We start from the raw sequence: 72,089 nt of genomic DNA on the forward strand, positions 1-72,089 counted from the left end.
CACCATTTCTAAAATAATCCTAACCTTGCCCCTGCTTTGAAGTGCCATCGTAATTCTGCAGAAACCTGTGTGTTCCTTTGGCTCTAACTGCAAACTCAGTTCTGCTTTGTCTGGTGTACCAGTAACACGATGTCTTGTTCCTTGATCTTGAAAGTATTCTGAGCACTAGAAAAGCCTAAATTGGCTAAGCACTTGAAAATCCCTGGCTGTTCCTTCAAATGAGTTTTCGAGTCAGTGCATTAAGTTCCAGTATATAATCAACACTATTGCCTGGTGACCTGAGGTTGGATTGAATTTAGACATCGATTTAGTTCTTCTGAGTTGCAGAGTCTTCACTAAGGTTTTCCTGGAAAATCCTTGTGCTCATAAGTGATTCCAAGGAAGATGTTTAGGGGTATCCCATTGCTGTATAGAGAGCACCCTGGAAACTGGCTCAGGTGCCCTCTGGTGGGGGCCATGTCAATTGAGTGTTCTGGTTTCAGATTCTGGTTTCTCTGATGAAGGTAGCCTGAGAGAGGGTGTAGGGAGAAGAAGAGGAGAAAACTCTGGAATAGCAAGTTGGATGAGACTCCCAGACATCACTTAGGATTTGGTGTCCTGCCCTGAGTCCAGCCCAGTCCTTGGGTATAACAGGTTCTTAGTATTAAGCACACCTGAGATGCATCTTTCAGTAAGGATCTACCTCTTCAAGGCACTTGGGACACTTCCCAGTAAGTCTTCTCTCATGCCTTTCAGAAAAGTTGTACCATTTTCTGCCCATTGGAATTGACGGGTCATGCACTGAATTTGTCCTGAGCTCCATAGATTCTACATCACTACTTATGACTGGCCTTTCACCAACAGAATAGAAGGGCCTCAAGAGAAGGATCTATTCTTTCTCTTCTCTTTCTCCAATAGAGATAACAGTACCTGACCAGGACTAGGCACTCAATTCATATGTTAAGAGAGAATCGATGCATGCATGAATGATTGATTATATTTAATGATGAATTCCTGGGAAATCTGACTTATAAGTCTTTTGTTTTCTTTAAAGTTTACTTATTTTGGACACAGAGAGAGAGAGACAGACAGATATTGAGTTGGGGAGGGTCAGAGAGAGGAAGACAGAGAATCTGAAACAGGCTCCAGGCTCTAAGCTGTCAGCACAGAGCCTGATGCAAGGCTCGAACTCACGGACCGTGAGATCATGACCTGAGCCGAAGTCGGACGCTCAACCAACTGAGCCACACAGGCACCCCCATAACTCTTGAACATTTACTGCATAGGTGGGCTCAGGCAAAGCAACGGGCTCCCAGTTATTACGGGCAATTCAACTGGGCAGAGGATGGGCTTGCCAGTGTTCATCTAAGAGCTGGTGGTCGGACGCTCAACTGACTGAGCCACCCAGGCGCCCCTGACTTATAACTCTTATAAACAACCCCAACTGCCACAGAGTTAATCTGATTATCATTACCTTCCTGATGACATGCAGGAATCTGCCAGCGTTCTTTCTGGGCAAAAAAAAAAAAAAAAAACAAAAAGAGAAAAAAGAAAAAAGGAGTGGAGGGCAGTGGGAGAGAAGGTGGTTTTAAGTTGGAAAACTGGGGACACACAGTCAAAAAGCGGTAGACGACTAAATGCAATTTGGATATACAGTTTGTACATATACTGGATCTACACACACATTCGTGCATGAACTTATGTATGTATGGATTTATTTACACCTGAAATGAGAAAACACAATCACACACCAAAATAAACCTAATGGAAGAGGCTGGCAAAATGGAGGGTGAAAAAACTAAGGTGGTTCTTTAAGAAATCAAGAGAGCAGCTAAGCGGCTAAACCACCAAGAAGCCTAATTAAGACAAAAAGAAAGCGCCGAGGATCTGTGCAAAGATAATGAAGAAAGGATCACAGGGAGGGAAAGGATGAGAAGAGGAATAATTAGCAGGCCTCTGCAAAGTGATGGGGAAACCTGGGTAAAAGGGATGGCTGTCTACACCACCTTGCATAAAATCACATCAAGTGCTCCCTCTCTGCTTCCTTCATGTTCCCCTCCCACACCTTGTTCCCACGCCTCTGCTTCTAGGAGAAAGATCACATGCTACACGTTCCTACCCAAATAAACAAAGAGCCACGAAAGAACACACACCCATTTCTGGAGGTGATGAGTATGTTTGGTACCTTCGTTACAGTGATGGTATCACAGGGAGTGCATAGGAGAAAATTCATCAAGATGTATACAATCAATGTGTGCAATTTGTTGTAAAAAGAGGGAGACAGAGAACATAAAGTTAACGCAGCAAATGTTAACAGTTGATGAATCGCAGTTAACAACTGATGAATTCAGTTGATCAATATATCAAGATGCTTTGTGCTGTGCTTGAATTCCTCCGCCCACCACCCCCACAGGTTTCAAATTGTATCAAAATTAAGAGGCCTAGAAGCTGTGGAGAAAGCATTTGTGCATTCCTACTTAGCAAATGCAGGATGTAATCTGTCAACTGAGAGAAGAGGCAGCGCTGAAATAAAAACAAAGTTATTTATTTGGGGTCTCAGAATTGCAGTTTGGGAAAGACACATGTGGGCAGCAACCAAAAGAGTGCCTCTACCCTCCCCACCCCCATCCAGGGAATAAAAGTCAGAGGTTTTTGAAGACAAAAGGGAATGCTTGTATATGTCATTTACTAAGAATTCTGATGACCAAGATTGGTGTTGGTGGCAGGAGAGTAAACTTGGTGACCGTACCTGGTTTCTAAGGCTATCACTAAGCGGGTCTCTCACTATAGCAAGCTGCAGGTGTTTGGGCCGAGTCCCTGGAAGAGATGCAGTTTGGCCCGGTTCCAACATTTGTGGTTCTCCTACCGGTGAGGATGTGCATAAGGCCCATCTCCTTACTGGCCTCTGGCTCCATTGGAAAACCTGCTGACATAAGTGACTATTTCATTTCACCTTTCACAATGTAATAAATATATTGAAGAAGATAATATTGAGAGGCCAAAAGTGAAGCTTGGGCTCATGTCCGTGTTGTGGTGAAAGCAGGCAACCCAAACCCTAAAGCCCTTAATGCAGTGGCTGGCACACAGTAGGTCCTCAATATACGGTTCTAGTATATGGGGGGGGGTGTTGGTTACCAAGCAACCATTTCACATTCTCTGGGCTCCCCGGGGACTCTCACTGGAGATAGTGGGGTGGTGGGATTGTGGCTGAGACTCCCCTTGCCCAGCAAGAAGCAGGCGTAGGTCTCAGGCCAGGCCAGTAGGATGCTCCGTCCTTGGAACGGGAACCTCCAACAGCTGGAGCTCCTTCCGCCTGAGTGGTGGCACCCTAACCACTCTGTCCTTGCCAGGCGACTATTCCCAAGGGTCTGTCTTTCTGGAGCTGCCTTGCTTTCAGCCCAGTCCTCCAGGCCCCCCTTGGACTCGGGGAATGCCCATTATCCTTCCAGCTTTTCTTTTCCCTAGGCTAGTCAAAATCATCTTCTCTGGCTTATGACACCGACACATGGAGACAAGGGACTCTGAATCTCCTCAGCAAGAGGGCTGCTCTGAGCTGTCCCCAGTCCTAGTGACCGGAGGGCTGAAACCCGGGGGGCTCTTGAGGGCAGGATGCAAGTCCTTTAAGCGGACTTCAAAGCCTTAACGGGACCTTGGAAGACTGCCAATCCTTCTTGTTCATGCCACTCCAGCCCCACTGGCCTCCTAGCTCTTTGTCCCACCCAGTGGCACCCTGCTTCCTCAGGGCCTTTGCACTTGCTGTTCCCTTTGCCTGGAATGCTCTTCCTCCAGAAATCCCCCAATCTACTCTTCTCTTCTTTGCTCAATGGCATCTCCTCATGGGGCCTCCCTCAAGCACCCTACTTCAAAAATACACCTGTCTCCTTTGCCTACTTCAGTTTTCTCCAGAAACTTCCAACATACCACATCATCTGCCTATTTATTTTTCTGTCTACTCCTACGCCCTGTGAGGGCAGGCTTTTGCCCAACTTGCTCACTTCCGTATCCTCAGTACAGTAACCTGGCCTGCGCCAGGTGTCAATAAACGTTTGTAAACCCGAGTTGCCGTCTGGGTGGACGCGGTCAGGAACCTGCTGGAACGAGCGTTGGTCGCAAAGGGTCTTGGCTGACTCAGTCCTGGCAGACAAGTGCCCTCTTGGGGTCCTGGAAGGATCCCTCTCTGCCACGCTCCCAGTGACCTGCGTGCGGGGGAGGGAGCCACGCAAGGCCTGGCCAATCTGGGTGGAGAGCCACTGTGTCTTGGAAGACTCAATAATAATAATACTGATGATGAGGATGATGGCAGCTTTTATGGTTGCGGGTGTTTTTTCCTAGGTCTCTGTTAAGTGCTTTATATTCACTATCTCGTTAATGTCTGGTATCGTTCCGAAGAGGTGGTCCTATTACATCCATTTGATACATACACATATATTTTAATGTTTGTTTATTTTAGAGACAGACAAAGCACAAGCGGAGTCGGGGTAGAGACAGAGGGAGACAGAACCGGAAACAGGTTCCAGGCTCTCAGCAGTCAGCACAGAGCCCGACGCGGGGCTCGAACCCGCGAACCGTGAGATCATGCCCTGAGCCGAAGTCGGACACTCAACCGACGGAGCCCCCCAGGCGCCCCTATTACATCCATTTTAAAGATGGGAACCCTGAGGCTTGGAGCGTGTCAGTAACAGGCTGCACCGCCTCACGCCACTTCCCTGCAGCCCGGCCAGGAGCTGCTCTGGGAATGAACGCTACATTGCCGCCCTGCCCAAAGGAGGGGGAGTGCGAGCTGGGCCACCGGGGGTGGGAGGCGGGGCTTCCCGCGGAGGCGGGGCTGCCGGTGGTAGGGGCCCAGAGCGTGCGTCGCCCCGAGGACCTTCCCGCCAGGGGCCAGGCTGCGCGGCGGCGGCGGCGGCGGCGGCGGCGGCGGCTACTCACCGGAAGCGCGCGGCGGCGGCGGAGGCGACTCACAGGAGGCGCGAGCGGCGGCGGCTCCTCACCGGAAGCGCGGCGGCGGCGGCGGCGGCTCCTCACCGGAAGCGCGGCGGCGGCGGCGGCGGCTCCTCACCGGAAGCGCGGCGGCGGCGGCGGCGGCGGCTCCTCACCGGAAGCGCGGCGGCGGCGGCGGCGGCGGGACTCCTCACCGGAAGCGCGGCGGCGGCGGCGGCGGCTCCTCACCTAAAGCGCGGCGGCGGCGGCGGCGGCGGCTCCTCACCGGAAGCGCGCGGCGGCGGCGGAGGCGACTCACCGGAGGCGCGAGCGGCGGCGGCTCCTCACCGGAAGCGCGGCGGCGGCGGCGGCGGCGGCTCCTCACCGGAAGCGCGGCTCACCGGAGGCGCGGCCTGACGTAACCGGGCGCTCGGCCCGCCCAACGCGGCTGACGCTGCGCAGCCAGAGAGCAGGCACCGCCGCCGCCTGGGCTTGGAACGCAGCGCGCGCGGCCATGGCCTCCGGCGCCGCAGCTAAGCGGGCGCAGGGCGAGCGGGCGGCGGGACGGCAGCCCCGGCCCCGGCCCCGGCCCCAGCGCTGGGCTGACCGTGTGCCCCCTCGTCTCGTCCCACAGAGGCGGACCCTCGACAGAGGCTGCTGCGCACCGTCAAGAAGGAGGTGGGTGCCGGAGGCGGGGGCGGGGGTCGGGCGCGATCCTGGGGGAGGGGGCTTCCAAAGATCGATCCAAAATCGAGCAGACAGCGTTTGGATCATTAAGGTGCTCATAACAGAATAGAGCTGTCCCTGCGGTTTTTGAAACAGAAAAGTTTCTGTGGTTTTTAAAAATAATTTTCCAAGGAATTCATCTTTATTCATGTCCATTTGTTCACTTCACAAGTAATTCTTAAGTGCCTGTTGGCTACTAAGTGTTATCCTGTTGCTGTAGAATACAAACGTTCCAAAACCAGGCTCTGCACCCTGGGAGTTTGTTGTTACCACTGTCCTTTGTATTATTTACTCTATTTAGTGCTTACCAGGTGCCAGAGTCTCGTAGAGCTTATAATGATCATTGTTATTTTGTATTGGCATTTGTTCCAGTCACCGTAAGTTCCCGGTGAGGAATCCGAGTTTTCAAAGACTGGGTAGAATCTACGGTAAGTGTGCAGAGTGAGTAGTTCGTTTTCCAGGTAGAGAGGCAGAAGGACCAACATTTGTGTGTTTGACAGTGTTTGTAAACTGTCACGATTGCGTGCTTGGCGGAGTACACAGCAGTGCAGAGGCGAAGGTGTCCGCGCGACCTTAGCAGGATTTCTGAGCAGCTGGGTTTTGCTGGTGGAAAACGTGTGCTATGACAGTGGTTGGGAATGGGGTGAGTACCTAGGTAAGACAAGCTTATGGAAGTTTCTTAGTGCTATAGAAAGGAGTAGATCTTACCCGATTGGCCTTGGGAAATTTCTCCGGTAGAATGCTTTTAGCGGCAAAGAATAGGTGACGTCTATCAGTGACTAAAACTGCAGGAACCAGAAATGTTTTGATGGTTCAGTGATGTCATCAGGATGCCAGTCGTCTCTTGTTCAGTTTTGGAGCTGGTGGTATTTTTATTTCTCCTTTCCGGGGTGGCTAATTAGCAAGGGCTCCAGGTATCATATTCTCGCATGGCAACATCCAGTGGGTGGGCAGGACTGCTTTTCTGTAGGTGTTTCTTTTCACGAGGAAGAGGCTTGCAGCAGACTTCCTCTGACATCTTAAAGACTAGGTTAGGTCACACACTCACTGCGCAACGGGTCCCTGGTAAATCAGGTACTGTGATTAGCTTAGAATAATCCTTTCTCTTTTTGAAGCCAGGGTGAGGCCACCTTCTCGGTGTATGGAGACAATAAATATCCAAATAAAGTTGTGATTCTCTAGCAAGAATGAAGACTATGGAATGGCTCTTAGGGAGGGAGCCAGCAGTATTTGATGCAGGGATTTTGGAGAATTTGAAGCAGAAGGCTAATAAGATTAGATTTGAGTTAGGACACTCTGGCTGATGCATAAAATACAGATCACCAAGCCTTTTTCCTAAAGAGCCAGTGAATATTTTAGGTGATGTGGTCTCTCAGCTCTGCCCTTGCAGTGTGAAAGCAGCCATAGCAGTATGTAAGTGAAGACATGGGACTGTGCCCCAAGAAAGCACTGTTTACAGAACCAGATGGCAGGTAGGATTTGGCCTGTGGCCGTAGTTTGCTGAAGCCTCATATGGAGGATAGGTTATAGGAAACCACATAAAGAGACTGGGAGGCAAAGGAAGCTCCTGTTTTCGTAGCCTAGTATTAGGCCATTGTGAAACTTTCAGCTGTGTAGATTGAAAACGTCAGGGGGTTCAATTTACTCCATTAATTTTTCTTTCTGGGCCTTGTGTCTTTCTCATTTGTTTTGGTTAACTTTTTTTAATCATTTAAGAAATAAGAATAATATTTGGTGCCTTTTTTTTTTCCCTGCGAAAATCATCAGTTAAGAACTCATGTTTGACTAGGGCAGTGGCAGGGGAAAGATAAAGCAGAGACCGAAACAGTATACTTAATACGAATTTGTGATTCCTGAATATAAAAAGTGAGGGGGTGAGAGAGAACTCCCAGAAGATGCAGAGGTTTCCAGGTTGTGTGCAGGCATTTAAATTGGACATGAAGAATGAGTAGGACTTTATCAGATGAACAGAGGAGAGCAGCAGGAATGAGGACACAGTAATTATGACTTTCGATTATCTTGGCAATAACTGCCTTTAATAGGTGAACTATTTTTTAATTTTCTAAGAAATGAAGGAAAGGAAACAAACAAAAAACTATAATCAGTAGTATGTTTTCATACTGGGTCTGATAGTTCTGTTTTTTCTAGAACAATCCCTGTTACTTCTCTTGATTCCTATCTGCCAGAAAAAATGAACAAAGTCCTAGTGTGTGGGAGAAAGTTAACTGATTTTTCATATTTGAGAGGAACTTGTATGTGGTAGAACATAGTGGCAACCACCAGGATTCTCTTTTTTTTGTTTTTTTCTGAGTAAAATAGGATTGTTGCTTGTTTCACGCTTTCTGACATCATGATTTCATCCATTCCTTTTAAACCTTTCTTCAGATGGGTATATAGGAATGTAGGACTTTTCAAGGCAAATACCAAGAAAAAGAGTTTCCAGGAAAGGTATTCTGTGACATAACCTTCTGACTCTAACCACGTGTAAGGCATCAACCCAAATAATAAAAATTTCGTATAACTCAGTTGTGTTGGAGGCACCCTAACGACACCCAGGTTTGATTATTGACTAGAAGAGCTCACAGACCTCAGCATATACTTGTACTCGTGCCTGTGGTTTGGTATGGGGACAGGCTGGAAAGGCCAATCTGCACCGAGCAATATCGTGCATGGGGTGAAGTCCAGAGGAGACCAAGCGCAGGCTTCCAGGAATCCTTTCTCTGTGGAGTTAGCAGGATGTGCTAAATTCCTCCAGCATGAAATTAGGACAGCACAAGTGAAATGTTGTCGGCCAGTACGAGGCTTATGGATACTCAGTGCCCGAGGTTTCATCAAATGCTAACCACATAGCCATCTTCTCCTTAGCATGTCCCCAAATTCCAGGTTTCCAGAAGGAAATCAAGTGTGCGGCCTGAAGCACATTGATTGTACCAGCACTTAGGCAGAGTGAGCGACTCTCAACCAGCTAGGGAATGGTGGGAACCCTCCTGAAATCCAAGATCCAAGGGAACCACCAAGGGCCAGTCATTCAAGTAGGATGTTCTGAAGGTAGCCCTCTTTGGCCCGCTGGATGAAACCTGTTCTGCATAGGAATTATAGCCCTGACTTAATTTTTGGTGCTGTCTTAAGATTTTATTTTACTAGCGAGTAATATGATGGTTACCACGGTACTGGTTTCAGTTTCATCATCCATATGAAGTAGGTATTTGCACAAAAATTACTAGGGCAATATTAGGTCATTATAATCTTTTTTTATGTGGCTAACCTTTCATTATGATTCTTACGTATGGTAAATATAATGATTTTCGACTTAAAATTAGAATAAAATCTCTTAATTATATGGAAAACCCAGGTTTGATTCATATAGTGCTGAATCCCTGTTTAAATTTTTTTTTCAACGTTTTTTTTATTTATTTTTGGGACAGAGAGAGACAGAGCATGAACGGGGGAGGGGCAGAGAGAGAGAGGGAGACACAGAATCGGAAACAGGCTCCAGGCTCCGAGCCATCAGCCCGGAGCCTGACGCGGGGCTCGAACTCATGGACCGCGAGATCATGACCTGGCTGAAGTCGGACGCTTAACCGACTGCGCCACCCAGGCGCCCCTGAATCCCTGTTTATAGTTACAAGATATTTGATCATATTCACCAATTGTTTTCTTGCCTAAGTATACAAATAACTGTTGTATTTTTGTATTTTGCTGTATGTATTTTCATATACTTCCATATAGGAGACAGTCCCCCTATTGTGTTACTTTGATCTCTGTCTTAATTTTCAAGGTGACTGTATCATGCGTTAATATATGCTAAGAGTAGCTTCAGTGGATACCATATTTTGTTGTTGGTGTTGTTTTATACATTTAATAAGCCTTATTTTTACAGAAGTTTTAAGTTCACAGCAAAATATAATCGAAAGTACAGAGTCTCCATATACCATACCCCCGTACACGCCTAGCGTCCCCTGTTGTCAACATCTTGCACGACAGTGGTCCCTTTTTAGTAGTATATTTGTTTCAGTTCCTTGGTTTAGTTTTGATCGAGAGAGCATGCATGTGTGTGAGCAGCAAAGGGGCAGGGGTGAGGGGGGAAAGAATCCTGTGCTGTCAGGACAGAGCCTGATGTAGGACTTGATCCCATGAACTGTGAGATCATGACCTGAGCTCAGATCCAGACTTGGACGCTGAACCAACTGAGCCACCCAGGCACCCTGACAACAGTGGTGCGTTTTATATGGACACTAACTCTTCATTTTGAGGCCCAGTCTCTAATTTGCATTAGTGTTCATCCTTGGTGTTCTACATTCTAGGAGTTTTCACAAATGTGTAATGATGTGAATCCACCTTTGTGGTATCGTGTGAAAGAGTTTCACTGCCTTAAAAGTCCTCTGTGCTGTGCCCCTTTATCCCTACACTCACCCCAACCCTTACCTCCATAGCCTTGCTCTTTCCAGAGTGTCATAGAGTTAGAATCATACAGTGGATATCTTTGAATGTTTAGAAAGTTAAAATGCCCTGGTAATTGAAGGTCGGCATTCAAGACATTCTTTGCCCTTTGTTTTGTTTTGTTGCTCTTCAGTAGAGAATCTGATGACCTATGCCTTCCATGAAAAAAAGCATGATTTCTCTAGATGTGTGTCACCTAATGGGGAGGGTTGAGAAAAATGACATCATGAACCACTACATAGCACTCACATTGGGTTCATCCTCCTCTGTGATGTGCGGTGGGTGTAGATAGACTCTCCAGCAAGAGGTTAGAACTTTATCAAAGTGGAATGCCAAATCCTTCTTACTTACCTTGCCATTGGAAGTAAGGTCAGGGAGCGTGTGTTTGCTATGGTGTGGCCATGCTGCAAAGGACAATAGCTATAGAGCCCACTTTGTGAGGCAGTGTTTCATCCTAAAAGTGAACAGTCTCTACTGAAGGCTGGGGAAGTTCTGCCGTGTTACAGCAAAATAAACATACTGTCTTTTAACTCCTCTAGTAGTGGAAGTCCAGAAAAATCATGCTAGTTTCAGTTTGACATTGTCAGCTTACGATCATCATTCTCCTAACGATACCATTTTTCTCCAGTGTCATAGAGTCGGTCAGTGATGGTCATTGGAAACATCGGTTCACCTGTAGGTGTCAAATTCTGATAAAACCTATTCTTTCTTTTGGTCAATAAGGAGGAGAAAGTAAATTTCTTAGTGCTTGAACCCTACCAATCGTATAATTACCGTTCAGTGTAGTGTGGTTTCCAGGTGTGGTCCCAGAGGCATACTTTTGAACAAATCATAGCCGTACACTTGTAATTTCCTCTATTTTTCTATTGTTGATTTAACACGTATTTTGCTTTCTTCTCTAGGAGGAGATAAGAATGCTGAGGAAGACTCTATAACCAGGTAGGATTTGTAAAAATGACATTTGTTGGGGCACCTGGGGGGCTCAGTCGGTTAAGGGTGTGACTCTTGATTTCCACTCAGGTTTGTGAGTTCAAGCCCCATGTCGGGTTTTGCGCTGACAGGCTCCATGGGATATCTTCCCCTCTTTCTGTGTGCACTCACTCTCAAAGTATAAAGGAATGAAATGAAGTGAAACGGAAAATGAAAGGACAGGAAATGAAACGAATGAACTGAAAATTATGTGTTTCCTAAGGGAATGCAGAGAGCAAAAGCAGTTGTTGAGTGTTCTACCCTGGACTAGACACTATATCCTATGGGTAACATCTGTTCAGTTATATAGTCATTGCATAGCTTTGCAAAGTAGCTGTGTTATTGTAGCCTACTTTTTATTTCTTTGGCAAATGTGGTTCAGGGAGGTGGATTACTCGCCCCATGATTCCATAGTTAATGGGTAGCTGAGGGGTTTGCCCGTCAGCTAGTGTAGCTTCCACATCCATTCTCTGGTTCCTCAGCAGCTCTGAGATGAAGATACAGATCCTAGTGCAGATCAACTCTGAATGTCAAAAGTAATGATGTCGGAACTCTGATTGAGGGTTTTCTTAAGAATCCAGGTTAGTCCAAGCATTTGCTCTTATATATTGACCACTAGTGCTAACAAAAGTCATTAGTGCAGTGGTAACTAGTCCCTTGCTTTTACCATCAGAGATTTTAGGGTGGATGTCAGCTATGGCCATGGTGTCACGGCTTTTACGTAATAAGCAAGATCTTGTCAGGCAGCACCTTAGATGTGGTGGTATCTCCTCTTTTGAGCCAAATGATTTTTCTGTAAGGGAAGGATATCTAGTTGTAGACCATGTTACGTTAATTAAATTCAGCCTCTCTTTCGAGGATTTTGCTATATGATTCTCTGTTGCCTAAGTTCCCAGTCTGGTTTCCCTTTGGGCTAGTACCCTTGACTAGTTCTAGGAAGCTTTTTCTTTGTTTGGAGATGTGTTTCCACATGACTTTTATGTACTGTGTTTTTGCCTTTTAACTTTCTTCTCTGGTTTTCTTGGTATTTTTTTTCCATTAATTTTTCCACTTCTGCCAGCAAAGGACTCTCCATTTTTCCAGAGGCCAAATCAAAAGCACTTAGAATCTCACGATTTAGGGAACCTCAGAGATTAATTCATCAGAATACCCTCTAGTACTTCAACCTCTGTTTAACCTCGTTGCTCAGTGGTTGTTTCCATGGAGAATTTGAAACTCAAAAGAGATTTAAGTGTCCTATTTGGATATGATGAGTGACAGAAATGAGATTTCAGTTCGGGTTCTTTTCTTGGTTTCTTTCTTTCCTTTACTTGTTTCTTTTTTGTCTTCATCTTGCAGGCAAATGTTTTAATAATAGAAAGCTGGAGAGTGTGTCTTATGAATACAATGAAGGAGAGTAAGAATCGAATTAGCAGAGGAGACCAGGTTACAAGAAGAACAACATTGAGTTGGATAGGAATAAGAGTTTTAGAAGAGATGTCAGAATATGGGGGTTTATGCCAAGTAAGATAAAGGCGAATGACAGGAATGAAGGACCCAGGATTTGGGGAGTTGTTTAGAAAGGCATATTCAACTAGGGTGTTCAAGAGGGTCCTGACCAGGTTTCTGGTTTTGTGTGTGTTGGGTTCATTGAAGGTGCGAGCATACCTCAGATTTTCTGATGAGAGAGATTAAAAATCATTTGAGCTGCTGGGAAGAGTCTGTTTACAGCAAGTAGAAATATGATATCCCTTACTTCCACCCCAACTGAGGGAGGATGGCTTAGATCCTCTGAAGGAATTGGGGGTGGGGGGTGGAGATTCTGAACAACAGAGATGTATGGCCCAAGGCAAGCTGTCTCCTCACTCCACTCTTTTCCTAAATCTGTGATGCCCTTCCCATGTACCTGTAGGGCTGGGCAGGGGTAGGACTGACTTGTCAAATCAGTAAGGGAGCTTCATCTGGATCGGTGATAACATGCCTGTGTTGAGGTGACTGTGTGGATGACTGAGACTCCCAGTTCGCTTGTTCTCCAGGAGCAGGACATGGCTCCTACCCTCGGTCATTTGAGCCCATCCTTGTTGTAGGAGTGTATGGCTTCATAGGCTAAAGATTGAAAGGTTGGGGGATGCCACAGAACCGTGCCAAAGAGTGATGTAGGAGTGGGAGCTCATAGGGAAGAAAATAGTCAGGCAGCGTATAGAGAAATAGAGGCACAACTACCAGGACCATTTTGTTTGCAGTCTGTCTTCTTGGGTAGCTGAATGCCCCTGAAGGCGTGGAAGGTCTTGCTAGTTATTATGGACCAAAATAAGGCAAGCCCAGTGGAGGAAAAGAGTTGGCCTTGGTAAGTTTTTATCTTTTATTCTCTAGTTAGTACTTCCACTCATATCATAGAAACATTTACTTTGGTATATTTACTTAATCGGATGTCTACCTGACACACAATGTAAATGTGATGCAACAACTCTGGATGGTCCACCATGCCCGCCATAAGTGTCGCTTCCATCTGTTAACGTATAATGCTATTACGATACCACTGACTAGATTCCCTATGCTGTACCTTTGATCCTTGTGATTTATTCATTCTATAACTGGAACCCTGAACTTCCCTCTCCCCTTCACCCACTTTGTCCATCCCTTTACCTCCCCTCCCTTCTGGCAGCAGTCAATTCTCTGCATTTATGGGTCTGTTTCTGCTTTTTCTCTGTTTGCTCATTTGTTCCCTTTTTTAGATTCTACATAGAAGTGAAATCATATAGGATTTGTCTTTCTCTGACTTATTTCACTTAGCCTCATACCATCTAGGTATATCCATGTTGTTGCAGACGGCTAGATCTCATTCTGTTTTATAGCTGTGTAATATTCCAGTGTGTGTGTGTGTGTGTGTGTGTGTGTGTGTGTGTGTGTGTGTATGGGTGTGTGTGTACATGGTCTGTTCATCTGTTGATGGACAATTGGGTTGCTTCTATATCTTGTCTATTGTAAATAATGCTATAATAAAGATAGGGGTGCATATATCTTTTCAAATTAGTATTCCATTTCCCTTGGGTAACGAAATACCCAGTAGTGGAATTACTGGATCCTATGGTATTTGTATTTTTAATTTGTTGAGGCCCCTCCATACTGGCTTTCACTGTGGCAATACCAATTTACATCCCGACCAGTGCGCAAGGGTTGTTTTTTCTCCACACCCTGAGCAACCCTTGTTGTTTCCTGTGTGTTGAAATTGAGCTATTCTGACAGATGTGAGGTGAGAAGTCATTGTGGTAACGTTTGTAGATTTAATTTTCAACCATTTCAGAGAATTCCCTGCTTGTCACCCTTGGTTATGGAAACTCAGACTGGGTCTTTCCTGGAGATTTCACAGGTTAGGAGAGGTGGAGGCAAAATAGAGAACTGAAAGCTTTTTTAAAACGGGGTCCAAATTTTGTAAGACCTGTACTCTTGAAACCGTAAAACACTGATGAAAGAAATTGAAGGTGACGGAAAGAGAAGACATCCGATGCTCATAGATGGGAAGAATACTTATTTTGAAAGTGTCTACACTACCCAAAGCAATCTACAGATGTCATGCAATCCCTGTCTACGTACCAATAGCATTTGTCACAGAGCTAGACAATCAATCCTAAACGTTGTATAGAACCACAAAGACCTTGAATGGCCAAAGCAATATTGCAAAAGAGGAAACCTGGAGGTATCGCAATCTCAGATTTCAATTTTATTCCAAAGCTGTAGTAATCCAAACAGTATGGTGGGTACTGGCATGAAAAGTAGCCATATAGCTCAATGGACTAGAACCGAAAACCCAGAACTAAACCCACCACTGTATGGTCAGTTCATCTTCCACAAACAGGAAAGACTATGCAGTGGGGAAAAGGCCATCTCTTCACCAAATGGTGTTGGGAAGAGTGGACTAGCCACATGCAAAGAATGAACCTGCAGCAATTTCTTTACCATACTCACAAAGAAACTCAAAAGGAATTAAAGACGTAAGTGTGAGACCTGAAACCATAAAATATCCTTGAAGAGAGCACAGGGCCGTCATTTCTCTGACTGTGGCTGTAGCAACATTTTGCTAGTTATGTCTCCTGAGTCAAGGGAAACAAAGCAAAAACAAACTATGGGGACTACATTAACCTACAAAGCTTTTGCACAGTGAAGGAAACCGTCAAAACTAAAAGGCAACCTCTGGGATGGGAGAACATATTTGCAAATGTTTTGCAAATCCAGTAAAGGGTTAGTATCCACAATGTATAAACAATTGATACAAGTCAACACCCCCCTCCAAAAAACCCCAGTTTCAAAATGAGCAGAAGACATAACCAGACCTTTTTCCAAAGACAACATACAGAGGGCCAACAGACACATGGAAAGATGCTCCCCAAAACTACAACGAGATGCCACATCACACCTATCAAAATGGCTAAACTCCAGGACACAAGAAGCAAGTGTCTGCGAGGATGTGGAGACAAGGGAACCCTCTTGCACTGTTGGTGGAAATGCAAGTGGGTGAAGCCCCGGTGGAAAATAGTATGGAGGTTCCTCAAAAACTTAAAAACAGAACTATCCTATGATCCAGTAATTGCACTACTGGATACTACCCAAGAGAATACAAAAACACGAATTCCATGGGACACACGCACCCCTGTGTTTATTGCAGCATTATTTCCAATAGCCATCTCAAGCGTCCTTTGACAAATGAGTGAACGAGGAAGAAGTCCTATATGTATGTACGTGTGTGAATATGTATATCCATACACACACACACACACACTGGAATATTACTCAACCATAAAACAATGAAATCTTGCCATTTGCAATCACCTGGATGGAGCCTGAGAGTAGTATGTTAAGCAAAGTCAGGGAAGGACAAACACCATATGATTTTACTCGTGTAGCACTTAAGAAACAACGAATGAGCAAAGGGAGAGAAAAAAGGGGGGACAAACCAAGAAACAGGCTCTTAACTGCCGAGAACAGATGGTTCCCAGAGAGGAGGTGTGTGGTGGGCGGCGTGAAGCAGGTGATGGGTATGATGGAGTGAGTGCCCTTGTCATGATGAGCACGGGGTGAGTATGGAGTTGATGAATCACTGTATTGTACAACTTTAATATAACACTGGGTGTTTTTTTTTTTTTCAACATTTTTTATTTATTTTTGGGACAGAGAAAGACAGAGCATGAACGGGGGAGGGGCAGAGAGAGAGGGAGACACAGAATCGGAAACAGGCTCCAGGCTCCGAGCCATCAGCCCGGAGCCCGACACGGGGCTCAAACTCCCGGACCGCGAGATCGTGACCTGGCTGAAGTCGGACGCTTAACCGACTGCGCCACCCAGGCGCCCCTAAAGGAGAATTTTATAAGTGGATCATTGCCTCTGCTTAGTTTTGTTGAAAAAATAATAATACTGGGGCGCCTGGGTGGCGCAGTCGGTTAAGCGTCTGACTTCAGCCAGGTCACGATCTCACGGTCGGTGAGTTCGAGCCCCGCGTCGGGCTCTGGGCTGATGGCTCAGAGCCTGGAGCCTGTTTCCGATTCTGTGTCTCCTTCTCTCTCTGCCCCTCCCCCGTTCATGCTCTCTCTCTGTCCCAAAAATAAATAAACGTTGAAAAAAAAATAAAAAACAATAATAATAATACTGATAAACTTCTAGTCATAACATCACAAAGAATATAGAAATGACCAAAATAAATAAAACCACCAAAAAGAGAGGATGAATAACAGCCAACACCACAAAACTGCCACCAATTTTATGATAATATAAAGAAAAATGATATGCCAACAAATTGGACAACTGGAGAAATGGATAAATTCCTAGAAATATATACACTACAAAAACTGAAAGAGGAAGTAGTAGAAAACGTTAACAGACCGATGCCCAGCAGAGAAAGTGAGTAAGTAATGAAAAACCTCCCGAAAACACAAATCTAGGGCCAGATGTCTTCACGGAAACATTCTATCACACATTTTGGCAAGAATTAATACCCATCCTTCTAAAATTTTCCTAAAATATAGAAAAGGAAGGAACATTTGCAAATTCACTCTATGAGTCCAGTATTACACAGATATCAAAACCAGAACAGTACTCCACTAAGAAGGAGAACTACAGACCAATATTCTTGATGAGAAGAGATGCAAAATTCTCAAGGAAATAGTAGTAATCTAACAATACATTTAAAAACTGATTCACCATGATCAAGTGAGATTTACTCCTGGGCTGCAAGGGTGGTTCAATATTACAAATCAATCAACATGATACATCATATCAATAAGACAAATAATAAGAACAATCTAATCAATTCAATAGACACACAAAAAATAATTGACAAACATCCATTTATTTTAAAAGCCCTGATTAAAGCATGTGTAGAGGGATCATACCTCAACATAATAAAAGCCATCTATGAGAAACCCACAGCTAATATTATCCTCAATGGGAAAAAACTGAGAGCTTTTCCTCTGTGTTCACGAAGAAGTAGGGATGTGAGTTCTCACCACTGTTATTTAATGTAGTATGGGAAGTCATACCCACAGAAATCAGAAAAAAATAAAAACTAAAATTAAATACAAATTAAAAAAATCCAAATTGCACGGAAAAATACCGGGTACTCTTTTTGCAAATAACAGGATAATATCTGTACTAAACCTAAAAGACTCTCCAAAACACTGCTAGAACTGACACACCAATTCATTAACCTTGCAGAACACAAAATCAATTGTACAGAAATCCATTACATTTCTAAACAATGGTAATGAAGCAGCCGGAAGAGAAAATAAGCAATCAATTCCATTTGCAATTGCACCAGATATTTTAAAATAAACCAAAATTTAAAAAGGACAGAGGTGAAAGACCTGTACTCTGAAAACTATAAAACTCTGATAAAAGTAATGGAAGATGACACAGAGAAATGGGAAAATATCCCATGTTCGTGGATGAAAGAGCATATATTGTTAAAAAGGCTATACTATCCAAAACAGTCTACACATTTAATGCAATCCCTCTCAAAATACCAACACCATTTTTGACACAGAGAGATTAAACAATCCTAAAATTAATATGAAAACACCAAAGACACTGAATAGCCAAAGCAACCTTGAAAAAGCAAAGCAAAGCTGGAAGTATCACAATACCAGTCTTCAAGTTATATTACAAAGGTGGAGTGACCCAATGTTGTAAGTGGGGTATTAAAGTCACCTACTATTACAACATTGTTTTCAGTAAATTTCTTTGTGGTTGTGATTAATTGATATATATTTGGGCGCTCCTATGCTGGGATGATAAATATTTATAATTGTTCGGTCTTCTTGGTGCAGCCACTCTGGAAAACAGTACAGAGGTTTCAGAAGTAATTAAAAATAGAACTATGCTATGAGCTAGCAATTGCACTACTAGGTATTTATACAAAGGATGCAAACATGCTGATTTGAAGGCCACATGCACCCACAATATTTACAGCAGCAGTATTAGAAACAGACAAATTAGAGAAAGAGCCTACATGCCCATCAACAGATGAATGGATAAAGAAAATGTGGCATATATTCCTTGGCAAGGAAAAGGAATGAAATCTTGCTATATGAAGAATGTGTATGGAAATAGAATGTATTAAGCTAAGCCAAATACGTCAGCCAGAGACGAACAGGTATCATATGATTTCACTCATATGTGGAATTTAAGAAGCACAACAGATGAAATGGGGAAGGGAAGGAAAAATACAATAAAAACAGAGAACAAGGAAACCATAAAAGACTATTAAATACAGAGAACCAATAGGAGGTGGATAGTGGGATAGTACGATGGGCTAAATAGTAGTAGGCATTGAGAAGGACACTTGATAGGTTGATCTCTGGGTGTTATATGCAAGTGACAAATCACTGAGTTCTACTTCTGATGTCCATACTCCACTGTATGTTAACTAACTTGAATGAAAAAAGTAAATTTAAAATAAATAAATAAATAAATAAATAAATAAATAAATAAATAAAAAAAAGCTGGAGTAATCAAACAGTACACTACTGGTATGAAAATTGACACACAGACCAGTAGAACAGAATAGAAAACCCAGGAATGAACCCACACATAAGTCAAATAATCCTTGACAAAAAAGGAAAGAATATCCTATGCAGAAGACAGTCTCTTCACAAAAATACTGCTGGGAAAGTGGCTAGCGACATCTGATAGAATGAAACTACCACTTTCTTACACCATACACAAAATTAAAATCAAAATTGATTAAAAATGTAAATCTGAGACCTGAAACCATAAAAATCCTAGAAAATAACACAGGCAATGTCTTTGAGTTTAGCTGTAGCAACTTCTTTGTTGATATGTGTCTTGAAGCAAGGGCATCAAAAGTAAAAAATAAATTTTTGGGACTTCATCAAAAGGAAAAGCTTCTGCACAGTGAAGGAAACGATCAAATAAACTAAAAGGTGACTTACAGAATGGGAGAAGATAGTTTCAAATAACATATCTGGTAAGTGTTAATATCCAAAATATATAAAGAACTTATAAAAACTCAATACTCAAAAATTGATTAACATAATTAAAAATGGGCAGAAGGTGTGGAAAGACATTTTTTCAAAGAAGACATACAGATGGCCAAGAGACCCTTTAAAAAATTCTCAATATGATGATCATCAGGGAAATCCAAATTCAAACTACAATGAGATATCACCTCACCCCTGTCAGAAAGGCTAAAATCAACAACACAGGAAATGACATGTGTTAGTGTGGATGTAGAGAAGGAGGAACCCTCTTATACTGTTGGTGGGAATGCAAACTGGTGCCTCCACTCTGGGAAACAGTATGGAGTTTCTTCAAAAAAATTTAAAAATATAAGTACCCTGTGACTCAGCGATTGCATTACTAGGTATTTACCCAAGAAACACAAAAATAGTATTCCAGAGGAATATGGGCACCCAGATGTTTATAGCTGCATTACCTATAATAGCCAAATTTGCAAATAACTTAAGTGTCCATTGACCAATGCATGGACAAAGAAATGCATATATAGGTATCATATACAATGGAATATTACTACACCATAAAAAGAAAACAAACAACAACAATGGATTCTTGCTATTAGCAAGATCATATGACTGAGCTAGAGGGTATGAGGCTAAGCGAAAGAAGCCAAAGACAAACACCATGTGATTTCACTCATGTGTGGAATTCAAGAAAGAAAACCAATTAGGAAAATGACGAAAAAGAGAAAGAGGCAAATCCAAACACAGACCCTTAAGTATTGACAACAAACTGATGGTTACCAAGAGGGAGGTCAGTGGGGAATGGAGTAAATAGGTGATGGGGATTAAGAAGTGAACTCATAATGATCACTGTGTGATGTATGGAAATTTTGAGTCACTATATGGTATGTATGAAACTATATTTCCCTATATGTAAACTAACTGGAATTTAAATAAAAATTAAAAAAATATATAAATGGTTTTCAGGTCTCACATTTAGGTCTTAAGTATATTTTGATGTTATTTTATACATAATTAAGAAATAACGAAGGTCTTTTCTTTTGCATGTATCTGTTCAATTTTCTAATGGTGTAAATATATTGACCATACAAGTGTGGGTCTCTATTCAGTTTCATTGATCTATGTAACTGTGCCAATACCATGATGTTTTGTGTTTTTTATCATTGTAGTGTACCTTGCAATCTGAGATTGTGATGCCGCCAGCTTTGTTCTTTTTTTTTTTTCCGAAATTGCTTTCTATTTGGATTTGTTTGTAGTTCCATTCAAATATTAGTATTCTTTATTCTACTTTTGTGAAAAAACGCTATTAGCATTTTGATACAGAGTCCATTATATCTCTAGGTTATTCTGGTCATATATATATATATATATATATATATATATATATATATATATTTTATCAATATTAATTCTTCCATTCATGAGGATCGTATAACTTCCCATATGTTTGTGTCATTTGTCATTATTTTGTTGTTTGTTTGTTTAAATGGTATTATGTTACTATATAAAAGGAAATTTTCACTGAATACAATTTTAAAAATTTCAATTGGGCTTCTCACACCCTCACAGGTTCAAGACACATGATGGTGAATGATTTTTACATTTAAGTTACACTGAAAAAGAAGTAGTCTTACATAGATTATAAGAAGGTATTCTCATTTGAAAATAAGTATAAGTATACTCTTTCAGTAGCCATGTTTGTAAATATCTGCTCTCTGACATTAAACTTCCATCATCCTTTACTTGCTGTTTCTAGAGAATTTTTTCCTCTAAGCAATTAGAAGTGAAGGAAATATACATTTCATTTTTACATTTTCAACATTAATTACAAAATATTTCAGATTCCAAAGTGTTCAAAATATATATAATCTTAATCCCCATCACCGATTTTATCCAATCTCCCACCCACCTCTTTTCTGGTGTCCCAACAGTTTGTTTCCGAGAGTTAAAAGCCTGTTTGTTGGACTGTTTCTCCTTTCCTCCTTTTATTAATTTGCTTGTTTCTTAAATTCTGCATATGAGTGAAATAAAACGGAATTTGCCTTTTGTGGGTTATTTTTCTTAGCATTATACTGTTTAAAGAAGAAGGAAATCTTGCCATTTGCAATAACAGGATGGATCTAGAGAATATAGTGCATATATCCCATCCTATGAAAATGCTTTCTACTCCCTAAAAGTCATGAGCAGAGGACAACCTGGGACTTGGAGGACTGAGGACCTTGGTTTGCAGATTGTGGCAGAGCAGAAGATGTCAGTGTGGGGACCAAGGTCACGAGCCTCCTTGCTGGAGTCTCACCTCCTCCTTAGGAAGTGTTTCCAAGGCAGTGCTGAATGCAGGAGTATACCTCATGAGTAACCTAAACACCAGGACAGGGGTGGGAGACAGGGCACCAGGGAGGATTCTGAGAATTCTCACATGGAACCTGAATCCCACAAGCCCTGTTCATGTGGAGACGCAGAGACAGTCTGAGGCAGAGATAAAGCATGGACCCAGGAGAGAGGAAACCAGGAAAAACCACAGACCCGCATAAAGCAATTTGGAAATGACACCCCACCATTCTCTTCTATCCCTTAGAACAAAGTCACATGGGCCACCCACCCAGGAGGGGAGGGCATGACAGGAATGTGTGACCAGGATTCAGGAATGCTGGGAGACACTATAGGGACTGCCCATAACATTGGCCCAGAGGAGGCACTGGGACTTGAGCCCAAATATCGTGGGAGAGACCCTGTAAGTGTGTGTCTGGTGGGGACAAGACCTGAATGAGTTCATTTCAACTTTCCAACCGGGCCTGGAAACCAGGCAGGAAAGGATGGCTGTATCTGGGCCCCAGAGCAGACCCAGGCCCTTTTGAGTGTGTTCCATGCTGTGTTCACCTCTTTCTCACCTTTCCATGGCTAAGTGTGGGCATGTGCCTCATGTGATAGCAGGTACAGGGCATCTCTATAGGCAGATCCCCTGATGGTGTCCCTAGAAGTAGATGCCAGAATGACCCCACAGTGGAGATAGTGAGACTGGGGAGGCCATGAGGACGGAATTTGTGCAGGGTCACACTTCTGCTTGGGGGAAGGAGCCTGGCCTCAAGCCAGCACTATATCCTCAAAGCTGGTGTACTGGCTGCACCCAGGCCTAGTGGGGGCTTTGAGGGAGGTGTGTTGGTGTCACTGTATGGACAGGGCATGGGGTGGAGTGGAGCCCTTCTGCAGCATGAGTGAGTGGCTCTTGTATGAGGAGGAAGCCCAGCAAGGGGACTCCAGGCAGTGACCTCACTTCCCTGAGAGCAGAGCACAACAGAATTCAGAACCCAGTAACCAGCCACCCACATTCTTGAGACAGTATCCTGCTGGGCTTGTTTGGAAACCTGCACATAAGCAACATGCTCTCCTGCCGTGTGCCCATGATGCGAGGCTATTGGCTCAGGAGAGCCAACAGTGACACTGTTTCCCGATCCTGGAGACAGTGTGTCATGTCTCACACTGGGCGGGATTCTAGCTTGGAAAGACCCAAAGGTAACATAGGGAGTCCCAGATCTGACCAGGCAAACCTGTTACCTCTTTTACTGATCTGTGTGGCCCCACTTCCCCTCCCCATGTGTATGTGTATGTGTGGAAGGAAGAGTCATGTGTGGAGGGCCCACCAGAGCAGGTGCAGTCTGAAGAGGGGTCAGATGCCCAGTGGGCCATCATGCTCACAACCCAGGTCAAAGCTGGCTGAGAGGGACAGGGTGTTCTAGGGCCTTCTCTTGTCCCCAAAGTTCATCCTGAGCCCTGAAGTTGTAGGTCACTGCATCCTGGGTGCAGGGCTGTGCAGAGGTCAGTGTTCAATCTGGGAGCAGCAGTGGGAGAAGGCAGAAGGACCCTGAAGATGTTCGAGCAGGTCTGTGATACCTCTGGGCCAGCTGCTATTCAAAGCCTTTACAGAAGACTAGAGATGAGATGAGGAAGCGGCTGGCAGACCCACGCTCAGTCTAACCTGTTGAGGTGCCCATGTGTCCAACCAGGAGGGCCACCCTGGACACACGGAGAAAGTGACCAATGGGAAGTCTCCAGAAACAGGGCCTGGAGATTGCCTGGAGTGGTCACTTTCTAGACCACTGCAGAGGACAATGGTCCACCAGATGCTGGTCCAGGAGCTAGAGTCCACGTAGGCAGAGCCAGAGGGTGAGAAGGCTGAGGGTGGGTGATGGTGGTATATGGGGCCAGTCAGAGATTGGTCACCCAGGGAAGAGCCCCCAGGTCGTGGTGGGGGATACGAGCAAAAACTGACCTCAGAGTACCCAGCTGTGGATTGCAGGAGGAAAGAGGTCCTGGTGCGGGTTCCTGGCTGTAGCTTCTCTGGGAGGCTTAGGGGTGTGTTCTGTGCCTGCAAAGGGACCTGGAGAGGCAGGCATGGGGGTGATTTTTCTCATCTCTCAGCTGGGGACTTGGACTTTCTCCAAATGTCACTCTGTTTTATTCTGAAGGGTCAGCTGCAGGAGCAGAAGCCACAGCTTGAGGCAACACCATCTCTGGCATCAGCAGCTCTGTAGGGAGGGGCGCTCTTTGGAGGGACTCCTGCAGGAGTCCAGGAGGCAGAAGATGACCTGGCACCTGTGCAGGGACAGCCAGCAACCGTGCAGAGTGAACCAGCTCGTGCTCCATATTTTGCCTCTGCTCCTGCCTCTGCTCCTGCCCCTATTCCTGCTCCTGCTCCTGCCACTGTTCCTGATCCTGCCCCTGCTGCTGAAGAGTGTTTTTGCTCCTGACACTCTTCCTGCTCCTGCCTCTGCTGCTTCCACTGTTCCTGCTCCTATTCCAGCTCCTGCCCCTGCCACTGCCTCTGCCCCTCTTCCTGTTCCTACCCCTGCCATTGTTCTGCCCCTGTCCCTGTTCCTGTCCCCAGCCCTCCCACAGTCCCTGCCCCTGGCCTTGCTCCTGCCCGTTTGTGTCATTACCCCTGCCCCTGCCCTTGGTCCTGTTCTTGCCTTGCCCCTGCCCAACACCCCAGCAGAATGCTTCTTCCACTCCCCATTTGTGCTTTCCTTCTGCTATAATTCAACTATTATTTTATCATTTTGTGTTTTGTATAGTCTTTATTATTAATTTAAAAAGTTGTTTACATGATTGAAATTGTACAATTCCTGGGCATTGAGTACACTCACAACCCTCTGCAACCACAGCACACAATATTGTTGCAGAATATCTCAGTCCCCAAGGGACACCATGTACCCAGAGCCCTCATTCCCCATTGCCCCCCACCCCCACCCCCAGCCTCTGGGAACCACTAATCTCCATTCTCTCTCTTTTCCTTACCTACTCTGGATGTTTCCTATACCTGGAACCTCGCAATAGATGTCTTTGTCTCTGCCCACACATTCTAAGATGGAACAGATTAACTTTTGTATTTTGTGTATATTTGAAATAGATTTTTTCTCATTTGATATTGAAATCCACAATGGATTAAAAATTGGAAAAACGTGAAAAAATGAGACTCCTTTGGTATAAATGGTCATAACCTTGGGGTAGAGACCCATGTTCCTTCTGTGACACCACAGCCTGATGCCAGACAGAACATGGCTGTTCCTCCTGTGGCAAAAACAGAGAGAGGAATGCAGGAAGCTGGGCAGGGACACCACAGGGGGGAAATCATTCCTCACAGCCCAAGTCCAGAGACAGGTTTCACAGGCCTCTGTTCCCAAAATGCTCCAAAGTCATGGTGTTCCTGGGATGAAGAGCAAATACATGCAAGTCCAAGGGGAGGCGACCTCCATGGAGAGCAGTTGTCAGAGATGTGGGATGTTCCTGGCAGGACTTCCGGAAAATGAAACCCTAAGGGGGCAGTGCTGGTCACCCTCAGATGGCCAGGTTTATGGTCTGGGGACAGCAGCCCAGGTGACAAAATAAGGAAACCAAGCCCCAGGAGATCCACAGTGAGAAGTCCTGACCTGAGGGAGCAGCTGTCCAGTACCAGGAGAGTCCATGGACCCCAGCCGGTCTGTTGCTGGGAGAGACCACAGAGCCCAGGTGGTCCAGTACACGGATAGCCTACAGAGCCCAGGGTCCTCCCTTCCCCAGCCACCATGTCAGGTCCCAGGCAGATGGGTTAGCTCTGCTCCCCTGTGTTCAGAGGGACCTTATGGCAGGAGGATGGGGTGCCCAAGGAGGAGGGACCTGAGTTCCAGAATGATGAGGTGCAGGCCTGAGGTTAGGACAATCCAAAGTCAAGGCAGTGGGGAGCCTCACCTAGCTTGTCTTACTAGTGACCCCAGGCTGTGCTATTAAGCCTCAGTTTACCCATTTGTGACCAGAGGACATAACTTGGTCTTCTTGATGGATTGCTTGTTGGAATCTCTGAGAGATGAGGTGATATCATTGCCTGGTTCCTGGAGGACAAAAAAGCCATATGGCAGGATGTCACTGGATTATCCAAGGAACAGGCTCCTGAAGACCCTGTTCAGGCCTCTGCCTAGTACCCAGATTCTGGGAACATTCAGCATTGCCTGAGGAGATGGAGATGATCCAGGATGTCAGCAGTTCCCATGTGAAGGAGGGTCAGCCATGGGAGGAGAGCAGGACACATCCTGTGCCAATTTCCAGGGCCCGGGAATTACACACATAAAGTCTCCTGCTGTGTGGACCTGACCCTCCCACATTCACTTCCTCACTGCCTCTCCCATTCACTCCCTCATTCACTCACCCCTCTCCTAATTCAGCTGGTGACCTGTGGTCCCTGTCATGTGCCCTGCAAGGTGACTCCATCAGTGACCCAACGGGATCCCCACATGTATCATCTTCCTTTGCAGAGTCTGTACATTCCTGTGCTGTTTCCCCTCTGACAAGGCTCAGGTCTGCAGGGTGACTATGTCCCCCAGACCAACTGTGTTCCCAGGGCTCGAGGTCCTTGGGGTATCCGTGCTCCCAGGCTGCCAGGAGAGGTTGCTACTGTGGGGAAGGCCTGAGCCATCTGGCTGACCACAGGGTCACAGATGCTATTCTTCTGCTTAGGTAGTTGGACTGCGGGGCCATGAAGAGTCATCAGCAAGAATGCAGCACATTGTTGGCTTCAGTTTCGCACATCCAAGACAAAGATTCTAACAGAACCTGACGCACACCGTTGTGCGGTCAAAGTGACAGTCCCCGTAAGTGTCACTGTGCTGCTTGTAACCTGCTCTGTTTGCATTTGATCATCATCTGTCCTGACTTGGGTCGGGGGCCACCTTCTGTGTGACAGGGTTGTAAACAAGGAATAGGGAGGTCTTACTTTTTCACAGATTTGGATTCTGGAGATTGTTTTCTGTCAATCAAGAGAGCGGACCCACAATTGAATACAAGAGTATCTAATGTCCAGGAGGAGAAAAGAACCCGAGTAAGGGTCCTCGCTCTGTATTTATTAGGACCAGAAGGCTTGCAAACGTGATGGACGTTATAGCTAGTGAAATCCCTTGAGTTTGCTTTTCGGGAGATTTTTTTTGTTTAATGATTCAATTTTATTACAAATTATTGGTCTGTTCAAATGTTCTATTTTTTCCTGATTCAGTTTGGAAGATTGTATGTCTCTCATAATTTATCAGTTTATTCCGTATTGTTCAATGTGTTTGCATATAATTTTTAATAATATCATCTTATAATTCTCTCCATTTGTTATATGTTGTTGGTTCTTATTTCTCCTCATTCATTTATGGTTTCATTTATTTGTCTTCTCTTTTTTTTGAGAAGTCTAGCACAATTTCTGAGTTTTATCTATTTTCCAATTGACTCATCATTTTTGAAAATCTTTTTAAAGAACCTGCTCTTGAATTCATTAATAGTTCTATTTTTTTTTTCTTAGCTTACGCTTACCTTTGTAGATGGTGGATTTTTTTTAAACTTTGCAACCAGAAAATTCTGAGACTGTCATTGGTGGCACTGTTTATGATTAGGTGGCAAGTGGTGCAAACAGACTTTTCTTCACTTTGATTATGTAGTAAATTTTAAGTTTTGTAAACATTTCAAATTTTCAAATTATTTTTTTTGCAGAAAATTTGAGATAAAGCTACAGATATACTCTGTTTCCACACATGCATGGCCTCCTCCATGTACCCATCCTCTACTGGAGTAGTACAATCTGTTACAATTGATGAACATACTTTGGCACATCATAATCACCGAAATTCCAGAGTTTACATTATTGTTCCCTTCTGGTGTTGCACATTGTGTGGATTTGGAGAAATGGATAGTTGTTTTTATGCACCATTTTGGAATCATACACAGTGTCCACATTGTCCTAAAAGTCCCCTGTATTCCAAATATTCAACACTGTTTCTTCTTGTAAATGGGGCAATCATTGATCTTTTAGTTTTTTTTTTTAATTTTTTTTTCAGTGTTTATTTATTTTTGGGACAGAGAGAGACAGAGCATGAATGGGGGAGGGGCAGAGAGAGAGGGAGACACAGAATCGGAAACAGGCTCCAGGCTCCGAGCCATCAGCCCAGAGCCTGACGCGGGGCTCGAACTCACGGACCGCAAGATCGTGACCTGGCTGAAGTCGGACGCTTAACCGACTGCGCCACCCAGGTGCCCCTGATCTTTTAGTTTTCTCTGCAATTTTGATATTTACAGAATGTCTTAGAGTACAAGTCATGCATATGCAGCCTCTTTGGTTGTTTACAGGAAAGAAGTCACCACTGAAGTAACAGATGGTGTATGACACAGAAACATACATGCAGGTATGACAAGGATAAAGTTTAAAGTTAATTTTTAAAAAATTGTTATAATCGTAAGGGTATGCTCTGAAAAAGAATATGCCAAAAAACTGGGCAATGTGGAAGAAATGAACAAATTCCTAGATACTTACCAACTTCCAAACTGAAACAGTAAGGAATCAAAAATTTAACTAAACCCACAACCAGCAAGGAAATTGAATCAGTATCAAAAACTTCTCAACAAACAAGAGTCCTGGGCCCGATCAATTCCCAGGGGAACTCTGCCATATATTTAAAGAATCTTATCCTTCTCAAACTATTCCATAAAAATAGAAACGTAATTGATGGGTATTGAGGAGGGCACCTTTTGGGATGAGCACTGGCTGTTGTATAGAAACCAATTTAACAATAAATTTTATATTTAAAAAAAGGTTTTCATAAAAAATAGAAACAGAAAGAAAACTTTCAAACTCATTCTATAAATCCAATATGATCTTGATTACTAAGGCAGACAAAGGCCCCATTAAAAAGAATTACAGGCCAATATCCCTGATAAACATGTATGGAAATATTCTCAACAAGATACTAGAAAATTGAATTCAAGAGTACATTAAAAGAATTATTCACGATGATCAGGGATTTATTCCTGGACTGCAGGGCTGGTTCAATATTTGCAAATCAATGAAGGTGATAGAACCACAGTAATAAAAGAAAGAATAAAATGATATTATCCTGTCAATAGATGCAGAAAAAGCATTTGACAAAGTACGGCATCCATTCCTGATTAAAAACAACAACAACAACAACAACAACAACAACAACAAAGTAGGGGTAGATGAAAAATCCCTCAACATCACAAAGACCATAAATGAAAGACCCTCAGCTAATTTCACTTTCATTGAGGAAAAACCCAGAGCTTTTCCCCTATGGTCAGGAACAAGATAAGGATGCCCACTCTCACCATTCCTAATTAATATGTAGTAGAAGTCTTAACCTCAGCAATCAGACAACAAGAAGAAATAAGGGTCATACAAATTGGCAAGGAAGAAGTCAAAACTCCATTATGTGTGAATGACATGCTACTCTATGTTCAAAACACAAAAGATCTCCACCAAAAAATTTCTAGAACAAATCCATAAATTCAGCAAAGTTGCAAGAAATAAAATCAATGTGCAGAAATTTGTTGCAATTCTATACAATGTAACAAAACAACAGAAAAATAAATCTAGGAATCAATCCCATTTACAATTGCACCAGAAAACATATTATTCTTAGGAATACACCTAACTAAAGAGGTATATACTCTGAACACTACCACCCAAATCAATTTGAAAACGACTACCCAAATCATCCTACACATTCATGCTATCCTTAACAAAATACCACCAGCATTCTATGCAGAGCTAGATCACACAATCCTAGTTTGTATGGAACCACAAAAGACCCTGAATAGCCAAAGCAATCCTGAAAAAGAAAAAGAACACTGGAGGCATCACAATTCTGGATTTCAAGCTATATTCCAAAGCTGAGGTCATGAAAACAGTATGGTACTCGAACAAAAATAAACACAGACTGATTACTGAAACTGAATACAATACTCAGATATGGACCCTCAACTATATAATAAGCTCATCTTCAAGAAAGCAGGAAAGATTGTCTAATGGAAGAAAAAAAAACAGTCGGGTGCCTTGGTGACTCAATCATTTATGAATCTGACACTGGCTCAAGTCATGAACTCACCTTTCGTGAGTTCCAGCCCCCTATTGGGCTCTGTGCTGACAGATCAGAGCCCTGAGCCTGCTTCAGATTCTGTCTCTATGTCTCTGTGTCCCTCCCCCACTTGTGCTCTGTCTCTCTCTCTCTCAAAAATAAATAAAGATTAAAAAAATCTCTTCAACAAATGTTTTTGAGAAAACTGTACAGTGAAATGCAGAAAAATGAAACTGGATCACTTTCTTACACCATGCACAAAAATAAATTCAAAATGGATGAAAAAACAAAATTTGAGACAGGAAACCACCAAAATCCTAGAGGAGAACACATGCAGCAATGTCTTTGACCTCTGCTACAGCAACTTCTTACTAGACACGTCACTGGAAGCAAGGAAAATAAAAGCAAAAATGAGCTATTGGGACTTCATCAAGATTAAAATCTTCTGCACAACAAAGGAAACAATCAGCAAAACTAAAAGTAAACAGAGGAAATGGGACAAGATCTTTGCAAATAACACATCTGATAGAGTTTGTATCCAAAAATCTATAAAGAACTTATCAGACACCCACCTAAATTAAAAACAAACAAACAAACAAAAACAATAAAACACAACAATCCACTGAACAAATGGGTAGAAGACATAGATAAACACTTTTCCAAAGAAGACATCCAGAGAGCTAATGCTCACATGAAAAGAAGCTCAACATCATTCATCATCAAGGAAATACAAATCGAAACCACAATGAGATATCATGTCACACCTAAACAAAAGTCTTAAATTAACAACTCAGAAAAACAACAGATGGTGTCAAGGTGGGAGAGAAAGGGGAATCTTTTTGCACTGTTGGTGGGAAGGGAAACTGATGCAGTACTCTGATAAACCGTATACAGTTTCCTTAGACAATTAAAAACAGAACTACCCTATGGCCCATCAATTACACTACTAGGGATTTATTCAAATGATACCAAAAAGCTGTTATGATGGGGCATATGCTCACCAATGTTGAAGTGAGGTCCTTAACCACTTTTCAAAGTCAGACACTTCAATTCCACACGGGAAAACTGAAGAGTACTTCAGCTTGTTCATGCTGTACTCCTGAGTGTAGCAGCAGTGGGAAGTCTGTACTGCAGGGTGGAGGGATGGAGGGGCTGATCCAGGCACAGGTGCAGGGCTGCTCCAGGTAGACTCACCAGAAACAGGGTTGTGAGAATATCACAAGACAGTCAAGTTGAAGCAGAGCATGGCTGCACCTCAACTTGTATAAGGCTTTGTAGACCCCTGTTTTCTGCTGTGAAAATGAAGAAAGCACTGTGGGGAATTGCTATACAAATTCATGGTGATGGTCATCCCAACTCCAATTCATCAAATGGCCCCATTCTGCCTGCTCATGCCCACAACCAATGTGTCTTCATAGACAACCTTCCTGCACACACTCATCTCCCTGGCTTTGTTTCTCTCTGCCTGTGCAGCTGTTCTCCCTGTGGTAGCCTGAGTGAAAGCTGAGAAAATCCCATGTATTCCACCCTGGCCCTGAACCGTGGCCATGTGGATTCCAAGACACATGTTACTTGTTTGACCCTACCCAACAGGGTCCCCCAATCCTGCAGTCACCCACTCTGTCACTATCTATTTCCCCTGGAGTGCTCCTCACCACATCCATGTGCTTGGGGCATTCACATTCCCTTGTAAACCGCTCAGGGTAGGTCTCCCTCCACAAACTAATCCATCACTCAGCACTCTACATCCAGCCCCTAAGCTATCATTGAAAGATACAGTCTAATAAAATCTAGTTCTATGCAATATGGAGTAATATCTGAACAGTAGCTCTTCATCCAAGGGCTCCACTAACCCCACAATCTTTATTAAATGCCTTCACGCACTGTCATTGTGAACAGGATAGAGAACTACCCTGAACCCAGAGTGGGCTTGATTTGTTGTTGGGTAAACCATGCATTAAATCCAAATGGATATGAGACTCAGGGCAGATGGAGCCTCAGGACAGGACCATGGTAGGGGGTGGGGAGTAAAGCCACAACTCTGAAAGGCCCAGGACCACATATATGGGGCACATTTCAGACTCCGGGTTCCTCACACAGACATCAAGTAGGCACTGTCCATGGGCACCTACCAGCCCATGCTCCTTAGGGCAACAGGTGAGGTGTGGTGGTCACTGCTTTCCTCATGTCCCACTTTGGGCTCTGTGCCCAACCTTCAGCTTCTGCATCCTGAGCGACTTCAGCCTTCTGTATGGACTGCTCTGCATAATGGCTCACTTAGGCCACTGGTTCAGGGGCAGAAGTGCTTGCCAGGTAGGTCACCCCCAGGGCACCCTGAACCTCTGTGTGGCTGGACTTGGGGGATGCAGGAATTACTTTTGCCCAAAATTCTGCAGGAACAGGTGGTGACCATACAGGACACAGCCTCTTTGCTTTGCAGGTGGATTTGGAGGCAGTAAGGGAAGTTGTTCCAGCCAGGATGGCTGTGAGAATACTGAAGACACAGCATGAGGTTGGAGAAGTCTCTGTCTCCAGACAAGACAGCCCAGGAGCAGGCATGTCCCCATGCCACAGGCATTCAGCTTCCCTCAACACAAGCCACTGAGCATAAAAAGAGCTTGGGATAAAGGTGGGTGGAACGGTAGGTTAACTGGCTTCTCACCTTTTGAAATCAACAGGTACCTATTTTAACTACTCCAGTGCCTTTTTTTTATACAAGTTGAATTTCCCCTCCCTGTCACCATATCTGCTCCTACATCTCTTCAACCAAGTGATCATTTAAGAAATGTCTTGGATGCCCTGTGGCTCTGCAGCCTCAGTGGGGCTGAGACCAGGCAACTGTGCAGCTGTAAGTGAGGGGTTTCTGAGGCGGGGCAGCCTGCTCACATACTAAGATCTGCACTGTAGCCTCTGGCTCCTGCTGTCCTCTTTTGGAAGAAAGGGATTGTGGCAGCACTGAGCCAAAATAAGAGGCTCACACGCCTAGAACCAGGTTTGTCCTTTGCCCCTCATCACTCCTCCACCTACAGCACCCCCTAATACACACAGAACAGTCCTTGGGGAATTTACAGCACAGTCAGCATCAGCACCAGGACCTGGACTCCTTGCCCTCAGTGCAGTCAGTGAAGGAACCAAAGGAAATCTCAGGAAATAGGATTTGGAGATGGGGTATGGTGACAGCTATCGACCTGTCCACCAGCATGGAGACTCCATCCTCAGGATGAAAGATATTTGGCCATGACCAGGGCTCTAGGGAACCCATGGCTTCCTCAGGGCTCTAACAGTTCTGAGCTTTCAGAACTATAACCCCAACACGGCCAAGCACACATGAGGAGAAGGATCATGGAGGAGCATCATGAATTTAGGACCTTAGCTTTAAGCCTTGTCTCTTCCTCACACTCAAACGTGCACTACTGGCACAATGCACAAGGTGTCCTTGGACTGAGGTCCCCAGAATTAACTGTTAAATGAAAACCCAGTCCCTTTCTCCTGACACCTTGAAGAGCAAAAACACGTCACCTGGGGTTATGGTGCAGGCACAGTGGGCAGAGGGAGCAGGTGGCTTGTTGCTAAGTCAGAATTAGCTTGATTTTTTGTTCCTGCTTTCCTTCCCCACTGTTGTCTCTGCAAATTACTGATTTTGTGCCTGTGGCTTCCATTGAGTTTTCCAGAAAAAAGGAGTTATTAATGTAAACAATCTTGGCCACAGCAACAAAATGTCCTGAAGTGTTGAATTGTCATTTTATCACCAGGGCCCAACCTTTGCTTTCAGTAAAAGAAAAGAAGATGCACTTTTTCTTGAGGAAAAAAGAAGTAATTGTATCCTAAAGTAATGCTGATTATTTAGTGAGAGAAAACTTAGGGTTGTCTGGGGCGCTCACTGCATTGGGCATTCGACTTCACCTCAGATCATGATCTTGTGGTTTATAGGTTTGAGCCTCGCATTGGGCTCTCTGCTGTCAAAACAGAGCCCACGTAGTGTCCTTTATCTGCCTCTCTCTCTGCCCCACCCCCACTGGTTCTCTCTCTCTCTTCAAAATAAATAAAGAAAGTAAAAAAAGAAAGAAAACTGAGAAGGGGAAATTTAGAATAAGAGAAAACTCAAAGTCTGTGACAGACGGTGACCCTGACGTGACTAGAAGTCAACGTGACTAGAAGTGAACATGGAAGAAGCTGACACAACTCAAGGACAGCAGAACTCTGCAGAAGGACTAAAGATCTCTACAAAAAAATGCATCAGACCTCAATCTTTCCCTGACGAGGTCAGAGAAAAGTGAAACTATATTAGGATTTGCTGCCATGGGACTTTTGAGAGAATTTTTATGGGAGACTTCCTATCCCCAGAGTAGAAATAATAACATTCATATTTTACAATCTTTGGGATAGGTTCACCAATGTACTCAATCAGAAAGCACTCCTTAAGTTATAAATGATTAACAAGCAACAATGCACTTGGTTCCCCAAACAAGGAACTTATGATCTGGATATCTGGGAAAGAGTACAGAAAACATTAAAAGCTCAACATTCTGAGGGGGCTAATGCCCTCAACCCCGAGGTAATCCTCACTCAGTCCCTTGTCCATTCTGCCCTTGTCCCCTTGAGTTCAGACGATGTATATGAAGATGTAGAATTACCCAATAGAGAGGGGAAATAAACTAAGCTTTTATAGTCAGCCTGTGCCTTTGGTGCCTTTACAGCCAAAAGATACTCCTCCCCCGACTCAAAAGGGTTAGAAGATAGTGAGTGTCCAGAAACCTCACCGACTAGTTCTGATAAAGTCCTCACCCCAATGCAAAAGTACATTAAGGATGCCCACAAGGCCGGTGACTTCCAGCCATTTCACACTGTCAGGCAAAATGGGCAATATGTCCATGAAGTCCTGCTCTGCCAAATAGTAAAAGAATTGCAGAAATCAGTTCAGTTGAATGGTCTCCACAGCCCTTTTAAAATCATCAGTTTAGAACCTATTTGTGGCACTTATTCCATGTCTGCCTATGATGGGGGCTCTCTTATGAAAATCATTTTGACCCCAGCCGTCCATGCTGTGTATGCCCAAGAGTTTTATATGCTTGCTTGTGTGACTCATGCCATGCATAACTTTGATGCTGCTATCCTGGTGTCTTTTGAACAACTTTCTGGCCCAGGACACTATTCCCAACTAAGGCAGCTAGCCCAGCTTTGAGTAATTGTCAAACAACAATGCACTAAAATAGTGTGTCATATTCTACACAGGGCATCCCTATTGAAGGGGACTCTAACTGTCTCTCCCCGTTTCTCCCAATATCGAACTTTATGTGGGAGCTTCTCTCTCATTCATTTCCTGGGCCAATGACTATAATGAATAGAGCCAATTGTCTCTGATTAGTGTACCTTGGGATGGAGACTTTAAGGAATATTCCCTAGCAGCCGCTGAAACTCCTTTTGCTTTGGGGAATGTCCCTGTCTTCTCTGGCCTGACATGGACTGCCTAATCCACTAGTGCAAAACCAAAGAAAACAAAACAAAAATCTGTACCTGCTCATCTATCTGAGCTGACAGGCTTTGGGACCACGAGAACTCTTTCTCTACCCTCTGTGCCTTTGTCTGCCTCCAGGCTACTTGGTGGCACCTCACTTTTTCTGCCTTCCCTTCCCCCTCCTACAATTTCTGCACCACCTGGGGTGAGGTCTGCATATCTGGCTCTTCAGTGTCTCAGGCAGCATTACCTACTACCTCCACATTGTCAAAGAGCAAAAAATCTCCCCCTTAGACTTTCACCACCCACTTCAGATTTCCTCACTGGTTTCACAGGAAAAAAATGACAATGGTAAACTTTTAAGAGGACACAAATGAAATAAAATTAGGATAGACATGCATTTTACTTATTTTAATATAATTTATTGACAAATTGATTTGCAGACAACACCCAGGGCTCATTTGTTTTAAATGATCAGAACTGAATAATAAATATTCATTCATTGTACTAAGGTTTACTGAAGGTCAAATTAGCTCATGATATCTGTGTTCCAATTTGTTAGCAAAAGGATAACTTAAAGCAATGGTTAACTTTGTCTATCTATACTTTTCATGGGTAATTGTTTAAATGCCCTTCAGGGACTTTGGTATCCTTACCCTTTAGTTTTTATTTAAATGATAAATTAAGTTAAATCCATTGGACATTGAGGTCTCTTCTACAACAAATAGAATACTGAAACATTGCTGAGTAAATATAGATTTGTGCTACGGGTTTCTATGGCAAAAAAAAAAAAAAAAGAAAAAAACTAAGGTTACTTAAATCTATTAAAAATATAATTTGTGCTTCATAAGTCTGCCACCTACAAAATTTCTGATATAGCAGAGTTCACAAATGTTACTACTAAGTTTTCACTAGAGACTAAGGTCTCTAAGCTTTAAAATTCTGCTAAATGTAATTAGGCTAATGTAAATAAAGAAAGTCATTCTATGTATAAAAGAGTAAGATATGTAAAAATAGATATGAAAAACATATTTTTGTTAAAGATATAAATAAATAAACAAACAAACACGATCTTAACAAATAGGGTTTAAAAAACAGAATAGCATGCCCTTTTGAGTTGTTTACTTAAGGCTTGGTTAGAATTATGCATTCCTTTTAATCTATAAGGCGAAGCAATTGTAAAATGAGCACATAATAAGCTCAAATATATGTCAGAAAAGGGGTGGATACCTTGGCTGTCTGCATAACCACCTCAGCTCCTTTTTGGGCTGTGATTATTCTTAACTTTTAAAATCTTAATCCTCAAGGACTAACCACAGCTATGCCACATTCTTCAAAATCAGAGAAACCTTCTCATCATATGGTGCTATACAAAACCCCTGGAGGGGGGCCCACACAGACTGGGCCCACTAAACTTCCACCTGGGTTGAGGATATGCTTGTGTTCTTTTAGGACTGTGTTCTTTCTTAGACTTCTGTGGGTTCCCTCTTAGTTGGTAAAGCTGTACCATGGCATGGTGGAGACCACCATGATATCTTCCAAATGACCAGGACTTCCAGAGAATGAGTCTCAATGGGCATCCACGCCCCCCTTTTTGGAAGAACCCTCTTCAGTGACTCTTCACCCTGAAGCCACTTCGCAAATGCAAGTCTTTGTCCCTGATATAACATTGGGAAGCCTTAAGTGTCTGTCTAACCAAGCCACCATCCTCTTAAAACAAAATCGTATTGGATATACTTCTGAATTGCATCTGATGACCATGATCTCAATCACTGACAGGAATTCGATACAGGTAACCCTGATTCTTCTCCTTGTCTTCATTTGTCCAGGCCAAGCTCAATATTTAGATTATGCTCATCAACATAACACACCTATATGTGACAAGCTTAACACTCCTAGACGGGGATATACCTATTAGCAATAATAACATGGAGATCATGGGAGGATCCAATCTTAACCCACCCTTCCAAGCTGAACAAGGGTATTGGATTTATATGCCCAGACCACAATGGTGGCTTACTTCAGAACCTCCTTAGGTGTGTTACTAAACTTAGCAACTTATATGCTTGTCTCAAATGAAGAATCAACTGACATTTACATGTATACCCCAAAACCTCTCCAAGGCCAGACAATTTAAAATTTTTCTCAGCCACAAGCTTTGATATACCTCAAAAACAAACTTATCTCACACTCCTAATTTGCTAGTTTGCTCTAGCCTCAAGTCTCATATCTCATATCTCTGCTGGAATAACATTCCTTTGACAACCTGGTATGGAAAGACTGAGCATAATATTCGCTGGGTCACTTGGACTTTAGATGACAGAGGTTCTAGAGGACACCTTGAAACAAAATATTCGAATAAGACCATATCCTTCGACCAATCTAGTAAGAATAATATTTTTTTGGAAAGACAGTGGTTGGTCTGGCTGTATATTTCTACTCATAAAGAAAATATAAAGGACATTGGTTGTTAATCTTTGAGACCTAGGTCTTCCCTTCTTCACTCATAGTGTTAGCCATGATGAAATTTATATAAATAAACATATTAACAAAACGTGGGCCTCCTGGCACAATGACCAACTTGCATGAGCCACTATTTGCATTCCTTCTCCCTACATTCTCTTTCTTACCTCCACTTTACAAACCCAACCAACAGAAAATAAGTATAACATTTCTGGGGCGCCTGGGTGGCTCAGTCGGTTGAGCGGCCGACTTCGGCTCAGGTCACGATCTCGCGGTCCGTGAGTTCGAGCCCCGCGTCGGGCTCTGAGCTGATGGCTCGGAGCCTGGAGCCTGTTTCTGATTCTGTGTCTCCCTCTCTCTGACCCTCCCCCGTTCATGCTCTCTCTGTCTCAAAAATAAATAAACGTTAAAAAATTAAAAAAAAAAAAAAAAAGAAAATAAGTATAACATTTCTACCACCATGGGTGGGTTTATGTCCTGAGTAAATAAATATAACATCTACCAATTAAATTTCTCCTCTTTATTAGTTCTTAGTGTGTCTCAACCTGGGTTCCTGTTAATAGCTCTGAGCCCTATATGCATACATCAGGACGAGGCTCACTTTACAAGCTTGTTAAACACTGGTATTCACCTGTAAGGCAAAAATGATTTGTTGGCCATTTAATCATGGGCACCTTAGCAGCAGTGAGCATTATCACCTCTGCCACTGTCACTGGAATCGGCCTGCATCAAACAGCCCATGTCCTCGTTACATTTGTGGTCAATACTACCAAAGAACTAATAAACCAAATTTCTATTGATAGACAAGCTTTGGCCTGCCTTGAACCTTTTGAAGCTGCAGTGGAATTTATTGGAAAAAGGCCTTGTTCCTCCACTCTAAACTGCCCCGCGACCCTAACTACCAGCATATTTGCATAACTGACATTCCTTATAGTCACTCTCAAGCCTGGGATGCTTTCCAGACACACCTTTACAGTGTTTTTTTCTTCCTTTCTATTCCTTTAACATTACAGGAAATTTGGTTGTGACATTGAGCCAACAGCTACAATATACAGACGACCAAATTAGAAATGAATGGCCTGATTCTTGGGCAATGTGGCATGACTTAAATCTTTTCTCACAGCCAGCACACATGTCAAATTCTGGATAACTCTGGGAAGCAGAATATTTATACCGTGTCTCTTTTTATGTCTTTGCAGAGTCACCCGCCAAGCCACCCAAAAACAAAAGAAGGACCAGGAACTTGTCATGACGGACTGTGAAGAAAAAACTAGAGAAAACCAAGAAAAAAAAAAAGCTGGGACTGTGGGAATTGAGTATAGGAATCCCTGAGCTTGTACCAATGGGTTAACAAGGCTAAAGATGAAAGCATCCAAGATTAGGTAAGCAGGGCAAAAGCACCCCAGCATAGAACAAAGACACAGGAATAGGAAGACACAGAGTGAAAGCATCCAAGATTACGTAAACAGGGCGAAAGCACCCCCAGCATAGTACAAAAGCAGAAAGCTGCTTTCAGAAGATGGAAGCTCCAGAATAGGTATACAGGTAAAGAGGGCTAAAGACAGCCTCAACAGGGTGAAATCACCTGGAGCAGAGCTAACGAGCAACAGAAACCTGCCTTCTTAACTCTGAGGTAGCATTCTCTGTCTTATCCGTAGGTAAATTAAGATAAACAGACAATGTGTCTCATGCCTGCCATAAACAGCCAGCTGCTGGATGCCAGGATTTTTTTTTTATATTGACCCAAACCCTAACACCACATAACACAAAAACCTCCTTTCTCTCACACACGTAGGTTAATAATCACCTGCCAGGTGGCTTTTTATGTCTTGTAGGCACCAGGCAATAATTTCACCTCATCTCTCAGAGAATCCAACAGACAACCCATCAAGAAGTCCAAGTTATGTCCTCCAGTCACAGATGTGGAAACTAAGGCTAATAGCACAGCCTGGGTTCACTAGTAAAACAAGCTAGGTGAGCATCCCTGTACCCTTGACTTTCGATTGTCCTAACCTCAGGCCTGTATCTCAGCATTCTGGAACTCAGATCCCACCTCCTGGAGCACCCCACCCTCCTGCCATGAGGACCCTCTGAACTCAGGGGAGCAGAGCTGTGCCATCTGCCTGGGACCAGACATGGTGGCTGGGAAAGGGAGGACCCTGGGCTCTGTAGGCTCTCCCAGTACAGGACCACCTGGGCTCTGTGGTCTCTCTTGATACCAGATGAGCTGGGCTCCATGAACTCTCCTGGTACTGGACAGCTGCTCCCCTTCAGGTCAGGACTTCTCACTGTGGATCTCCTGGGGCTTGGTTTCCTTATGTTATCAACTGACCTGCTGCTCCCCAGACCATAAACCACCATCTGAGGGTGATCAGCACTGCCCCATACGGTTTAATTTGCCTGAATCCCTTCCAGGAAAGTCCCACATCTCTGACAACTGCTCCCCATGGAAGTCGCCTCCCCTTGGACTTGCATGTGTTTGCTCTTCATCCCAGGAACACATGGACTTTGGAGTATTTTGGGAACAGAGGCCTGTGAAACGTTTCTCTAGAGTTGGGATGTGAGTAACGCTTTCCCCCTATATGGTGTCACTGTCCAGCTTTCTGCATTTCCTGCTTTATGTTTTCACCACATGGGCAACAACCATGCCTTCTCTGGCATCAGGCTGTGCTGTCACAGAAGGAACAGGGGCCTTTACCCCAAGGTTATGACCAATTTTACCAAAGGGGTCTAATTTTTTCACATCCAACTTTTGATCCTTTGGGAATTTCAAGATCAAATGAGAAAAGTTCTGTTTCAAATAAACAGAAAATACAAAAATTAATCTGTCCCATCTTAGAATGTGTGGGCAGACACAAAGATATCTATTGTGAGGTTCCAGTTATAGGAAAAGATACAAAGATAGCTGAGAACTTCCCTCATCTGGGGAAGGAAACAGGTATCCAAGTCCTGGCAGCACAGAGAATTCCCTTCCAAATCAACAAAACCAGGTCAACACCACAACATGTCATAGCGAAACTGGAAAAATACAAAGATAAAGAGAAAATTCTGAAAGCAGCTAGGGACAAACGGGTCTTAATCTACAAGGGAAGACACATAACGGTAGCAGCAGACCTATCAAATGAAACTTGGCAGGGCAAAAGGGAGGGGTAGGAAACGGTCAATGTGCTGAATGGGAACATATGCAGCGAAGAATCCTTTCCCCAGCAAGGCTGTCATTTAGAATAGAAAGAGAGAGAAAGGCTTTCCCAGACAAACAAACCTAATGGAGTTCATGACCACTAAACCAGCCCTGCAGGAGACCCTAAGGGGCGACTCTGTGAGTGGAAAGCAGCAGAGACTACAAAGGACCAGAGGCCTCACCAAAAGCATGAAACCTTCAGATAACACAATGACACTGAATCCCTATCTTTAACTAATCACTCTGAATGTCAATGGACTCAATGCCCCAATCAAAAGACACAGGGAATCTGAATGGATAAAACACAAAGCAAAACCAAAGAACAAGATCCATCTATATGCTGTCAACAAGACACTGATTTTAGACCCCAGGACACCTCCAGAGTCAAAGTGAAGATATGGGGAACCACCTATCCTGCTACTAGAAGTCAAAAGAAAGCTGGAGTCACCATACTTCCACCAGACAGACTAGATTTTAAACCAAACACTGTAGTAACAGATTCAGAAGGGCATTATATCGTAATTAAGGGGTCTATCCATCAAGAGGAGCTAACAATTGTAAATGTTTATGTCCCCAAAGTGAAAGGCCCACATATATGGATCGATGAATCACAAACATGAATAAATGTATACATACAAATACCACGATTGTAGACGACTTTAAGACGCCACTCATGGCAACAGGCAGATCGTCAAGGCAGAAAATCAGTAAGAAAACACAGATCCAATGTGTCATTGGACCAGATGTATTCAGATATACATAGATATATATTGGCCTTAATATATACATTTATATACATGGATATCAACATCGATACATTGAGATCTTTTCATCCAACAGCAGTAGAATGCACATTCTTCTTAAGTGCACATAGAACATTTTCCAATATAGATCACATCCAGGGTCACAAAACAGCCCTCCACAAATATAAAAGGATTGAGATCATACCATGCATATTTTCAGATCACAATGCTCAGAAACTTGGAATCAACCACAAGAAAAAAATTGGAAAGCCTCCAAATGCATGGAGGTTACAGAACTTCCTACTCAAGAGAGAATGGGTCCATCAGGCGATAAAGGAAGAAATTAAAAACCATATGGAAGCAAATGAAAATGAAAACATGCAATCCAAACCCTTTGGGATGCAGCAATTACAGTCCTTAGAGGAAAATACATTGCAATCCAGGCCTATCTCCAGAAGCAAGGATGGTCCCAAATACAGAAACTAACTTCACTCCTAAATGAACTAGAAACACAGCAGCAAAGAAAGCCCAACGTCAGCAAAAGAAGAGAAACAAAAAAGAGTATAGCAGAAATAAATCCTATAGAATCCAAAAACAAGCTTACACACATCAATGAATCTAAGAGATGTTTTTTTTTAAATAAACAAAATTGATAACCCCCTAGCCACACTTCTCAAAAAGAAGAGAGGCCCAAACAGATAAAATCACAAATGAAAGACGAGAGATCACAACCAACACCACAGAAATACACCAAGAATCCGAAGATACTATGAAAAAGTATATGCCAACAACCTGGACAACCTGGAAGACATGGACAAATTCCTAGACACCCACACACTACCAAAAGCCAAACAGGAAGAAATAGAAAACGTGAACAGACCCATAACCCGTGAAGACATTCAATCAGTTATTAAAAATCTCCCAACAAATAAGAGTCCTGGGCACGATGGCTTCCCAGGGGAATCCTACCAGACATTTAAAGCAGAGTTAATCCTTCTTCTTCTTCTCAACAAGATACTAGCAAATGTAATGCAACGGTATATTAAGAGAATGATTCTCCAGGATCAAGTGTGATTCATTCCTGGGCAGCAGGGCTGGTTCAATATTCACAAATCAATCAACATGACACATCCCATGAACAGAAGAAAGGATAAGAACCATATGATCCTGTCAATAGATGCAGAAAAAGCATTTGACAAAATACAGCACCGTTTCTTAATACAACCCTCAAGAAAGTCGGATAGAAGGAATAGACCTTCAAACCCTAGAAGCCACATATGAACGGCCCACAGCTAATAGCCTCCTCCATGGAGAAACACTGAGAGCTTTTCCCCTGAGATCAGGAACATGGAGGGATTTCTACTCTCACCACTGTTGTTTAACATGATGTTGGAACTCCTAGCATCAGACATCACACAACAAAATGAAATAAAAGGAATCCAAGTTGGCAAAGAAGAGGTCAAACATTCACAGTTTGCAGATGACACGATACTCTACGTGGACATCCTGAAAGCCTCCACCAAAAAACTGTTAGAACTGATACGTGCATTCAGGAAAGCTGCAGGATAAAAAAATCAATGCACCCAAACCAGTTGCATGTCTATACACCAATCATGAAGCATTAGAAAGAGATATCAAGGAATGGATCCCATTTACCATTGCACCAAACCATAAAATACCTAGCATTAAACCTAACCAAGAGGTAAAAGATCTGTATGTTGAGAACTATAGATAACTTATAAAAGAAACTGAAGAAGACACAAAGAACCCGGAAAATATTGCATGCTCATGGGTTTCAAGAACAAACATTGTTAAAATGTCAATACTACCCAAAGCAATCTGTACATTCAATGCAATCCCAATCAAAATAACAGCAGCATTCTTCACAGAACTAGAACAAACAATCCTAAACTTTGGAGAGAACCACAAAAGACCCAGAACAACCAAAGTAAGGTTGAAAAAGAAAACCAGAGTGGGGGAGGCATCACAATCCCGGACTTTAGCCTGTACTACAAAGCTGGAATCCTCAAACGCACGGTATTAGCTCCAAACAAACACAGAGGCCAATGGAATAGAACAGAGAACCCAGAAATGGGCCCACACATGTGTGGCCAACTAAGCTCCAACAAAGCAGGAAAGAGTAGCCAATGCAAAAAAGACAGTCTCTTTAGCTAATGGTGCTGGGAGAACTGGACAGTAACATGCACAAGAGTGAACCTGGACCACTTTCTTACACCTTACACAAACGTAAACTCCAATGCGTGAAAAAGCTAACCGTGAGATGGGAAACCATCAAAATCCTAGAGGAGAAAACAGGCAACCACCTCTCTGACCTCGGCTGCAGCAATTACTTACTTGACATGTCTCCAAAGGCAAGGGAAATAAAAGAAAAAGTGAACTTTTGGGGCCTCATCAAGATACAAAGCTGCCACACAGCAAAGGCAACAATCAACAAACCTTAAAGGCAACTGATGGAATGGGAGAAGATATGTATTTGCAAACTGCATATCACATAAAGGGTTAGTATAAAAAGTCTATACAGAACTTGCCAAACTCAACACCCAAAAACCAAGTAAGCAAAGAAAGGGGCAGAGGACGTGAATAGACACTTTTCCAAAGGAGACATCCAGATGGCCAATGGACACATGCAAAGATGCTCAACATCACGCATCATCCAGGAAATACAAATCAAACTCCACTGGGATACCACCTCAATTGGTCAGAGTGTGGTGGTGACATTCACAACTCCGGAAATAAGAGACGTTGGCGAGGATGTGGCGAAAAGGGAACCGTCTTGCACTGTTGGTGGCAATGCAAACTGGTGCAGCCACTCTGGAAAACAGTGTGGAGGTTCCTCAAAAAATTAAAAATAGAATTACCCTACAACCCAGCAGTAGCACTGGAGGGCATTTATCCAAAGGATACAGGAGTGCTGATTTGTAGGGGCACATGTACCCCAGAGTTGATAGCAGTTCTATCAACAATCGCCAAATTATGGAAAGAGCCCAAATGTCCATCAACCGATGAATGGCTAAAGAAGAGGTGGTGGTCTATCTACAATGGAATAATACGACTCGGCCATGAAAAAGAATGGAATCTTGCCTTTGCAACACTGTGGAAGCAACTGGAAGGTATGATGCTAAGTGAAATAAGTCGGTAAAGAGGAAGATATCGTATGTTTTCACTCATGTGTGGAATTTGAAAACTTCACACAAGACCATAGGGGAAGGGAAAGAAAAAATAGTTACAAATACCTAGAGGGAGGCAAACCATACGACACTCTTAAAAGACAGAGAACAAGCTGAGGGTTGATGGGGGTGGGGAGTTAAGGGGGTGGAAAAAAGGGATGGTGGGCATTGAGGAGGGCACATGATGGAATGAGCCCTGGGGTTATCCAGAAGTGATGAATCATGGGAACCTACTCCCGAAACCAAGACTACACTGTACACACTATATATTCCCTAACTGGACACTAAATTGTCAAATAATAAAAATAAAGAATAATAATGAAAACAGGGGAGGGGCGCCTGGGTGGCTCAGTCACTTAAGTCTCCGACTTTGGCTCACGTCATGAGCTCTTGGTTCATGAGTTCGAGCCCCACATCAGCCTCTCTGCTGTCAGCACAGAGCCTGCTTTGGATCCTCTGTCCCCCTCTCCCTACCCCTCCCCTTCTCCCTCTCAAAAATAAACAAACACTAAAAATATTTTTAAGGAGTAAAAATAATACAATCACAAAAGCAGTGGGAAAAAAACATGAGATTCAAGATTTCAAGTCTATATTTCAACATTAGTTTTAAGGATGTAAAATATGCTTTTACTAATATAGACAAATATTCATTTCTGTAATGAATGGCATTAAGAGTCATAAAAGGTTTTAACTGTGAAACACTAATTCAGGATTTTATAAGAATACTGCATTTTAAAAATTACTCTTGGGAAGCCTGGGTGGCTCAGTCAGTTGAGCGTCCAACTCTTAGTTTCAGCTCGAGTCATGATCCCAAGGCCGTGGGATCAAGCCCTGCATCAGGTCCACACGAAGCATGGAGTTGGCTTGCAATTCATATGCTCCGTCACTCTCTCTCAAGAATCAACATTAAAAACAATTGTAAAACAAATAAAAAAATTAATCTTAAGGGACAAGATTTAAAGTATAGAAGAGAAATACAGGATTACAGAATTTTGAGCCATTTTCCAGTACTACCACGATGTCTAATAAAAATATAAAAACCGATTTTAAACTTCATATAGTTTTATTATTCCCCTGGGAACAGCATATGAAGAGCTCTAATTTCCTACCTACACCATATAGGAAGGTAGTTAAGGACCCGAGAAGGAATCTAGCATTAAGCAACTAATATGTTTATGATCATCCAATTTGAAGATTTTAAAGTCTTCAAATACATGTGTGATTATCAAGCAGGACCAAACATTCCCAGGAGGAAAGAAGAAAGGGACTAAAAAAAAAAAAATCAACTCAGTTTTCTCGGTTTTAGACATGAAAGAATTTACATGCTAAATTGAACAACTATGAATACTAAAGTTTCCCCTGAATAATATAAAATATATCTTGGGGTGCCTGGGGGACTCAATCGGCTAAGCATCCGACTTCGGCTCAGGTCATGATCTCCTGGTTCCTGAGCTCGAGCCCCGCCTGTCAGGCTCTGTGCTGACAGCTCAGAGCCTGAATCCTGTTTCAGATTCTGTGTCTCCCTCTCTCTCTGCCCTTCCCCCGCTCATGCTCCATCTCTCTCAAAAATAAATAAATATTGTTTTAAAAATGTATCTATTGTCAGAAATCTTCAAAAAAGTAAAAATCATCTCCTACAATGAATTTTGCATACTCCTTGGCAACCTTTCCTGCCTTAGGATTCTGTCATGACAAAGAGTTCATATTAGACAAAAATTTATACATGTTGAGTTCATTCATTTGGTATGTGTGTATGTGTCTATTCTATCCAGATACTATTAAAAAAAGAGTGGCACCTGGGTGACTCAGCTGGTTAAACGTCCAACTTGATTTTGGCTCAGGTTATTCAAGCTCTATGTCAGGTTTGACACTGGTAGCACAGAGCCTGCTTAGGATTCTCTCTCTCTCTCTCTCTCTCTCTCTCTCTCTCTCTCTCTCTCTCTGCCTCTGTCTCTCTCTCTCTCTCTCTCTCTGCCTCTGTCTCTGTCTCTCTCTCTCTCTGCCTCTGTCTCTCTCTCTCTCTCTCTCTGCCTCTGTCTCTCTCTCTCTCTCTCTCTCTACCTCTCTCTCTCTCTCTCTCTCTCTCCCCCAAAATACATAAACAGTTGAAAACTGAAAATTAAAAAAAGATAAATCAGAATGCAGAAAACATATATTTTTTTCTTTCAGAGTGTGGCAGCATAAGTGGCACCTGGGTGGCTCAGGCAGTTAAGCATCTTGATTTGGGCTCAGGTCATCATCTCGCAAACCAGTTTGTGAGTCTGAGCTATGCGTCGAGCTCTGTGCTGACAATGAAGAGCCTGTTTGGGATTCTCTCTGTCTCTCCCCCTCTCCCTGTCCCTACCCTGTTTGCTCTCTCTCTCAAAATAAATAAATTAGCCAAAAAACAAAAAACAAATTCAGTGTCACAGCTTCAAATTTAGTTTTTCATTTCACGGATAAAGAACCTTATTTACATCACCAGAAATTTAATTTAATGAAAAGAATGCTTACCCTCTGTTTCTACTCAAAAAGACCTAAAATTTACCAAGATTACACACCACAGTAAGTTACGTTAGAAACCCCAAAAAAGACAATAGCCAAAAATTGAAAATTCGCAATCAACCTGGTATGGCCTAAAACAGATTTCACTTTGCATTCCTTAGAAACACAAGTTTTGCTAAACGAATCTAGGATATCACCTTTATTAAACTGAAATATAAGGGCAAAAATTTCTTCCAGTTCTTCACAGAAATCAGCTGTACGTCATTCACAAGAGTTGAATCACTTTTTTGTTTTTTTGGTTCCGTTTTTTTTTTCTTAATTTGCACTTAAAATATTGTCTCCCACATTTTATAATTTAAAGAGCATCTGCTCTGCCTTAATCCCACTATTGCTGCTGTGATTTTATGATACTTTCTCTCAACTCTTCATGCTTTAAGTTCATCTTGCCCCTCTAAAATGAATTCTTCCCCTTCAGCCCCTCCTCATCTTCATATGCATCTATCTATTCTTTCCAGCTGCCTTCTCCTTCTTTGCTTCCATAAAGGCATAGCCGAGAAGTGTCTACTCCCACCAAACTTTATAAATTTCAATCCTGTACCTTCCTCTCTGTTGTCATTACACTGATTTCTATTATGATCTTGAGGACTTCCATTTCTTCCTAAGATTCTTTTCATCATCATAAGGAGCAAGAGGATGGTATGGGGTGGGGGCAGTATAAAACAAAACAACTTACCTTTGCAAGACCAAGGACAGCTAAAATCTTGAGAGAAGGTTTCAGAAGAGATTTAGATGATGGTAAAACAGGAAGAGGCACGCCATAAACTCTGACTGGTGGTTTGGAAAGAGTTTCAGCCATATCTTTATTTTCAGAATCAGGACTGTTGTCCTCAGATAACGTTCCCCCTTCTGGTTTCACAGTGCCACGTTTTGCTCTCTTAGTAGAAAACAAAGTAGAGAGGACATGAAAACATCTGTAACTTCAAATTAGTGAATAACACAAGAATGGACAAGAATTAGTGAATAAAACAAGTCTTCCAATAGCTTACTGTTTTTCACGAATTGCCAAGAAGAATGCAGTAGCTTTGCTACGCGTGGTTTCGGGACATTCTAGAAAAGAATTGATAGCTTTAAGGATTACAAGAATCCAATTCGATAAAATCATTGTAATATTCACCATTACCAAATGAGCACCATTACACAAGGAACACAGGCTTTGGAATCATTCAAATGTTGATTCACATCTCACTTATGCTGTTTACTATTTATTACCAGTCTCCATTTTCTCATGTGGTGAGGATTACAAGAGATCTCATAGGTAGTCTCAAAATGTTACTCGCCGTACCTGTAACTGATTAATATCGGGTAAATACTTTACCAGAGTAACCTCAGATAAACACTGAACCCTAGGTAATTGAAAGCATGCTGAAAAAACTAACACTAAGAAATTAAAATATGTTATATTGTGAAACGTTTGCATGATTTAGACTGGCATGAACTATCTCTTGTAAGAGAAAATATACAAACTTACTCTTCAGTAGTATTTTATGCAGATAAGTTGGAATTACAAACAGTTTAAGTGGCTTCTGTTTCTCAAAACACTAAAGACAAATATGACTGTTTAAATGTAGCTCCTTCTGGGATGCCTGGGTGGCTCAGTCAGTTAAGTGACCAACTTTTGATTTCAGCTCAAGTCATGAACTCACGGTTAGTGGGGTTCAAGCCACACATAGGGCTCTGTGCTGACAGCGCGGAACCTGCTTGAGATTCCCTCCTTCCCTCTCTGTCTGCCCCTCCCTACTAGCACTTGCTCATTTTCTCTCTCTCTTTCCCTCCCTTTCCAACAGAAATACAAACACTACAAAAACATTTAGCTCAGCTCCTTCCAAGAAAGAGGAAAAAAGAATAATAAACCTTGTGGGGCAATGAGTCATGGATGAAAACCACACACAGACAGTAGAATTCCATAACCAATATGTTGACAATGGAGTTGACAGAAAGTGATGCACTAAAAGAACAGACACTAAAGAAATGTTTTCTGCAAGGAAAATTAGGGTAGGGGTAAACCATTAAAAAAGAGCATGGTGGGGGGAACACGTAGGTAGCTCAGTCAGTACAGCGTCCAACTTCAGCTCATGAGTCATGATCTCACAGTTTGTGGGTTTGAGCCCCACATTGAGCTCTGTGTTGACAGCTCGGAGCCTAGAGCCTACTTTGGATTCTGTGTCTCCCTCTGTCTCTGTCCCACCCTGCTTGCACTCTGTCTCTCTCTCTCGCTCCAAAATAAATAAACTTCAAAAACATCAAAAATACCTTAAAAAGCATGGGGGGAGAAGAGGAAATAGGAAAAAAATTAAGACATGACCAATCAATCAAGCATGAGCTTAAGACAAGGAAGAGAAGGAAAAATGTGAGCAAAATAAGGTAAGTAGAAACAACATACGCTTTTCAACAGGTACATAAGTAGGATTGGGAATATACTATGAATAGTCTCTTTTAAACCTTTTAAAGATATATATAAAATCTATACGTAAAACAGAGACTTCTATTCACAGTATGTCCCTGATAATACTGCCTTTTATCACTCTACAGTTATCTGGTTATAAATACTGTAATAAAGAATTTAAGTTTTTTCACTATAAAAAATTGTTCAATTACTTGCATCTATCACTTCCTAAAAGCTATAATTTATTACTAGACTAACAAAAGAATAGAAAAAGAAAGGTTCCTAACACGTCAACTTTCACTATGGAGAAAGAATTGGGAATGAGAATTCTAGGAAGAAATGTGAACCTTCAAAGGATGTATGAAATGGGACACGGATGGGGTTAAAAAAACAAAGGCTGAGGACTTTTTCTCTGCAATTCTAAGCTCACAATGGGAGGATACTAAAAATATACTGTAACCTTCTTTCGTATGTAACTCCTGATTTCCTCAATGTAATTCATTTGCATTTATACGTATTAAACACTAAAACGGAATATAAGCTGAAGCCTTACTTTTTAAATTCACATATTTAATTGTGATATATCATGCCTATTTCATTACTTTTCAAATTCCATTCTACAGAATTCCATTTCCCTACTCATTTATTCACATTAAAAACCTATGACATTGCTTCTTCCAAGCAAGACTTTATTCTAGGAGCTCCAGGAGTCAAACAAGTATGTTTCCTAACCTCCAGTAGCTTATAATGATTTACGGGCTTTGAAATGAATATTTAAATAAATATCAGATGTCTGAAACTTTAAATTTTAGAATCTGTCACAAGGACTAGGAGGGGATATTTTTAAAAGCTAGAATATGAAAGATTTCTGAAATTAGAAATTTGACAACTTGGCTATGAAGAGCCTCTGCTCATAGGGCTACTCTTTTCAGCAAAATACGTATTCTTCAGGGAAATGCACAATCTTAACTTACTCTTCATGGAGTTATTTAAAAATACAGGGGAACACCTTTGTAAGGTAAATGTTGAGAAATAATGCAAACATCTAAATTTCTACATTTTCTAATATTATTTTAGTCTAAATATAGAACAAAGGATAGAGACCAAGGAAAATCCTGTATCTCACCAAAATAAAACTTGCCCGGGGTTGGGGCAACCTACAATAGATACTTGGACCCAATAAGATTTCATTTAGGCATGAGTATTATCAGTCAAGTTACTATCACAGTAAGAATCCTTATCCTTAACCAAATGTCATAGTGCCTCCGTGATGGGAAAGCTTTTCCCAATATAATTTGACGGCCATTATATATTTTCCAGCCCATTCTTTTCTCAGCCTCCACCTCTAGGATTTACCAAAGTAAAACAAAACAAAACAAAAAATTCAACGCATCATGTATCTGTAAAGTGTTTTTTTCCTGCTAACTTTCCATGACACACATAAAATGATGATACACAAGCTACTCTTAAATTTTCAGAGTAAACAAGGGAGAAAACTAAATTCAGAGCAGGAAAGTGAGTTTCACAGGAGGGTACTTTACCTTGGTACCAAAATCTAAGTCTTGGCTAGCTGATGTAGCCCATGAATCATCAGGACCAGGTTTGTCAGAAAGCCTTTCGAGCAAAAATATACAACAAAAACATGTTCATTTATTTAAACACAAAATTTCAAAACTTAAGTGAAAGGTCAGCTATCTGTTTATTCAACGAAGTTTCTTGGTATAATTAAAAGTTGGCCTCTGGTTTTTTCATTAAGTTTTATTTTCATTCCAGTAATAGTAACATCCAATGTTATATTAGTTTATTAATATAGTGATTCACCAACTCCATACTCACCCCATGTTCATCATGACAAGGCACTCCTTCATCCCCATCACCTCTTTCACCCCTCCCACCACTCAGCTCCTCTCTGGGAACCATCTGTTTGTTCTATGCAGTTAAGAGCCTATTTCTTGGTTTGTCTCTCACTTTTTTTTCTCCCTTTGCTCATTTGTTGTTTCCTAAGTGCTACGTGAGTAAAATCATAGGGTATTTGACTTTCCCTGACTTTGCTTAACATACTACTCTTGGGCTCCATCCAGGTCATTGCAAATGGCAATATTTCATTGTTTCATGGTTGAGTAATATTCCAGTGTGTGTGTGTGTGTGTGTGTGTGTATACATATACACACACACATACATACATATAGGACTTCTTCTTCGTTCACTCATTTGTCAATGGACCCGTGCGCTGGGTATTGGAAATAATGCTGCAATAAACACAGGGGTGCGTGTGTCCCATGGAATTCGTGTTTTTGTAGTTTTTGGGTAGTATCCAGTAGTGCAATTACTGGATCATAGGAGAGTTCTGGTTTTAATTTTTTGAGAAACCTCCATACTGTTTTCCACAGGGGCCGCACCCATTTGCATTTCTACCAACAGTGCAAGAGGGTCCCTTTGTCTCTACATCCTCGCAAACACTTGCTTCTTGTGTCCTGGAGTTCAGCCATTCTGACAGGTGTGATGTGGTATGTGGTATCTCGTTGTAGTTTTGGGGAAGCATCTTTTCATGTATCTGTTGACCATCCGTATGTTGTCTTTGGAAACATGTCTGGTTATGTCTTTTGCTCATTTTTAAATTGGGCTTTTTGGGGGGGGATGTTGACTTGTATCAATTTTTTATATATTGTGGATACTAACCTTTTACTGGATTTGCAAAACATTTGCAAATATGTCCTCCCATCCCAGAGGTTGCCATTTAGTTTTGACGGTTTCCTTCACTGTGCAAAAGCTTTGTAGCTTGATGTAGTCCCTATAGTTTATTCTTGCTTTATTTCCCCTGGCTCAGGAGACATAACTAGTAAAATGTTGCTACAGCCAATGTCAGAGAAATGACTGCCTGTGCTCTCTTCAAGGATTTTTTATGGTTTCAGGTCTCACACTTAGGTCTTTAATTCCTTTTGAGTTCATTTGTGTGTATGGTAAAGAAATTGGTCCAGGTTCATTCTTTGGCATGCGGCTTGTCCACTTTTCCCAACACCATTTGGTGAAGAGACCGTCTTTTCCCCACTGGATAGTCTTTCCTGTTTGTGGGCGATGAACTGACCATACAGTTGTGGATTTATTTCTGGGTTTTCGGTTCTAGTCCATTGAGCTATGTGGCTACTTTTCACGCCAGTACCCACCATACTATTTGGATTACTACAGCTATGGAATACAACTTGAAATCTGAGATTGCGATACCTCCAGGTTTCCTCTTTCGCAATATTGCTTTGGCCATTCAAGGTCTTTTGTGGTTCTATATAATGTTTAGGATTGTTTGTCTAGCTCTGTGACAAATGCTGTTGGTACGTTGACAGGGATTGCATGACATCTGTAGATTGCTTTGGGTAGTGTAGGCACTTTCAAAATATGTATTCTTCCCATCTATGAGCATCGGATGTCTTTCTCTTTCCGTCACCTTCAATTTCTTTCATCAGTATTTTACGGATTCCAGAGTACAGGTCTTTCAAAATTTGGACCCTGTTTTAACAAAAGCTTTCAGTTCTCTATTTTGCCTCGACCTCTCCTAACCGGTGAAATCTCCAGGAACGACCCAGTCTGAGTTTTCATAACCAACGGTGACAGGCAGGGAATTCTCTGAAATGGTTGAAAATTAAATCTATAAACATTACCACAATGACTTCTCACCTCACATCTGTCAGAATGGCTCAGTTTCAACACACAGGAAACAACAAGGGTTGCTCAGGGTGTGGAGAAAAAACAACCCTTGCGCACTGGTTGGGATGTAAATTGGTATCGCCACAGTGAAAGCCAGTATGGAGGGGCCTCAACAAATTAAAAATACAAATACCATGGGATCCAGGAATTCCACTACTGGGTATTTATTTACCCAAGGGAAATGGAAATACTAATTTGAAAAGATATATGCACCCCTATCTTTATTACAGCATTATTTACAATTGACAAGATATGGAAGCAACCCAAGTGTCTACCAATACATGAACAGACCACACACACACAAACGCATACACACACACACACACACACACACACAAATGGAATATTATGCAGCTATAAAACAGAATGAGATCTTGCCATGTGCAACATCATGGATATACCTTGACGTAGGAGGCTAAGTGAAATAAGTCAGTCAGAGAAAGACAAATCCTATATGATTTCACTTCTATGTAGAATATAAAAAGGGGAACAAATGAACAAACAGAGAAAAAGCAGAAACAGACCCATAAATGCAGAGAATTGACTGTTGGCAGAAGGGAGGGCCGGTGGGGGGATGGACAAAATGAGTGATGGGGAGAGGGAAGTTCAGGGTTCCAGTTATAGGATGAATAAATCACAAGACTCCAAGGTACAGCACAGGGAAACTAGTCAGTGGTACTGTAATAGCATTATACGTTAACAGATGGAAGCGACACTTATGGCGGGCATGGTGGACCATCCAGAGTTGTTGCATCACATTTACATTGTGTGTCAGGTAGACATCCGATTAAGTAAATATACCAAAGTAAATGTTTCTATGATATGAGTGGAAGTACTAACTAGAGAATAAAAGATAAAAACTTACCAAGGCCAACTTTGTTCCTCCACTGCTCTTGCCTTATTTAGGTCCATAATAACTAGCAAGACCTTCCAAGCCTTCAGGGAGAGACACTGTGATCAAAATGGTCCTGGTAGTTGTGCCTCTATTTCTCTATACGCTGCCTGAATATTTTCTTCCCAATGAGCTCCCACTGCTATATCACTCTTTGGCATGGTTCAGTGGCATTCTCCAACCTTTCAATCTTTAGCCTATGAAGGCACAGACTCGTACAAGAATGGGAGAACAAGCGAACTGGGAGTCTCAGTCATCCACACAGTCACCTCAACACAGGCATGTTATCACCGATCCAGATGAAGCTCCCTAACTGATTTGACAAGTCAGTCCTACCCCTGCCCAGCCCTACAGGTACATGGGAAGGGCATCACAGATTTAGGAAAAGAGTGGAGTGAGGAGACAGCTTGCCTTGGGCCATACATCTCTGTTGTTCAGAATCTCCACCCCCCACCCCCAATTCCTTCAGAGGATCTAAGCCATCCTCCCTCAGTTGGGGTGGAAGTAGGGGATATCATATTTCTACTTGCTGTAAACAGACTCTTCCCAGCAGCTCAAATGATTTTTAATCTCTCTCAACAGAAAATCTGAAGTATGCTCGCACCTTCAATGAACCCAACACACACAAAACCAGAAACCTGGTCAGGACCCCCTTGAACACTCTACTTGAATATGCCTTTCTAAACAACTCCCCAAATCCTGGGTCCTTCATTCCTGTCTTTCACCTTTATCTCACTTGGCATAAACCCCCATATTCTGACGTCTCTTCTAAACCTCTTATTCCTATCCAACTCAGTGTTGTTCTTCTTGAAACCTGCTCTCCTCTGCTAATTCGATTCTTACTCTCCTTCATTGTATTCATTAGACCCACTCTACAGCTTTCTATTATTAAAACATTTGCCTGCACAATGAAGACAAAAAACAAAGAAGGAAAGGAAAGAAAGAAACCAAGAAAAGAACCCGAATTGAAATCTCATTTCTGTCACTTATCATATCCAAATAGGTCACTTCAATCTCTTTTGAGCTTCAAATTCTCCATGGAAACAACCATTGGGCAAGGAGGTTAAACAGAGGTTGAAGTACCAGAGGGTATTCTGATGAATTAATCTCTGAGGTTCCCTAAATCGTGAGATTCTAAATGCTTTTGATTTGGCCTCTGGAAAAATGGAGACTCCTTCGCTAGCTGAAGTGGAAAAATTAATGGAAAAAAAAATACCAAGAAAACCAGAGAAGAAAGTAAAAAGGCAAAAACACAGTACATAAAAGTCATGTGGAAACACATCTCCAAACAAAGAAAAAGCTTCCTAGAACTAGTCAAGGGTACTAGCCCAAAGGGAAACCAGACTGGGAACTTAGGCAACAGAGAATCATATAGCAAAATCCTCGAAAGAGAGGCTGAATTTAATTAACGTAACATGGTCTACAACTAGATATCCTTCCCTTACAGAAAAATCATTTGTCTCAAAAGAGGAGATATCACCACATCTAAGGTGCTGCCTGACAAGATCTTGCTTATTATGTAAAAGCCATGACACCATGGCCATAGCTGACTTCCACCCTAAAATCTCTGATGGCAAAAACAAGGGACTAGTTACCACTGCACTAATGACTTTTGTTAGCACTAGTGGTCAAATATATAAGGGCAAATGCTTGGACTAACCTGGGTTCTTAAGAAAACCCTGAATTCGAGTTCCGACATCTTTACCTTTGACATTCTGAGTTGATCTGCCCTAGGATCCGGATCTTCATCTCAGAGCTCTGAGGAACCAGAGAATGGATGTGGAAACTACACAAGCTGACGGGAAAACCCCTCAGTTACCCATTAACTATGGAATCATGGGGCGAGTAATCCACCTCCCTGAACCACATTTGCCAAAGAAATAAAAAGTAGGCTACAATAACACAGCTACTTTGCAAAGCTATGCAATGACTATATAACTGAACAGATGTTACCCATAAGATATAGTGTCTAGTCCAGGGTAGAACACTCAACAACTGCTTTTGCTCTCTGCATTCCCTTAGGAAACACATAATTTTCAGTTCATTCGTTTCATTTCCTGTCCTTTCATTTTCCGTTTCATTTCATTTCATTCCTTTATACTTCGAGAGTGAGTGCACACAGAAAGAGGGAAAGATATCCCATGGAGCCTGTCAGCGCAAAACCCGACATGGGGCTTGAACTCACAAACCTGAGTGGAAATCAAGAGTCACACCCTTAACCGACTGAGCCACCCAGGTGCCCCAACAAATGTCATTTTTAAAATCCATAAAAATCCTACCTGGTTATAGAGTCTTCCTCAGCATTCTTATCTCCTCCTAGAGAAGAAAGCAAAATACATGTTAAATCAACAATAGAAAAATAGAGGAAATTACAAGTGTACGGCTATGATTTGTTAAAAAGTATGCCTTTGGGACCACACCTGGAAACCACACTACACTGAATGGTAATTATACGATTGGTAGGGTTCAAGCACTAAGAAATCTTACTTTCTCCTGTTTATTAAGACCAAAAGCAAAAATAGGTTTTATCGGAATTTGACACCTACAGGTGAACTGATGTTTACATTGACCATCACTGACCGACTCTAAGACACTGGAGGAAAATGGTATCGTTAGGAGAATGATTATCAGAGCTGACAATGTCAATCTGAAACTAGCACGATTTTTCTGGACTTCCACTATTAGAGTAGTTAAAAGAGAGTATGTTTATTTTGCTGTAACATGGCAGAACTTCCCCAGCCCCTCAGTAGAGATTGTTCAGTTTTAGGACGAAACACCCCCTCACAAACTGTGCTCTATAGCTATTGTCCTTTGCAGCATGGCCACACCATAGCAAACACTCTCTCCCTGACCTTATTTCCAATGGCAAGGTAAGTAAGAAGGATTTGGCATTCCACTTTGATAAAGTTCTAACCTCTTGGGACTGTCTCCTTCCATTGCTAGAGAGTCTATCTACACCCACCACACATCACAGAGGAGGATGCTCCCAATGTGAGTGCTATGTAGTGGTTCATGATGTCATTTTTCTCAACCCTCCCCATTAGGTGGCACACATCTAGAGAAATCATGCTTTTTTTCATGGAAGGCATAGGTCATCAGATCCTCTACTGAAGAGCAACAAAACAAAACAAAGGGCAAAGAATGTCTTGAATGCCGACCTTCAATTACCAGGGCATTTTAACTTTCTAAACATTCAAAGATATCCACTGTATGATTCTAACTATATGACACTCTGGAAAGAGCAAGGCTATGGAGGTAAGGGTTGGGGTGAGTGTAGGGATAAAGGGGCACAGCACAGAGGACTTTTAAGGCAGTGAAACTCTTTCACACGATACCACAAAGGTGGATTCACATCATTACACATTTGTGAAAACTCATAGAATGTAGAACACCAAGGATGAACACTAATGCACATTAGAGACTTGGCCTCCAAATGAAGAGTTCGTGTCCATAGAAAATGCACCACTGTTGTCAGGGTGCCTGGGTGGCTCAGTTGGTTCAGCGTCCAAGTCTGGATCTGAGCTCAGGTCATGATCTCACAGTTCATGGGATCAAGTCCTGCATCAGGCTCTGTGCTGACAGCACAGGATTCTTTCCCCCCTCTCCCTCTGCCCCTTGGCTGCTCACACGCATGCATGCTCTCTCGCTCAAAACTAAACCAAGGAACTCAAAAAAATACACTACTACAAACAGACCACTGTCGTGCAAGGGGTTGACAACAGGAGAGGCTATGCGTGTACGGGGCTATGGTATATGGAGACTCTCTGTACTTTCTATTATATTTTGCTGTGAACTTAAAACTTCTGTAAAAATAAGGCTTATTAAACGTATAAAACAACACCAACAACAAAACATGGTATCCATTGAAGCTTCTCTTAGCGTATATTAACGCATGATACAGTCACCTTGAAAATTAAGGTAGAGATCAAAGTAACACAGTAGGGGGACTGTCTCCCATATGGAAGTATATGAAAATACATAAAGCAAAATGCAAAAATACAAAAGTTATTTGTATACTTAGGCAAGAAAACAATTGGTGAATATGATCAAATGTTATAACTATAAACGGGGATTCAGCACTATATGAATCAAACCTGGGTTTTCCATATAATTAAGAGATTTTATTCTAATTTTAAGTCGAAAATCATTATATTTACCATATGTAAGAATCATAATGAAAGGTTAGCCACATAAAAAAAGATTATAATGACCTAATATTGCCCTAGTAATTTTTGTGCAAATACCTACTTCATATGGATGATGAAACTGAAACCAGTACCGTGGTAACCATCATATTACTCGCTAGTAAAATAAAATCTTAAGACAGCACCAAAAATTAAGTCAGGGCTATAATTCCTATGCAGAACAGGTTTCATCCAGCGGGCCAAAGAGGGCTACCTTCAGAACATCCTACTTGAATGACTGGCCCTTGGTGGTTCCCTTGGATCTTGGATTTCAGGAGGGTTCCCACCATTCCCTAGCTGGTTGAGAGTCGCTCACTCTGCCTAAGTGCTGGTACAATCAATGTGCTTCAGGCCGCACACTTGATTTCCTTCTGGAAACCTGGAATTTGGGGACATGCTAAGGAGAAGATGGCTATGTGGTTAGCATTTGATGAAACCTCGGGCACTGAGTATCCATAAGCCTCGTACTGGCCGACAACATTTCACTTGTGCTGTCCTAATTTCATGCTGGAGGAATTTAGCACATCCTGCTAACTCCACAGAGAAAGGATTCCTGGAAGCCTGCGCTTGGTCTCCTCTGGACTTCACCCCATGCACGATATTGCTCGGTGCAGATTGGCCTTTCCAGCCTGTCCCCATACCAAACCACAGGCACGAGTACAAGTATATGCTGAGGTCTGTGAGCTCTTCTAGTCAATAATCAAACCTGGGTGTCGTTAGGGTGCCTCCAACACAACTGAGTTATACGAAATTTTTATTATTTGGGTTGATGCCTTACACGTGGTTAGAGTCAGAAGGTTATGTCACAGAATACCTTTCCTGGAAACTCTTTTTCTTGGTATTTGCCTTGAAAAGTCCTACATTCCTATATACCCATCTGAAGAAAGGTTTAAAAGGAATGGATGAAATCATGATGTCAGAAAGCGTGAAACAAGCAACAATCCTATTTTACTCAGAAAAAAACAAAAAAAAGAGAATCCTGGTGGTTGCCACTATGTTCTACCACATACAAGTTCCTCTCAAATATGAAAAATCAGTTAACTTTCTCCCACACACTAGGACTTTGTTCATTTTTTCTGGCAGATAGGAATCAAGAGAAGTAACAGGGATTGTTCTAGAAAAAACAGAACTATCAGACCCAGTATGAAAACATACTACGGATTATAGTTTTTTGTTTGTTTCCTTTCCTTCATTTCTTAGAAAATTAAAAAATAGTTCACCTATTAAAGGCAGTTATTGCCAAGATAATCGAAAGTCATAATTACTGTGTCCTCATTCCTGCTGCTCTCCTCTGTTCATCTGATAAAGTCCTACTCATTCTTCATGTCCAATTTAAATGCCTGCACACAACCTGGAAACCTCTGCATCTTCTGGGAGTTCTCTCTCACCCCCTCACTTTTTATATTCAGGAATCACAAATTCGTATTAAGTATACTGTTTCGGTCTCTGCTTTATCTTTCCCCTGCCACTGCCCTAGTCAAACATGAGTTCTTAACTGATGATTTTCGCAGGGAAAAAAAAAAGGCACCAAATATTATTCTTATTTCTTAAATGATTAAAAAAAGTTAACCAAAACAAATGAGAAAGACACAAGGCCCAGAAAGAAAAATTAATGGAGTAAATTGAACCCCCTGACGTTTTCAATCTACACAGCTGAAAGTTTCACAATGGCCTAATACTAGGCTACGAAAACAGGAGCTTCCTTTGCCTCCCAGTCTCTTTATGTGGTTTCCTATAACCTATCCTCCATATGAGGCTTCAGCAAACTACGGCCACAGGCCAAATCCTACCTGCCATCTGGTTCTGTAAACAGTGCTTTCTTGGGGCACAGTCCCATGTCTTCACTTACATACTGCTATGGCTGCTTTCACACTGCAAGGGCAGAGCTGAGAGACCACATCACCTAAAATATTCACTGGCTCTTTAGGAAAAAGGCTTGGTGATCTGTATTTTATGCATCAGCCAGAGTGTCCTAACTCAAATCTAATCTTATTAGCCTTCTGCTTCAAATTCTCCAAAATCCCTGCATCAAATACTGCTGGCTCCCTCCCTAAGAGCCATTCCATAGTCTTCATTCTTGCTAGAGAATCACAACTTTATTTGGATATTTATTGTCTCCATACACCGAGAAGGTGGCCTCACCCTGGCTTCAAAAAGAGAAAGGATTATTCTAAGCTAATCACAGTACCTGATTTACCAGGGACCCGTTGCGCAGTGAGTGTGTGACCTAACCTAGTCTTTAAGATGTCAGAGGAAGTCTGCTGCAAGCCTCTTCCTCGTGAAAAGAAACACCTACAGAAAAGCAGTCCTGCCCACCCACTGGATGTTGCCATGCGAGAATATGATACCTGGAGCCCTTGCTAATTAGCCACCCCGGAAAGGAGAAATAAAAATACCACCAGCTCCAAAACTGAACAAGAGACGACTGGCATCCTGATGACATCACTGAACCATCAAAACATTTCTGGTTCCTGCAGTTTTAGTCACTGATAGACGTCACCTATTCTTTGCCGCTAAAAGCATTCTACCGGAGAAATTTCCCAAGGCCAATCGGGTAAGATCTACTCCTTTCTATAGCACTAAGAAACTTCCATAAGCTTGTCTTACCTAGGTACTCACCCCATTCCCAACCACTGTCATAGCACACGTTTTCCACCAGCAAAACCCAGCTGCTCAGAAATCCTGCTAAGGTCGCGCGGACACCTTCGCCTCTGCACTGCTGTGTACTCCGCCAAGCACGCAATCGTGACAGTTTACAAACACTGTCAAACACACAAATGTTGGTCCTTCTGCCTCTCTACCTGGAAAACGAACTACTCACTCTGCACACTTACCGTAGATTCTACCCAGTCTTTGAAAACTCGGATTCCTCACCGGGAACTTACGGTGACTGGAACAAATGCCAATACAAAATAACAATGATCATTATAAGCTCTACGAGACTCTGGCACCTGGTAAGCACTAAATAGAGTAAATAATACAAAGGACAGTGGTAACAACAAACTCCCGGGGTGCAGAGCCTGGTTTTGGAACGTTTGTATTCTACAGCAACAGGATAACACTTAGTAGCCAACAGGCACTTAAGAATTACTTGTGAAGTGAACAAATGGACATGAATAAAGATGAATTCCTTGGAAAATTATTTTTAAAAACCACAGAAACTTTTCTGTTTCAAAAACCGCAGGGACAGCTCTATTCTGTTATGAGCACCTTAATGATCCAAACGCTGTCTGCTCGATTTTGGATCGATCTTTGGAAGCCCCCTCCCCCAGGATCGCGCCCGACCCCCGCCCCCGCCTCCGGCACCCACCTCCTTCTTGACGGTGCGCAGCAGCCTCTGTCGAGGGTCCGCCTCTGTGGGACGAGACGAGGGGGCACACGGTCAGCCCAGCGCTGGGGACGGGGCCGGGGCCGGGGCTGCCGTCCCGCCGCCCGCTCGCCCTGCGCCCGCTTAGCTGCGGCGCCGGAGGCCATGGCCGCGCGCGCTGCGTTCCAAGCCCAGGCGGCGGCGGTGCCTGCTCTCTGGCTGCGCAGCGTCAGCCGCGTTGGGCGGGCCGAGCGCCCGGTTACGTCAGGCCGCGCCTCCGGTGAGCCGCGCTTCCGGTGAGGAGCCGCCGCCGCCGCCGCCGCGCTTCCGGTGAGGAGCCGCCGCCGCCGCCGCCGCCGCCGCCGCCGCCGCCGCGCGCTTCCGGTGAGGAGCCGCCGCCGCCGCCGCCGCCGCGCTTCCGGTGAGGAGCCGCCGCCGCCGCCGCGCTTCCGGTGAGGAGCCGCCGCCGCTCGCGCCGCCGCCGCCGCCGCCGCCGCGCTTCCGGTGAGGAGCCGCCGCCGCCGCCGCCGCCGCGCTTCCGGTGAGGAGGAGCCGCCGCCGCCGCCGCCGCGCTTCCGGTGAGGAGCCGCCGCCGCCGCCGCCGCGCTTCCGGTGAGGAGCCGCCGCCGCCGCCGCCGCCGCCGCCGCCGCCGCCGCCGCCGCCGCCGCCGCCGCGCAGCCTGGCCCCTGGCGGGAAGGTCCTCGGGGCGACGCACGCTCTGGGCCCCTACCACCGGCAGCCCCGCCTCCGCGGGAAGCCCCGCCTCCCACCCCCGGTGGCCCAGCTCGCACTCCCCCTCCTTTGGGCAGGGCGGCAATGTAGCGTTCATTCCCAGAGCAGCTCCTGGCCGGGCTGCAGGGAAGTGGCGTGAGGCGGTGCAGCCTGTTACTGACACGCTCCAAGCCTCAGGGTTCCCATCTTTAAAATGGATGTAATAGGGGCGCCTGGGGGGCTCCGTCGGTTGAGTGTCCGACTTCGGCTCAGGGCATGATCTCACGGTTCGCGGGTTCGAGCCCCGCGTCGGGCTCTGTGCTGACTGCTGAGAGCCTGGAACCTGTTTCCGGTTCTGTCTCCCTCTGTCTCTACCCCGACTCCGCTTGTGCTTTGTCTGTCTCTAAAATAAACAAACATTAAAATATATGTGTATGTATCAAATGGATGTAATAGGACCACCTCTTCGGAACGATACCAGACATTAACGAGATAGTGAATATAAAGCACTTAACAGAGACCTAGGAAAAAACACCCGCAACCATAAAAGCTGCCATCATCCTCATCATCAGTATTATTATTATTGAGTCTTCCAAGACACAGTGGCTCTCCACCCAGATTGGCCAGGCCTTGCGTGGCTCCCTCCCCCGCACGCAGGTCACTGGGAGCGTGGCAGAGAGGGATCCTTCCAGGACCCCAAGAGGGCACTTGTCTGCCAGGACTGAGTCAGCCAAGACCCTTTGCGACCAACGCTCGTTCCAGCAGGTTCCTGACCGCGTCCACCCAGACGGCAACTCGGGTTTACAAACGTTTATTGACACCTGGCGCAGGCCAGGTTACTGTACTGAGGATACGGAAGTGAGCAAGTTGGGCAAAAGCCTGCCCTCACAGGGCGTAGGAGTAGACAGAAAAATAAATAGGCAGATGATGTGGTATGTTGGAAGTTTCTGGAGAAAACTGAAGTAGGCAAAGGAGACAGGTGTATTTTTGAAGTAGGGTGCTTGAGGGAGGCCCCATGAGGAGATGCCATTGAGCAAAGAAGAGAAGAGTAGATTGGGGGATTTCTGGAGGAAGAGCATTCCAGGCAAAGGGAACAGCAAGTGCAAAGGCCCTGAGGAAGCAGGGTGCCACTGGGTGGGACAAAGAGCTAGGAGGCCAGTGGGGCTGGAGTGGCATGAACAAGAAGGATTGGCAGTCTTCCAAGGTCCCGTTAAGGCTTTGAAGTCCGCTTAAAGGACTTGCATCCTGCCCTCAAGAGCCCCCCGGGTTTCAGCCCTCCGGTCACTAGGACTGGGGACAGCTCAGAGCAGCCCTCTTGCTGAGGAGATTCAGAGTCCCTTGTCTCCATGTGTCGGTGTCATAAGCCAGAGAAGATGATTTTGACTAGCCTAGGGAAAAGAAAAGCTGGAAGGATAATGGGCATTCCCCGAGTCCAAGGGGGGCCTGGAGGACTGGGCTGAAAGCAAGGCAGCTCCAGAAAGACAGACCCTTGGGAATAGTCGCCTGGCAAGGACAGAGTGGTTAGGGTGCCACCACTCAGGCGGAAGGAGCTCCAGCTGTTGGAGGTTCCCGTTCCAAGGACGGAGCATCCTACTGGCCTGGCCTGAGACCTACGCCTGCTTCTTGCTGGGCAAGGGGAGTCTCAGCCACAATCCCACCACCCCACTATCTCCAGTGAGAGTCCCCGGGGAGCCCAGAGAATGTGAAATGGTTGCTTGGTAACCAACACCCCCCCCATATACTAGAACCGTATATTGAGGACCTACTGTGTGCCAGCCACTGCATTAAGGGCTTTAGGGTTTGGGTTGCCTGCTTTCACCACAACACGGACATGAGCCCAAGCTTCACTTTTGGCCTCTCAATATTATCTTCTTCAATATATTTATTACATTGTGAAAGGTGAAATGAAATAGTCACTTATGTCAGCAGGTTTTCCAATGGAGCCAGAGGCCAGTAAGGAGATGGGCCTTATGCACATCCTCACCGGTAGGAGAACCACAAATGTTGGAACCGGGCCAAACTGCATCTCTTCCAGGGACTCGGCCCAAACACCTGCAGCTTGCTATAGTGAGAGACCCGCTTAGTGATAGCCTTAGAAACCAGGTACGGTCACCAAGTTTACTCTCCTGCCACCAACACCAATCTTGGTCATCAGAATTCTTAGTAAATGACATATACAAGCATTCCCTTTTGTCTTCAAAAACCTCTGACTTTTATTCCCTGGATGGGGGTGGGGAGGGTAGAGGCACTCTTTTGGTTGCTGCCCACATGTGTCTTTCCCAAACTGCAATTCGGAGACCCCAAATAAATAACTTTGTTTTTATTTCAGCGCTGCCTCTTCTCTCAGTTGACAGATTACATCCTGCATTTGCTAAGTAGGAATGCACAAATGCTTTCTCCACAGCTTCTAGGCCTCTTAATTTTGATACAATTTGAAACCTGTGGGGGTGGTGGGCGGAGGAATTCAAGCACAGCACAAAGCATCTTGATATATTGATCAACTGAATTCATCAGTTGTTAACTGCGATTCATCAACTGTTAACATTTGCTGCGTTAACTTTATGTTCTCTGTCTCCCTCTTTTTACAACAAATTGCACACATTGATTGTATACATCTTGATGAATTTTCTCCTATGCACTCCCTGTGATACCATCACTGTAACGAAGGTACCAAACATACTCATCACCTCCAGAAATGGGTGTGTGTTCTTTCGTGGCTCTTTGTTTATTTGGGTAGGAACGTGTAGCATGTGATCTTTCTCCTAGAAGCAGAGGCGTGGGAACAAGGTGTGGGAGGGGAACATGAAGGAAGCAGAGAGGGAGCACTTGATGTGATTTTATGCAAGGTGGTGTAGACAGCCGTCCCTTTTACCCAGGTTTCCCCATCACTTTGCAGAGGCCTGCTAATTATTCCTCTTCTCATCCTTTCCCTCCCTGTGATCCTTTCTTCATTATCTTTGCACAGATTCTCGGCGCTTTCTTTTTGTCTTAATTAGGCTTCTTGGTGGTTTAGCCGCTTAGCTGCTCTCTTGATTTCTTAAAGAACCACCTTAGTTTTTTCACCCTCCATTTTGCCAGCCTCTTCCATTAGGTTTATTTTGGTGTGTGATTGTGTTTTCTCATTTCAGGTGTAAATAAATCCATACATACATAAGTTCATGCACGAATGTGTGTGTAGATCCAGTGTATGTACAAACTGTATATCCAAATTGCATTTAGTCGTCTACCGCTTTTTGACTGTGTGTCCCCAGTTTTCCAACTTAAATACCACCTTCTCTCCCACTGCCCTCCACTCCTTTTTTCTTTTTTCTCTTTTTTTTTTTTTTTTTTGCCCAGAAAGAACGCTGGCAGATTCCTGCATGTCATCAGGAAGGTAATGATAATCAGATTAACTCTGTGGCAGTTGGGGTTGTTTATAAGAGTTATAAGTCAGGGGCGCCTGGGTGGCTCAGTCAGTTGAGCGTCCGACCACCAGCTCGTAGATGAACACTGGCAAGCCCATCCTCTGCCCAGTTGAATTGCCCATAATAACTGGGAGCCCGTTGCTTTGCCTGAGCCCACCTATGCAGTAAATGTTCAAGAGTTATGGGGGTGCCTGGGTGGCTCAGTTGGTTGAGCGTCCGACTTCGGCTCAGGTCATGATCTCGTGGTTCCTGAGTTCAAGCGCCACATGGAGCTCACTGCTGTCAGCGAGGAGCCTGCCTCAGATCCTCTAAGGATCTCTCTCTGCCCCTCCCCCACTTGCACTCTCCCAAAATTAAATATAAGGAAAAAAGAGTTTTGCATTCCAAGAGGACAGTGGAAAATCTCCCCTCTGATTCAAATGCTAGTGTAAGCAACTAAGCCCCCACACCAGACTCGAGTTTCTTTTTTTTTTTTAAGTTTATTTATTTATTTTGAGAGAGAGAGAGGGAGCTCTCCAAACTGTCATCACAGAGCCTGATGCGGGGCTCGAACCCACAAACCATGAGATCATGACCTGAGCTGCGGTCAGATGTTTAACTGACTGAGCCACCCAGACACCACCAGGCTGGAGTTCCTGAGAGAATTCTGAGCAGCTCTCTCAGATGACAGCTGCGTTTTTGGATTAGAATACTTCCTGATTCCAAGGACGGAGGCAACCCCTTAGGCATGCATGCTATTGGCGTAAAGGACCTCACATTATATTGCGGCATAAAGACATTCTTAGGTCTCGAGTGCTATTGAAAGGTCATCCTAGAAACATGTGTGAGATGGACACATCCATAAAATGACATATGCTAGGAGTGGGGGGTATTTCTGCCAGGATGCAAGCAGATCAAGTCTCCGCCTCGAGGACTGGTAGTAGGGCAACCTGAGCACCCGCCCCCATCGTAGAGCCAAATGTTCTGGACTTTGTATCCCCCCACTCCGCTGAACTAAAGCAAGAGGCTTAGCTCTCGGAGGGAGTTCTCACATAGCGGGACTTGCATGACGTGGCTCCAGATGCTACACCATGGCTCGTGAAACACAACCAGGTTGTAATGTACTTGTCAAGGCCACCCCTCCTCACTGGCAATGACTTTCACCCACAGCCTCAGACTCTGAATCTGTCTCATGCTGGGAGGAAGTGTGTGTCCTGGGGGGTATCCTTCATCTCAAACCAGCTGCACTGCACATAAACACTGGCAAAGGCAGCACCGTGGGATCCTCCTTCCCATGAGATCATGTGACCACAAGATCTGTAGGCATCTTGATTGGTGATGTTCAAAATCAAATTCATGGGGAGCACGGTGTGATGTACGGGATTGCTGAATCTTTATGTCGTATACCTGAAACTAATACAACGCTGTATGCCGACTCTACCTCAATTTAAAAAAAATAACAACAAAACAAAATCCAATGCAGTACGTTAGGAGATCTAATTCACTGTATTAAGCAGTCCACAAATCCGGCAGCATCGCAGCTAGCAAGCAGAGAGATGCTCCGAGGAGTTGTACAAAATGGGAAGTTTTCCTAAGGAAAGGAGGAGGGTGAGGTCGCAGGCTAGGACATCTTCTTTGGTGGGGGTGGGGGGGACAGGAATGGCAGCGTTTTCATCATGCATGTGACCTCACTCGTGATGATCAGGAAATTTCAGAATGACTTTTTAGGAGGTCACATTATAGAACTGTAAACATTTGCCCATCACTCACGTACTTGACTGTGGTCTCTGGGCAGCTGTATCGCCCATGCCGGATGGGCTCTGCAGAACCGTTCAGAGGAAGAAATCAATATAGATGCAGAAGAGAAAAGACAGGAAGAAGCTGATGATGGTCCTGAAGAAAATACTATCCGGTTCACAATTGGTTTTCATGTAGGGACTCTGTGTGCCTGGCTTGGGGTGTGTCTTTCAATGTCACTAAATTCAGCCTCTGAGAAAATCGATTAAATTTTGTTTAATGTTGGTTTATTTTTGAGAGAGAGAGACAGGGCACGAGTGGGGTAGGGGTAGAGAGAGAGGGAGACACAGAATCTGAAGCAGGCTCCAGGCTCCGAGCTGTCAGTACAGAGCCCGACGTGGAGCTGGAACTCACGAACCGGGAGATCATGACCTGAGCCAAAGTCGGAAGCTTAACCTACTGAGCCACCCAGGTGCTCCCAAAATCCGTTAGATTTATGGCTAAGTGACCTTCATAATTTTACCTTCCCAACAAGTTGTCACAGATGAAATCCATCCCTTCATCTGTGCGTCTATGAGTCTGTCTATCCATCCATCATCGATCGCATGGATCTGTGTGTCAGCTGTTGGGCTGACAGTTCCAAACACTCCGTCCATAGCCACCAACTCTGTTCAACAAATCAATCTTGTTTGATTGTGATTATACAATCATATCTTCTCTTCCTATCTTTTTTTTTTTTTAAGTAGGCTCCGCACGGGACTTGAACTCACAACCCTGAGTTCAAGACCTGAGGCAAGATCAAGAGTGGGACGCTTAACCGCATGAGCCACCCAGGCACCCCATCTTCTCCTCCTATCTTATTTCTAAGATAAGAAATATCTTAGGCTGGCCTGTTCCAGCCAGGCAGATTTCTTCACTTTTACCCACATATGCCACGCTCCCCACACATGCAATACCATATTTCTCCTTCCTTGTGGAGACAAAACAAAGACTGCTTTTTAAAGACATTTCTAAAACAGTTCTTTCTTTTATTTTTTATTTTTATGTTTTTCAGTTTTTAGAGAGCGCGCGAGAGAGGCAGAGGGAGAGAGAATCTCAAGCAGCTTCCATGCTCAGCACAGAGCCTGACGCAGGTCTCTATCCCACACCCTGTGATCAGGACCTGAGCTAAAATCAAGAACGAGATGCTCAACGGACGCTCAACCGACTGAGCCACCCAGGTGCCCCTGAAACGGTTCTTTCTTTCTTTTTCTCCCCAGATTTGAATTTTTTTAATTTTTTAAATTTACATCCAAGTTAGTTAGCGTATAGTGCAATAATGATCATGAGTAGATTCCTTAATGCCCCTTACCCATTTAGCCCATCTCCCCACAAGTCTTCCAGTAACCCTCTGTTTGTTCTCCATATTTAAGAGTCTCTTACGTTTTGTCCCCTTGCCTGTTTTTATATTATTTTTGCATTCCTTCCCTTGTGTTCCTTGTTCTGTGTCGTAAAGTCCTCGTATGAGTGAAGTCATATGATATTTGTCTTTCTCTGACTGACTAATTTCATTTAGCTTAATACCCTCTAGTTCCATCCACATAGTTGCAAATGGTAAGATTTCATTCTTTTTGATTGCCGAGTAATGCTCCGTTGTATGTGTGTGTGTGTATATATATACCACATTTTCTTTATCCATTCGTCCATCGATGGACATTTGGGCTCTTCCCATACTTTGGCTATTGTTGATAGCACTGCTACAAACATTGGGGTGCATGTGCCCCTTCGCAACAGCATACCTGTATCCCTTGGATAAATACCTAGTAGTGCAATTGCTGGGTCGTAGGGTAGTTCTATTTTTAACTTTGTGAGGTACCTCCATACTGTTTTGCAGAGTGGCTGCACCAGTTTACATTCCCACCAGCAGTGCAAAAGAGATCCTCTTTCTCTGCATCCTCACCAACATCTCTTGTTGCCTGAGTTGTTAATTGAAATGGTTATTTCCTATCCTACTTCATGAGGATTTCTCCAGCAGCCATCCCCCACCCCAGTCATTGTTTATCTAACATTTTTAAAGCCATTAACAGGTTTTAGCACTTCAGGGTATGTCATCTTCAACCATGCACTAAATTGGGTTGGCTCGGGTTGCGTTAGGTTCTTTGACTTGAAGACTGGGTCAATATCTTCTCCTCCTGTTTCTTTTGTCTATCAGTGATCCACAGGAAGACTGGCCTGTAGTTCTTCTTTCTTCTACTTAGGTTTTGTGTGATTTTGGTATTAAGATCACAGTGTTCTCATCGGATGGATTGGAAAGTAGCCCTTTTCACCACTCATGGAAATATTGCCATAAGATTACAATGACATCTCCAATGAAATTTTGGTATTTAGCCAATAATAGCAATTAGGACTGGTGTGTGTGTGTGTGTGTGTGTGTGTGTGTGTGTGTGTGTGTGTGTGTGTGTCTGGGTGTGTGTGTGTGTATGTGAGAGAGAGAGAGAGAGAGAGAGAGAGAAACAGAAAAAAAAAGCTTTTAAACTATGATTACATTTATTCAATGGCTATAAGACTATTTAGAGGTTACATTTCTCTAAATATCAGTTTTGGGGCGCCTGGGTGGTGCAGTGGGTTAAGCCTCCGACTTCAGGTCAGGTCATGATCTCACAGTCCGTGAGTTCGAGCCCCGCGTCAGGCTCCGTGCTGACAGCTCAGAACCTGGAGCCTGCTTCATATTCTGGGTCTCCCTCTCTCTCTGTCTGCCCCTCCCCCCCCCCCGTCAAAATTAAACGTTATGAAAAAAGAATCCGTTTGGGAAATTTGTGTTTTTCAAAGACTTTGTATATTTGGTACACATTTTTCAAGTGTATTGGCATAAATGTGTTCATAAGATCCATTTGTTGTCTTTTCTATCTCTGCTGTACCTATAATGATGTCTTCTTTTTAATTCTTAATTTTTTAACATTTATTTATTATTGAGAGACACATTGGTATCAGTTATGTACTATTATCAATAATACTGAATGGGACATAACCTATATATTCATTGGTTGTTACATAAGCTATATTTTTTTCTTCAATGATTGATCTTAGAAATAAAATACTAAGGAAAAGGTGTGGATATTTAATATTTTGGTAAAAACGAAAGATTGGCGTTCCAAAAAGAAGTCACCGATTTAGGGTGCCACCATCAGTATATGAGAATTCCTATTTACCCACAGCCTTGATTGCAGACAATATGATCAATCATAATTAGCCAATTTGGTGACTGAGAAATAATTTTTCCTTTTAACTTCTTTTCCTCAAATTATTAGTGAGATTGCATATATTTGCACATATTTAATAGCCATTTGTATTTGATTCTTCTGTCACTTGATCTGTAATCATTTCCTATTTATAGAGAAATGTTATTTATATAGTCTGTGGGCTTATTTGCATATGCGTTACAAATGTTTTTCCTTAAAGTCTGTGTCTTTTTACTTTGTGTTGTCTTTTGTGGTACTGCTGTGTTCATTTTTTAAATTGTGCTAAAATACGCATAATATGAAATTTACCGTCTTAATCCTTTCTAAAATTTATTTACTTATTTTGGTGGGGGGAGCTCTCAGTGGGGGGGCGGGGCAGACAGACAGAGACAGAGAGAGAGAGAGAGAGAGAGAGAGAATCCCAAGCAGTCTCTGCAGGCTCAGCGCAGAGCCCAATATGGGGCTCGATCTGACAAAACTGTGAGATCATGATCTGAGCCGAAATCAGGAGTCGAATGCTTAACTGACTGAGCCACCCAGGCACCCCAACACTGACATTGCTTTCTAAACTAAGAAAGAACAAGGTGGTATCTCCTATGTTAGAAGAAAGACTGCAATCCTAGCTTACTTGTTCTTTAGAACATATCAGAAAAAGCGTTGCCCTATGGAGAAGCGATCAAAAACCATGACATCAAAGTAAATTTTTTAAAATTAAAAAAAAAAGAGAGAGAAGTGTTGTACGTTTGGCTGGCAATACAGGAAAGCATTATTTTCTGGGTTTTGTAATGTCGCCAATATTTAGACTTTTTCTTAACGCCGCAGTTTGCCACTTTTGAACCGAAATTTGTTTTTGCAGTTTTAATTTTTTCCTCAAAGCGGTCTTCAAAATTCTGGCAGTTTCAGACCCCGTGAAATGTAGATTGGCACTTGTGGCCAGGCATCAACTCATCCTGTCCCCACCCCTACCCCTCAGCCACCTGGGCACCTGGGATCTTGTGGGCCCCATAGTCCCAGGTGCCCCCAAAAGGGCAATACACATGTGCCCAATGAATGGCTAAATGTTTTGTTATTATTGGTGGTTGTCATTATTATTGTTAGCAACAAAAAGGAGAGGAAGAGGTTCCTGAC

The 72,089-nt window shown here is 43.3% G+C and overlaps 1 protein-coding gene across 1 annotated transcript; it reads left to right on the forward strand.

Moving 5' to 3' along the window:
- The first annotated feature begins 4,714 nt into the window (after positions 1-4,714).
- LOC111558590 (serine/arginine repetitive matrix protein 3-like) lies at positions 4,715-40,614 on the forward strand. Its single transcript, XM_045051636.1, has 6 exons — positions 4,715-4,975; positions 5,192-5,577; positions 5,998-6,053; positions 10,968-11,004; positions 28,131-28,186; positions 38,990-40,614. Exons 1-5 carry the CDS (start codon positions 4,715-4,717, stop codon positions 28,165-28,167), a joined length of 777 nt encoding a protein of 258 aa, XP_044907571.1. The 3' UTR covers positions 28,168-28,186; positions 38,990-40,614.
- Positions 40,615-72,089: the final 31,475 nt, after the last annotated feature.

The sequence above is a fragment of the Felis catus genome (assembly GCF_018350175.1).
Source record: "Felis catus isolate Fca126 chromosome F1 unlocalized genomic scaffold, F.catus_Fca126_mat1.0 chrF1_random_Un_scaffold_34, whole genome shotgun sequence".
In the NCBI taxonomy this organism is placed as follows: Eukaryota; Metazoa; Chordata; class Mammalia; order Carnivora; family Felidae; genus Felis; species Felis catus.

Bases quoted from the DNA above. Each gene is read 5' to 3' on its own strand.
- LOC111558590 (XM_045051636.1), top strand. From the start codon at position 4,715: ATGAACGCTACATTGCCGCCCTGCCCAAAGGAGGGGGAGTGCGAGCTG. The intron at 5,578-5,997 runs GTGGGTGCCGGA...CATTTGTTCCAG, and splicing joins TGCGCACCGTCAAGAAGGAG to TCACCGTAAGTTCCCGGTGA. The intron at 6,054-10,967 runs GTAAGTGTGCAG...TTTCTTCTCTAG, and splicing joins AAGACTGGGTAGAATCTACG to GAGGAGATAAGAATGCTGAG.